Consider the following 72089-nt stretch of genomic DNA (forward strand, 5'->3'; position numbering starts at 1 on the left):
ATAAGCAATTGTATTTAGTTAAGTTAATATGTATAACACCCTTCACTTAGGTTAGTCAGAATATGAGTCTAGAAAGATAGAATATTACTCCAATTGAGGGCAACAATACACAACGATGTTAACAAAGAATATGCAAGGATTGAGTATGAGCATAGCATAGATTAAAATTCAAATTTAGATTACATTCGGCCGCTGAATGGCTTTAAGCAGAGACATTTAAGGGAGGACTAAATTTTTCTCCCTCGAATGCACATTTTCTTAGTGATGGTTTCTCTCTTTTTGATTATTTTCTTTGCTTAGATTGATTAAAACCCTATGCTTTTGTTTCTCTTAGCTATGCTAGTCTATTTTGTTGCTTGTTTTGTTGTGGATTTTTACCAATCGAATTTAGTCTATGAGTTAGGTGCAAGGGGTTGGACCTATTGATGGGCCCTTCAATTGGTGGTTTTCTCTTTTTTCGATTTTCATTTTTGTTTTTAATAAAATCTCAATTTATTAAAAAAAAAAAAAATTCCCCTTTCTGGAACCTTCTCTCCCTCCCTTTTTCTCTCTTTACTTTCTCTCTTCTTTTCTCTCCCTATTTTCTCCCCTTCTTCATTTCTTTTTCTCTAGTACCCTTATACAATGCCTAACTAAATTAAACCTTAGCAACTCTAATAACAACCAACTAACAGGGGAACAAAAAGGAGGGGGAAAGTGGAAGTTTGAAGGCTTAAGAATATCAAACGAAAATAAATTCTTTCTTTAATTTTCTAATATTTTATTATTGCTATATTTTTAACTAGGAAGAAATAGGATTTAAGGGTCAAAGTTGCATCAATTTCAAAAAAAAAAATGGTAATATAAATTACAAGATTCTTAGTTTAGGTTTGATTAAATTAGTTTGAGCCATGAAGAATTAATGAAATTGAATTGAGAAACCCATTTTGTAAATCTCAGGATGAACGACCAAAGCAAGAAACTACGATAGTCGAATCAAGTAAACAGTCACATGAATAGTGTATACAGCGATTGAAAGTTAACTCTTCATGGCAATCGAAGTTTGGCCTGCCTATTAAAATAGAATTTAAAATAATTTTAATTAAATTGTAAATTAAATACATGTTTTATTCCCCTATTGTAGACTAGGAAATACTATATATGTATTATACTCTTAAATTTAAATTAAATATCGTAGACATTGTAAATTAAATACTATATTTTATACCCTTAACTTTAAAAAGTTCATCTCACTTCTCAATTTTCATAATTTAATAAATTTAAGAACGTCAAATATATAAATTAACCCATGACTCTTAACAAAAAAATCTTAGTGACACCCTTAATTAATTCAATTTCTTCTTCAATTTTGATGTTGATTAAGAGCGCAGGGTTGATTTACTTAATTTTATTTTTTAAAATTTTAAATATGAAATAAAATATTTTTAAAGGTCTATATGCCATTAAACCTTTTAGATAAAAGTCAGGAGTTAAAATATGTTTTTTGGCTTTTTCTATTTTTCCAATATCATAATCTTGAAAAATGCTTTTGGCTTTTTCTATTTTTCCAATGTCATTATCTTGACAAAATTGTCCATAGCTTCGTGAAAATCACATTTTTGCCATCAAATTTGCTTACACATTATTTTTGTTTAAAAAAAAATGCATAATACATATGTAAGGTAATTATTGGTTAATTGATTTATGTTAGCATCATTTTAACACATTAGCACAAACTGCATCGCACAATTCTAATAGGAAAAAATACAAAGTTCACTTAATTTCACTTTTTACAAATTAAGGTGTTAGATAGAATAATTTAAAAGATAGAAATGGTACGATATTTTTCTTTTCAATAAGTATTTTTCTTTTTTTTTAAAAAAATAAAAAATAAATTTATGTATTTAGATTAAAATTAAAATAACATTAATAATTATTATATAATTAAACAATCACTAAATCAAAATTATTATATTAAGACAAAAAATTTTAATTCAAAAAGTTATTTATTTATCTCTATGTATTTTAGAAACAAATAATCATTTGTTTCATTTATTGTTGTTCTCAAATATAATTAGAGATAAATATATATTTGACATTAATTTAATTTTTAAATATAAATATATTTATTTATATTAATAACATATAGAGACAAAAAATTTTAACAAATTATATTATTTACCCCTAAATCTGTTTTTAAATTACAAATTAAATTGTCTATACTAAAATTTTTAAATTTACTTTTAAAATTAAATAAATTTGTCTTTAATAATAATTTCTAAAAATAAATTATCTTATCATTATATATTAATTTCTTCATATCATTAATTATTAATATGATTACAATTATTTGATTTTAATAATATAATATTTATTTACTACTATAATTTAAGTGAAATTTATTTACATTACTAAAAATAATAAATATTATTTAAAATAAATAATATAATTTAAAAAATAAGCTATAACTAGTGGGCCTAGTATTTGGACTCCTCTATTTACTTGAAATACAAAGGAAAGAGAATTGCCTTTTATAGAAAAATCGTCACCTTTCACGTCCGTGAAAACGATGTGGGACATTTTTTTCTTCTTTTTTTTTTTATAAATTATTATTTTCTTAATTTATAATTGAGAATTTAAAATTTTTCAATTTATTGTATAAATATTTTAATATGACAAAGAATTAATAATATATTATATTATATAATTAAATTTATTATCTTTATTATAGTACTTATATATTTTTAAATACAAATTTAATTTTAAATAATATTTAAAAATAAATATATTAATATATGTATAATTAACAAATTCAAATCATCAAAATATTTGTGGTTTAATGGAAAAAGTGTTTTATCAAAATTTTGAGTTTTTTTCTTAAGAAGTTAATAAGGCTTATTAGATCAATAATTAATAGCAATATGTTAAACAAAAGCTTTAATTATGCAAATTAAAAGAAAAATATAATTTCTTTATTTTAATTTATAAAAATATAATACAATATAAATATATATGTGTATGTATTTACATATTTAATTTTTTTAAAATCACTTTTTTATTTTAAGTATACATAATCTTTAAATTTTTTTAATATGAAAAAGAGAATTTTTTTTTTGACAAATTAAAGGAAAAACATTAAAACTTCTTATATAAATAAAGTTAATTTTAATGAATTAGAAATAAATAATATATTATTGAGAGATTAAAAATCTTGCCTCAAAAAATTAATTATTAAAAATAAATAATATACATTTAGAGACTAATAAGTTTTACTTCAAAAAATTAATTATTAAAAATAAATAATTATATGTTTAAAGACTAATAGATTTTTGTTTTAAAAAATTAATTATTAAAAATAAATAATATAATATCTAGAGATTAATAAATTTTTATGTAAAAAATAAATTATTAAAAATAAATAATATAATATTTAAAAATTATTAAAAATTTATCTCAAACAATAATTATTATTAATAAATATTTTATTTGAGTCAAAATATTTATCTTTAAAAAATAATACGATAGTAGTGAATTCAAATTTGTGAAAACAAAAATTGTCTTTTTCAATGGTTAGACAAAAAATAAAATTTATTTTATTCTGAGCAAATCTCCAATAAATAATGTCACTAACATGATCAATTTTCAAGGAGTAATCAAACTTGTTTACGGAAGGTAATATTTAAATGATTTTTTTAAAAAGATTTTGTCCTCTTTATGCAGATTTTTTCAACTTGTGAGAAAGTTATTCGTCGGGATGCATATTAATTTAAGTCAATGTAGGGCCTATAACATTATGTTGTCTGCCTTACATATACTGAGAGAGACGTGCAGTTCATTTTATATTCTTTAATATATATATTCTAGAGAAAGACAGAAAAAGTTTTTCAGCATTGGCCGAAGGGCATCAACATCCAACCATAGAGCCAAAAACAAAATCTGGCTTATTGGTTTTAACTTGTATCAATTCAAAGATTTGATTATATATAAATGTATGAGTTCTACTTTGGCTCCACGTCAATAATGTCATTCTTAGCTGAATTTTTATGCTTAGTCTTGTTTCATTTTTGTCTAAGCATTGTTGTTTATATCATGCGACATGGAAAGCAACTCATGGGAAAACCCATTCTTACTCTTAAATTTTGGTGTTTATCTTGGAAAGCATTGGTGTTTATTACTAATTTTGAATCGATAATATAAGGAATTATATTTTTTTATGTGATATTACACAAATTTTAATATAATAATATATATTTTTTATGTAATTAATATTAATAATAGTTAGTGCAGTATTAGTAATAAAAAGTAAGTTTAATGAACCTTAATACATTATATGATTTTTAAGTTTTATCATATGATTTTTAAGTTTTATCGATGAATTTTCCATTGGTAATTCCTTTAAAATCCGTTGGTAATTTCAATTACTAACAAATTAGGTCGGTTATGGTGAATTTCATTGGTAATTTTTTTTACCAATAGATTTTCAGTATGTTGTTTGTCATGACCCAGCTGTATGGACTGGATCAACACTACAACTTGAGCTAGTATAAAATTCCTAAATCCCGTAGTAAGTCTTACTACTCTCAAAACCATGATCATACTAAAATTTAAGGCTCAAAATGTAACAAAATAAAATAAAATATTATAAATTATTTGAGTCAACTCAACCCAATAACTATCAAAAATTCATAATTAGGAGAGCGTAGCTCAGCCTTGATATCTAGCATACACAAACCATTTAATTTTCATTAATTGATATAAAACATGTACACTGATGTCACAATGGAGTTCTAATACTTAAATAAATATATAAATAAACACAATAAAACTATTAACTAAGAAGCATCATGACCTGTGGAGAAAAATATAGAGTAGACTCAAAATAAACTTGCTTATTCTACAAACTGGAAAAAAAAAATATATTTGAACAGGCATGACCATTCAACTCATAGAGTTTAGATATTGATTATAATTGTAATTTTTATAATTACCTAAAACTAGTACAATCCTACTATGAAATATACATTTATCACATATAACAGATTGTTCATTCAATATTCGCATAAGAAGATGATTTGGAGCTACTTACGCACTTAGTGTATCATACTAATGGATAAATATGGGAGCCAATCCTCTATACAGCTCTCTCAATCTAAATCTCGCTAGTGAGCTCAACTCAAGCTGTCTAAGTGTGAGTCAGCAAGATCAACTCAAATTCATGTATCACCCTAACTTTTCATACCCATAAGAATTGGATTCTAGTGAGACTAGCTCAAGCTGCGATTACCCTTTTAACCCATATTCATCATATGCCATGCATATGTATAATAGACACAACTCCAAATTATGTTAGTATTTTACCAATGGATTTAAAATATGTTGGTATTTTATTTTTTTTTAAATTATTTCTAAATTAAATAATAAATTTTATTATTATTTTTCAATTAATTTTTTGATATTTAAAATTATTTGATTATTATTATTATTATATGATTACTAATTATGAGAGGGGAAAATAGTATTTGAAAAAAACAATAAATATGAGGAATTGAAATGAGGGAAAATTATATCAATGAAAATGGAAATTTATGGTAAAAATTAAAAGGGAGAAGAAAAAAAATTAAAAGTGAAGTAAATTATAGAAAGAGAAGAAAATAAGAGAAAAAAGAAAAAAAAATGAGAGAAAAGAGAAGAAAATGATGGGAGGAGAAAAGAAAATGAGAGAAAAAAGAAGAAATAATGAGGGAAAAGGAAAGAAAATGAGAGAAAATAATGAAAGAAGAGGGAGGAAAATGAGAGAATGGAAAAAAAAAAAAAAAGGAGAGAAACGGAAAAAAAAAGAGAAAATAAAAGAAAATAAGAAAAAATTTAAGGAAATGAGAGAAAATAGAAAGAAAATTGAAATAAGAGAGAAGAAAATTATTAAAAAAATAAAATGATAAAAGGAAATGGGGTGTTGGTAGATATAAATATATGATTTATCAACATACTGCAAATCTGTTATTAACTTTTTAGAAAAAGAGTAGACTTTTTACCTTCAAAAATTACAAACAGTCTAAATTTCAAAATCCATTAGTAATTAAAAAAAAAGTGAGCTTTTATAAGAGTAAAGGTAAATTTATTCATATGAAATTTACAAATGGATTGTAAAATCCGTTAGTAAATTACCAAGATAATCTAAAATTAAAATTTTTTCTTTCCTCAAATTATCAACTAATATGAAATCTATTAATAATTTGCTAATAGATTTCAAATCGGTTGGCAATTTAAACATCCAAATTTTTTTGTCTTAAAAATTACCAATGAATTTTGTAATTCATTGGTAAATTGCCAACCGACGTCAAATCAGTTGGTAATTTAAACACTTTTTTTCTCATAAATTATCAATAGATTTTAAAATTTCTTAGCAAATTACAAATGATTCTAAAATCTGTTAATAAATTACAAATGGATTCTAATCTAAAATTTGTTGATAATTTGAGTACTCAATATTTTGATTTGATAAATTATTAACCGATTTGAATTTCGTTGGTAATTCACCATAGATTTGGATATATTGACAGTATAAATATAAAGGAATATAACAATGAGTATAATCAAAATATAAATCTTACTTGAATAATTTATATTTTCAAGATATAGCATTAGAACCTGCAATTTAGCAAGAATTATTCTCCAATTAGTGACTATTTTAAAAAACAAATTAACTTTGATATAATAGTACGTTATTGAGTCGGAATAAAAAAAATAAATTTAAATACATTTTCAATACATATTTATGGGAGCAAACAAAAATAAAAATTTATAAATAATACGTTTTCTTAGAATTTTTACAATTCAAGAAATAAAACTCAAAATTTGAAAGGGCAGAAATTGGTTTTTTTATAAATTTAATATTTTTCATTATCCAAAAATATAATTTTTTTTAAATTTTTATATAGCAACAAAATTTTCAATTATTATTGTTGCTATTATTAATAAATAAATTGTAAATATGCTTTAGTTATAATCTTCTTGGCTTTAATAATACTGCATCCAAGAATAAAAGCATTTTTTTTAACATGCAATTCATTGCATTACCAAAGTCTTTTTTTTCTGAATTACTAAAGTCTATTGGGTAAATATATCAAGAGTAGATACATAATGGGCAAGGCCCAACAGCTTAGTGGTGCAATAATTTGAAATAAAAATAATTAAAGAATTGAAATAATTATTCTACGTATAACTTTATAAAGAAATATAGATTTTATAAATTTGAAGTCGTTTACATGTTTATAAAACTTTGGGAGCAATTAAGTTAATCCTTTTTTGTTCATTTATTCCATGTTCAATCTTATTACTCATATATGTGATCTCTTTGGGTACTCATTTAAATTTAAGGCTTATTACTCTTATCTGTGCCCAAGTAACCTATGACAGACTATAGAGACTGGATACATGGGAGTATACTAGTTAGACATTCATATATCTAACATGTATATAACGGTCATGTCAGGCACAAGGCCAGCAGGCAAGCATAAAGCCAGTAATGATAATAGGCACTATGGCCAACGGGCAGGCATAAAGTCAGTAGAACAATCATCTTAGACATATATTGTCTATCAATGATCATTCATGTGGGCAGTACTGCAATCTGTAGTCCCTAATTGGTATACCAATCGATCCATGCTTTATATATATAAGTCTAGGTATACTTTGGGTAAAGTGGCATTATTAAATATTTATAGTTTCATTAGTTCATATTATGTATTAGTTGTGTTTCATAGCATTACCATATCACTTGTAATAGGAAACATAAGTCCCACATGCATATTCATATCACTTTTATGTTTAACAAATCATTTTGGTTGCTTTTATATCACATGCCAAGTCATTTTATAAACCTTTCTCAAAGTCCAGATTTGGTGTCTTAACTTCACTTAGCAAATTGGTCAAGATGCAGCCACTGTTTGGCCACTCTTCCTTCATGGAAGTTGTTCCTTTATGTCTTGTATTTATTTTCTTTTTTGAATCATATCATTTGGAGTTTTAGAACTCAAGTTATGGTCAAATATCCAATTGGCTCATTCTGGTTCTAGAATGAGGCAGCTTCTGGAGTAAATCTTTGTCTAGTAATTTAGGCATGATACCATAATGTTTAGGTCTAATGTTCTTCATATAAGTTATTACCCTATGTTTGAGGGTCACTCAGATTTAAGATTTACAATTTTTCAAGTTATATAGAATGAGTTATAGTCAATTAACTGGACTGGACTCATGTACCCTGTGCCTTTAAGATTCCAGGTTTAGGTCAGTAACTTTGTCTCCTATTTTAGGATTCTTACACTCAAAACTTGAGAAAGGTTTCTAAATCAAAGTTAGAGTCTTGTTCCTTAGGTTTCCGAACAGCTTGGTTCATCCCAATTGGAGTTTCCTACTAAAAGTTATGGTATATATACTGTTCTGGGGTCAAGTGGTTTTTTGGTTCAGTTTTAGGTTTTGGCTTGCTGACTTGTCCTAACAATTTGACTAAGTTCCATTAGGTTCTGATTTTTGGTCAAAACACTAAAATTGTAGTTTAGGTCTTATAGATATTTTGACTTTAGTTTCACTACATTTGCAGCTTTGTGGACCAAGTTATGACATTTTTGCTAAAACTAGTCGGGTCTAAACCCAGAATTTCAAGTCAATTTGGTTCTAGTTAGAGTTATTGACCTAATTTATTCTAACAAATTGGTTAGATTAGAGGCATAATTGGGCTTTGTATTCTTTATAAAAAATATGCTCCTATGTCTAACCTTTCCAATGGTTCAAGAATCAGGTCATTCTGACCTTTCTAGAGTAAGTTATGGCCATTTGAACATTTACTGTTCATTTGGTCATTTTTCTTAGTCTAGATTAGGGTTGCCCGAATTCAAGCAGTTTTTAGGTCAAGTTAAGGATAGTTTTTAGGCGTGGTATCTTCATGAAAAATGGGGCATTATGACCCTAGTTTTATCTCCAATTGGCCTCACACCAATTGGAGCAACATAATTCTACTTATGGCTTAAAGACCACACTAGACTCATAGGTCCAAAATTCTGCATGAAAATTCAACACTCCCAATATCAATTCCACCCAACTTCCAAACTTCAATTCACATTCATGGCACTTCTAATAGTCAATAATTGATCTCAACATCATCAATTTCAAGTCATACACAAAATTTCCAAAGTTAGGTCAAAACCCTAATTTCAATTTTCATAACTCATGCAGAATACATGAAATTCACAATCTAACTTAAATACACTCATCACATACCATCACTAACAAATTTAGAACAATTAAAATCATCAAATCCTCCCAATTCTTAAGGTTGCCAAAAATTAGGGTTCTAATTGCTCATGGTATTGTTATTAATTTCATGAAATTTTAACTTAATTGAACATACTAACCATGCTTAAAGAAGAAGAGAGGTATAGATAGTGCACTAACCTTTTTGGAGCCAAATTTGGTCTTGTAAAACTTCAAAATTTCTTCAATTCCTGGCTACCACTAGCTTCCTCAAGGTGTGGGATTGATTTTTAGTGAAGGGCTTAGGGATTTTAGGGTAAGAAGCATAAGGAAATCAAGCTTAAAAGCTTGAAAATGGAAGGAGATTCCCTTCCATGGTGGTTCGGCCTAGCTAAAAAAAAAGGAAGAAGAAGAAGCAAAGTGATAAGGATAAGTTAATTTACTTTGTCTCTTATATATATATATATATATATGTGATTGGCTTAAAATTTTAATTATGTCATCTTATGTCATGCTTACATGATAATTTAATTTCTTTTTCTTTTCTTTTCTTTTCCCATTTCCATTGTATATTTCATGATTTTAATTCATTTTATGTGTTTTAATCTCTCTCATTTTAATTAACATTTAGGTCAAAATTCAACACTGAAGGTGAAATAACCAAAAGGTCCTTCGTTATGTTTATCGAGTTATAATTGTCTTTACTGATTGGCATAATTTTCTTGGATTTTCTTTGGTATTTTTATTGTCATTTGAACCTTATAAATCCTCTTATTGAGTCCCCATATTTGTTTCACAGGGTTTTTCCATGGGTCTGAGATTGGCAATTGTCTTTACAGTCGCTTCCCGTTAGGGTTACCCATCGCCGTGACCCCGGCTCCTTTAACCTACTTGCACTTCACTTCTTTTATTTTTTCTTAATTTTACTTGATCTTTATTCAGTCAATTTATGTCTCCTCACCCTAGTTTAAGTATAGTTCCGGATATTCTAGCTATTCGAATAGACGTTAGTCATCGAAACAGTAGAATATATGGACTACCTAAAGTAAGGGCATTTCACTTTAAGCTAGACAAGGGGGAAGAGGGAATCTAGGTACATCTTGGTCGCCACTTATGGTAGCATCTTGCTGCCACATGTTTTTTTTTTTTCCTATTTTCAACATCATTTTTTTCCATTTCAGTCCGCATAAATTAATTTAATTTTATGTTGATCCTTAGACGCTAGTCATAGTTGAGTCTCCCTTTCTCTCTCTCTCTCTCTCTCTCTCTCTCTCTGACAACTCATCAATTTTTACCCCTTTTTGGTAAATAGTTCATATCCCACCCCCCTTTTGGTAATTTAATTTTTCAATATCACCCCTTTGTTAATTTGGCCACTTTTATGACTTAATAAATTTAAGAAGCTCACACATATAAATTAATCCTTGATCATTACCAAAAAAGCCTAGTACCCTTAATTAGTCCAATTTCTCCTTTAATTTTGATGTTGACTAAGACTTAAGGTTTACTTATTTATTTATTTTTTAATAAGAGCCAGAGTAAAAGGCCTATTGCCACTAATAAAAGTCTAGTTACATAACTCTAACACACAAGCCCATAAATAGAGAGCCCAAAGCCTTAACAATATAGAGCACTATGACTAGAATGAGTAAAACACAAATCCACAATTCAAGCAGCCTAAGCAATAGGATAAACAAAATCACTAAATCGCCGACCAATAGAGGGGGAGCTACACAGGACTCATAAAAGCACACATTAGGGAATACTCTAACTACTAGGGCTCCCTATACATAGATGACAATCCCATAAGAATAGATGAGTTAGATAGCAAGCAAAAGGCGTAAGTGGACTAGGGACCAAGGTTGAAAACACTGGAAAGGCATGGCAAACGAGAAACCCGATGACCATCAATAGATCAGTCCCATCATCTCCTTAGAGGAGCTAACCAATAGATAAAGAACCCTTAGAAATAGTATTGAACCTTCAAATAGTTGATTTGCATAGAATCCTTCTCCATGTAGCTCAAAATCTACAAACCAACACCTACAACACAAATCAAAACTATACATAGCCCAACCGAGAGGGGAGAGGAAGGAAACCACCTCTTAGTGTAGGGAGGAGCCTTCCCCTCCCCAAAAGGCAAGAGATGGCCACTAAATCAACAATTGAAATGGGAAAACTATAAGAAAAAAGACAACCAATCTCTTACTAAATGAGAGATACACTCAACTATTTGTTTGGTTTTCATAAGGGGTGTGATATAGCTCCCCAATATGTATATATATATATATATTTTTTTTTTTTTTTCTTGACCTAGTAACTCGGGTTTTCAGATAGTCTATGAGTCTAATTATATTTAATGATTCAGCCATTAGATTCATTTAGTAGGTTCAATCACTGTAAGATCCACTCAATAAAATGAAAGAATCTTGATTAAAGATAAGCAATCTTAGTGGGATTTTCAAATATAATAATGCCTATAATTATGCACTATAAATAAAAATATAACCCTATAATTATGCTAGCTAATAATATCCATATAATTACATAATTAACTACCATAAATAATCAGTGTCTATATCCTACATTAAGAGATCAGATCATCTATTGAGGTATGTTCTTCTCTCTAATCAATCTAATACACTATTCTCTCTTATCAGCTTTAACTTGAGAGTCGAAGGGCTGTCATCGAGAACACCCCAGTGGAACTCTAACTCATTTATTTTCTTTTTTGTAATTCCATACTTGCAAGGAATTTTCATGGATCGCAAAGTGGTGCTGTCTATGGGAATCAACACAAGAAGCTGTGTCTCTTTCTCATATTCTTTATATTCTGAACTCAAAATGGGAGAATGAACCAAGTAAGAGATGGCTTGTGGTTTGCAACGATCCAACCAAAAATTTTTTATCATGCTTAAGAAATTTCTAAATTTACTCAGGTATGATCTAAAAAATTTATTTACAGTCACATGAGTTTTGTTTAAATTTGCCTGAGAGCTTTATATCGTATTAGAAGATCAATTGATTACATTCTTCTTGTATTAAGTATAAATGCTTTATTATTGTATCACTTTTTCTTCTTTGCTATTACATGCCTATATATAACCCATGCGCTTCAGGCGATATTTTCATATTTCATTTTATAAAAATTTGACAGTAAAAAAAAAAATCATAAGAACTAAATTATTTACAGTTTCGATTATTTTTCTTACGTTGTTTGTAATCGATGAGAAATTGGGCATTGTGATATTGCATTTTATGTTGCCATCAGTTTATTATTATAAATTTGCCATCTACCATTAATTTGCTAGTTGCACAAATTCTTTATTGCCATCATGTCTGTCTATAGAAAAATAATAATAATAATAATAATAATAATAATAAGGGAAAATTACAAAAAAAGTACCATGTAGTTTCATTCATTTTTACTTTAAGGTGTGTGGTTCATTTTGTGACAAAGTGGTACCATGAGGTTTCAGTCTATTAGCAAATCAAGACTTTCCATTATTCTCCATTAGTCATATGCTGACGTGGATTAAAATAGTAATATTATATTATTTTAAAATACGTTTTTAATAATTGAAAATTAAAAAAAAATGAAAAAAAAGTAGCATGCTCCTCCTCCTCCTCCTCCCATCATCACTAGCACCTACTCCTCGTCATCATTAATGGCAGAACCTAAAATTTTAAACTAAAGTAGAATTATACTAAAGTTTTAGTTTATTGATATATAACTTTCTTTCTATCAAGAAGCTAAGCATAAACCCAAAAAACTGTATATGTTTGTTTCTTACTACTAGTGGTGAGGGTCCAAAATGATGGCTTGAGTCATCAAGTGAACCACCTTGATTTTTTGGTTTCTTACTTGAACCGTTAATGACACTTGATTCTCTAAGCTTATCATCATTACAAATTTATCACATATGGGACTAAGAGGCTCATTTTCAAAACAAAATTCATCATTACTATATGTGAACATGTTACCCTTTTATCTTGATCTGTGCTCCTTATAAATCACATAGGCTTTAGGATCTAGCTTTTTTCTGCACTAAATAGAACTTTTACTAATTTTTTGGAATAATGAATTAATTAAAAAAAAAAAAGAGAACAACAACCAAGAAAGAACATAAGAATCAACATGATCATTTGAAAGTGAATCAATAACAGTGCATTTAGCTGGTTTGAGAATCTCAACTATTTGAGATTTGGATAGAGACCAGAGGCCCATCCCTCTAAGATCAATAAAGAAGCTAGGCTTAGAAAAGGATACTTCAAGCCTCTTTTCATAGCCTTCAAATCTAATAGCAGGGACAAACAAGGCCATCTTGCCTTAAAGTAATAAATAAGAATTCTAGAGGACAAGAACCGGGGATCGAGCAAAGTAAAAAAGAAATGTAGATTAAAGATAATAGAAATATAAGAAAAAGCTACAAGGTCAACACTTAGAAGATCTCAGGATGGCTTTCGCACACAGTTAAAGTAAGAAGCAAATCAAAACTTCTTGATTCCACTGTGGGGCCAAACATCTTCAATGTTGTAATCAAGAGAAGCTTCATAAAATAAGGATTTACTACTGCTAGACTTTTTCTTACCACCTTTAGATTTCATTAGATCATTTAGTCTTTGGAATGTTGTGTTATAGAGCAACCAAGAGAGTAGAAACCCATAAAATGCTTATGGTGCAACACAATAAGGACAACAAATCATAGGCACACCAACCATTATGCTTTCTAAAGAGCTCCAACCAGAGACACCTGCCAAATGCCTTATGTTGTCCTAAAAGAATAAGTATATGTGTGTGTATACAAAGAGGGAGAGAGAGAGAGTGGTGTTGGATGCCTAGGAGAGGGTATTGGGGGAGATGGGATGATTGGACCTTGGGTTTATAGTGAGAATGTAAGGAAGGGTTAACGTGGGAAATGTAATTAAAAATATTATTATATTACTTTTTTAATCCACATCAGCATACAATTAAAGGAGAATAAAAGAAAATTTTGGTTTGCTAACGGAGTAAAACCTCTGGCACCACTTTGTTACAAAGTGAATCACAAAACTTGAAGTAAAAAATGGGTGAAACCATAAGGTTCTTTTTTATAATTTTCCCTAATAATAATAATAATATGAATGAATAAAGAGAAAGCCATTATGCTTTGCTCAATATTACAAGGCTGTCACCTTTCTTTACCAACATTGCCACTGTTTTGATTAAAGGAAGACATTGCCTTAGAATTTTTTTACAAGATATCATCACATGGTTTGCATGGAATTATTGCATTAATTAACGTCTTGCCATCACATGAGTAGCCCAAAATTTTGTGATTATAATTTTTCCATCATTCGTTCCATACCCCTGCATATCCATTGGTCCTTCTCTTGGCAGATTAAGTTGCATACTTTAATTTCAATATTTAATTCTACTTTGTGGAATTAAGACTATCATTTTATACTCATTTCCTTTTGGAGACTTGATAGTATTTGTTTATTTCTATGTCAATTTTTGAAATTAACTCCTAAAATTAATTGAAAGAAATAGTACAAGTTCAATTACATGTTAAGTTTTAAGTGGAAGCATATTAAATTATGTTGTAGTTTATTTGCTTTATTTTCTCAAATATTGCCTTTGATATTTTTTACTTAACTTTTGCAAAAAATGTTACAATTTCAAGTACATGATTTATCTCATATGACACACATGCACTCATAAATATTAAAAGTCTTCGCTAAGCAAGAAAACTTTTAATTTATTGTTAGTCAAAATCAATATATAGACCTCTTTCAGAAAAATCTCAAAAGGCTATAGAGTCCACCAGAGAACCAATGGTTATAAGGCGATAGTCCACCAAGCTCAACAACTTAAGGGTGCTTAGCCTATCCATGGCTATAGTACGTCAGGCTAAATAAACTGAGGGTACTTAACCCATCCACAATTGTCCTCCAAGGCTAAAAAATAAAAGTGCTTAGTCTACTTAAGGCAATAGTTCGCCAGGCTAAACAAATGAAGGTGTAAGTCCACCTAAGGTGATAGTTTGCCAGGCTAAGCAATTGAAAGGTGAAAATCCATCTAAGACAATAGTTCACCATGATCAAGTTTAAAGCGATAGTCCACACTCCAAAAATTATAAGGCGATGGACAAAACTTTATTGTCTAAACACAATGAACCTAAAGATTCATACTCGAAGGTCGGGAGGGGGGGGGGGGCTGCGGGCATATATATATATATATATTTGACCTTGTCACTCGGGTTTTTAGATAATCTATGAGCCTAAACATATTTAATGATTCGGTTATGAGGTTCGTTTAGTTAGTTCAACCATTGTAAGACCCACTCAATAAAAGGAAATAATCTTGATTAAGATAAGCAATCTTAGTGGGATTACCAAATATAACAATACCTATAATTATGCACTATAAATAAAAATATAATGTTATAATTATGCTAGCTAATAATATCCATATAATTACATAGTTGACTTACCATAACCAACCATTGTCTAAATCCTATATAAAAAGATCAGATCTCACCGACAACACCCTGGTGGACTTTTGACACATTTGTTATCTATTTTGTAGGTCCATACTTGTAAGGAATTTCTGTAGACTGTAATAATATGGTGTCTTCTTTCTCAAGCTGGGAGACTTGTGCTAATTGAATTATGCATCTCTTTTTTATGTCTCTATTGTCTTTCTATCATCAAAATTCCTAATAATGTTGTGGGACAATTGAATAAATTAATTGGGAATTTCTTTTGGTTCAAAAATAAGCGGAACAAAAAAATCCACATGCTAAATTGGTCAACCATTCTTTTACCCAAAAATTATGGGGGCTTGGGCTTTCTTGACATCAATTTGCACAATAAAGCTTTATTATTTGAATGGATATGGAGATATTAGTTTGAGCTTAATTCCTTGCAGCACCTTGTTACTGAAAGCAAGTATGGATCTCAAAGAGCTGATTTGCTTACCTTTCCAACCAATCCCAATCTCTCTAAGGTGCGGCATAATATCCAACTACAGTTGCTATTAATGATCTTAATTCTCAGCTTATTATATCTAACATTGGGGTTAACCTTAGAGATGGTGATTCTTTCTCTTTTTGGCATGATCCGTGGATAACAAATGAACCTTTGAAGAATGTATTCCCAAGCTTGTTCTTCCTTTCTTGTGATAAAGATACTAAAACTAATTCCCTTAGATGCTGGGAAAATGGTAAGGTGGAACTTATATTGGACAAGAAGTCTTACTGGTAGGAAATTTCAAAACTTGAATTCCCTCTTGCAAATGGTTAATAGTAAGTCCATTTGTCCCTTAAAGTCTGATAAATACATTCGAAAACTTGATCTAAGGGTGTGTTTTCTATCCATTCTCTGTATGAAGCTGTGGTCATGAATAACTCTTTACCGTAGTCCAATCATTCCTTTGTTTAGCTCAATTTGGTACCGCCCAAAACTAATCTCTTTGCATCGTTTGCTTTTTGGGGTAGAATTCTTGTCTTTGACTAGCTTTTTGAGATTGGCATTTTCCTCATAGCTGAGAACACTTGCCCTTTATATGGCTGCTTTGAAGAGACCTTAAATCATCTCCTACTGCACTGCTCTTTCTCATGGAAGATTTGGAACCATTTTCTACATTGGTGGGTCATCTATTATTGTGTTCCAAAGAATTTATCCACCTGTTTTTTTTTTTTTTTTTGTAATAGCGTGCAATAGTTTTTAGAAAAATGCAATCTGATTTTTCGTCATGTCTTGTCTTCACAATTGTTTGATCTTTATGGCTGGGCCTAAATGATGTTGTTTTCAAAGGTAAGCAGCCTTGTCATCTCACACTCTGTTGCATTATCTTTCATAGAGTCTCGATTTGGATAAAAAGCATCAATGATCATTTCCCATATTCTAGATTGCATCTATTACAAGAAGCTAATGCCATAAAATTCTGGGTTAATAAGAAACCATATAAACCATCCTTAGAGTGACAACCTCCACCTATTAATTCATTCAAATGAAACACAGATGGTTCCTCTACGGGCAATCCCGGTCTTAGTGGTGATGAAAATGGTGTTGTTAGATGGCTATTTTCTTGTCTTGTGGGATTGATTGATGCTAGTGAAGCTGAAGTCCAAGCCATTCACAAAGCATGGACACTTTCTAAGGACTCGTGCCTATCTACCTTTGCACTTTGGATATCATTATTGAAACTGATTCTAAGTGCATAATTTCATAGATCCAAGGTCATTCCATGATGCACTTACATTATATAGGCATTTAGGAGTAGTAATTATTGCATTTAATTTATGTTTAATTAGTTAATTATTAGTAAATTCTATTATATTTTCGAAAACATGTTGATCTAGCTTAATTTTTTGATTTTTATATATATCAGGTGTTTTGATACAATCCTAGAGCCAAGGACAAGTGCGGAGAAGTTTGGAAAGTTAAAAAGCAAAAAATGGAAGGCTAAAAGAGTTGCACCGGGTGTTCAAACAAGGTACACAGCCCGTGCAACTTAACCTTGTGGAAGAGTAACTACATGGGCCATGTATCCTACCTCGTGTAGTCCTCCCTACCCTGTGTAATGTTCTGTAGCTCCAAAAAGATCAATGCAATGTAGTTCAGAGCATTACACGGCCCTGATCTGTGCAATGCTACATGGGTCGTGTAATGGCTACTAGCAGAAAGTCTCAATTCGCCTTTTTTTTCTTTTTGTTTGACCTAAAAGGACTTCTAAGGCTGCTAGGACTCTGAATTGATGACTTTTACACTAAATATAAATATAATAAGTCAGGAATAAAGGGGAAGGGGGATTGATTTCTTTACACTCAAGCATAGCAATTTCACCTAGGAAGACATCGTTTGGCAAGATTTCCAAAATAGATTTTCAACCAAAGTTCTAAAAGTCTAAACTGTAAATTCTCATTATGACTTTCTTCATTCTATTTCTTTTGATGTTCTTTTATTTTCTTATTTCAAGTTTGATTGTAGAACTCACCATGAATTAGTAGTTTTCTTTGTTTTAGAGTTAGAGATGTAGCACTTTCAATTCAGTTATGAATTTAATTTAATTCTATTTCAATAAATCTGGGATTTTGTTCTTTAATTCAATTTCTTGTATTCCTAATCCATACTATGTGTTGGTACCCACTTAGTATTAATTATAAACATTAATTGAAGGATTGAAAAATAAAGATTAATATTGGAATAACAAGATTTTGAGTTTAGGATTTTTGACTTAGAGATAGGCTAAAGTCTAAGGGATTCTAATTAATTTAATCGCCATGAAAATAAAATTTAAGTTAATTAAGGTATAACTTAAGTGCCTTGAAAGAGGACTTAAGATAATTTAAGTTTAATTTCCTTCAAAGCGATAATCATCCAATTATTGAATAGGTTAGATTAAGTTTGTGATTGATTGAAGTGTGAACTCCTTGTTCTGGAATTTTTTACTCATTGATATTTTAGTTTAATTAATCTACTCTCATTTATCTTCTTGTCATAATTGGTTTAGTTTATAATTCTCCTTTGAATTTGATAGTCTAGATAATTATAATTGTTGTATAGTTTTGTACTTAAACACAATTTTCGTGGAAACAATACTCTACTCATTACTTTATTACTTGTTAAATATTCGTGTACTTGTAGGATTTTGCACAACATTCCACTTAACCACAAAGATTCAACAACCCCATCAATGATATCCTGAACTTATTGTCTTCTTTTCCTTTGGTCAGTCTTACCCACACGAAATAGGAAGGAAACATGCTAGCTGATCATCTTGCAAAATTTGGAACTGGCAAATATAATAAGTTCATTGCTTTTCTTTGATGCAGCAAGAGTTCAAGGACTTAATTTGTTTTGTGTACCGTTTATAGGTAACTTGTCTTCACGTTGCCTTTTGGTTCTCTCCTAGTTTTGTGATTTGTTTTGCAATTTTTTTTTTTTTTTGTCAGATTTTTTTCACTTAACATGTGCATTTAAGACTAGGTGTATGGGGGAGCCTGATGGCTAGGTTTAGCTTATTGCCTCATATTAAGTTTTTCCTGACCTTTTATTTCATTAATAATTTCGTGGCTTATAAAAAAAAAAAGATTAAATACCTTTATCTAAATTATAGAGGTAGGGAAAAATAAGTTAATTTGGTTAGCAAATTGATTTATCTCTATATTAAATGAGTGATTTTTCTATTTTGAAAATATTTTAATTTTAACAAAAACAATTTATCTTTGTCTAATCTTGATAGATGTAGTGCATAAAAATTAAATATGTTATTCTATCTTACATAATAAAAAAAATAAAACTAAAAAAATACAAATATTAAAATTTACTTATTTTTGACTTACTGTTCTTGTTCCGATCACATAATTCATTCATTTTTATATGCTTAGAGTTTTCTTATTAGTTTAACTCAAAATATTTATTTAATTTAAAAAGACTTAAAAAAGAAAATAGTAATTTAAATTTAAAAATGTTTTCACTATGTATATAATATGCATTCTATTATTAAATTGTTAATTTAATTATATAATTTTATTTTTTAAATAATTATTTACAAAAAAGCCAAAACAAAACTAACTCGATTTATAGTGACTTTCATATAGGTATATTCATTTTGAAAAAATTCTCTGAAACAATATTTTTCCACTCGGAAATTTGAGCTTAGGATTGACTTTGGAAGGCTTCCAATATTAAATGTGTTTTCTATATTTTTGAGTAACATAGACACATTTACGGAATTTGAAAACAAAAATTCAAACTCCAATTTGGTGTTTGGTATAATAGGTTAGCCAGGTTGCTAATAGTGATTTATTTGTATAATTAGACAAACTTTAATGAGTAATTAGTAGTGGGACACCAAGATGTAAGAGTATTGAGGACCCTAGTTAGGGAACATTAATTGGATTTAATTAAGTTTTTTTATAAGCAATTGTATTTAGTTAAGTTAATATGTATAATACCCTTCACTTAGGTTGGTCAGAATATGAGTCTAGAAAGATAGAATATTACTCCTAGTGAGGGCAACAATACACAATGATGTTAACAAAGAATATGTTAAGGATGGAGTAAGAGCATAGCATAAATTAAAATTCAAATTTAGGTTACATTCGGCCACTGAATGGCTTTAAGCAGAGAAATTTAAGGGAGGATTAAAATTTTCTCCCTCGAATGCACATTTTCTTAGTGATGGTTTCTCTCTTTTTGATTATTTTCTTTGCTTAGATTGATTAAAACCCTATGCTTTTGTTTCTCTTAGCTATGCTAGTCTATTTTGTTGCTTGTTTTGTTGTGGATTTTTACCAATCGAATTTAGTCTATTAGTTAGGTGCAAGGGGTTGGACCTATTGATGGGTCCTTCAATTGGTGGTTTTCTCTTTTTTCAATTTTCATTTTTGTTTTTAATAAAATCTCAATTTATTAAAAAAAAAAATTCCCCTTTCTGGAACCTTCTCTCCCTCCCTTTTTCTCTCTTTACTTTCTCTCTTCTTTTCTCTTCCTATTTTCTCCCCTTCTTCATTTCTTTTTCTCTAGTACCCTTATACAATGCCTAACTAAATTAAACCTTAGCAACTCTAAGAACAACCAACTAACAGTAGGGGAGAGCAGTTTTCGGTTTAAACCGAAAAACCAAACCGAATCGATTAATTCGGTTCAATCGATTTGGTTTTAAAATTTAATCGGTTCGGTTTTAAAATTTAATCGGTTCGGTTCGGTTTATAATTTTGATAACAGTAGGGGAGATCAATTTTCGGTTTAAACCGAAAAATCAAACCGAATCGATTAATTCGGTTCAATCGATTCGATTTTAAAATTTAATCGGTTCGGTTCGGTTATTTTCATAAAAAATCAAAAAAACAGAACCGAACCAAAATTATTAATATATATAGGAAATAAAAAAATCGAATCAAATTGAATCGAACCGAACCGAAATCAAAGAAAACCGAACCGAACCTTAAGATTTTTGAGTTTTGATTTCTGATTTTTTTTGTTTTTATGTTTTTATTATTTAGATTTAATGTTAAAAATATGAAATTTTATAAATTTCGGTTTGATCGGTTTAAAACCGAACCGAACCGATATTTATCGATTCGATTCGGTTCGGTTTTCTCTTATCAATCGGTTCGGTTCGTTTTTTAAAAATTTTGATATTTTATTTTCGGTTTTGTCGGTTCGGGTCGGTTCGGAACCGAACCGACCGTTTGCACACCCCTAACTAACAGGGGAACAAAAAGGAGGGGGAAAGTGGAAGTTTGAAGGCTTAAGAATATCAAACGAAAATAAATTCTTTCTTTAATTTTCTAATATTTTATTATTGCTATATTTTTAACTAAGAAGAAAGAGGATTTAAGGGTCAAAGTTGCATCAATTTCAAAAAAAAAAAATGGTAATATAAATTACAAGATTCTTAGTTTAGGTTTGATTAAATTAGTTTGAGCCATGAAGAATTAATGAAATTGAATTGAGAAACCCATTCTGTAAATCTCAGGATGAACGACCAAAGCAAGAAACTAGAATCAAGTAAACAGTCACATGAATAGTATATACAGATTGAAAGTTAACTCTTCATGGCAATCGAAGTTTGGCCTGCCTATTAAAATAGAATTTAAAGTAATTTTAATTAAATTGTAAATTAAATACATGTTTTATTCCCCTATTGTAGACTAGGAAATACTATATATGTATTATACTCTTAACTTTAAATTAAATATTGTAGACATTATAAATTAAATACTACATTTTATACCCTTAACTTTAAAAAGTTCATCTCACTTCTCAATTTTCATAATTTAATAAATTTAAGAACGTCAAATATATAAGTTAACCCTTGACTCTTAACAAAAAAATCTTAGTTGACACCCTTAATTAATTCAATTTCTTCTTCAATTTTGATATTGATTAAGAGCGTAAGGTTGATTCACTTAATTTTATTTTTTAAAATTTTAAGTATGAAATAGAATATTTTCAAAGGTCTATATGCCATTAAACCTTTTAGGTAGAAGTCAGGAGTTAAAATTATGTTTTTGGCTTTTTCTATTTTTCCAATATCATAATCTTGAAAAATGCTTTTGGCTTTTTCTATTTTTCCAATGTCATTATCTTGACAAACTTGTCCATAGCTTTGTGAAAATCACAATTTTGCCATCAAATTTGCTTGCGCATTATTTTTGTTTAAAAAAAATGCATGATACATATGTAAGGTAATTATTGGTTAATTGATTTATGTTAGCATCATTTTAACACATTAGCACAACTGCATCGCACAATTCTAATAGGAAAAATACAAAATTCACTTAATTTCACTTTTTACAAGTTAAGGTAGGGGTGTGCAGTTTTCGGTTTAAACCGAAAAATCGAATCGAATCGATTAATTTGGTTCAATCGATTCGGTTTTAAAATTTAATCGGTTCGGTTTGATTTATAATTTTGATAATTTCGAATTAATCGGTTCGGTTCGATTATTTTTATAAAAAAATCAAAAAAACCGAACCAAACCGAAATTATTAATATATATAGGAAATAAAAAAATCGAACCAAATTGAATCGAACCGAACCGAAATCAAAAAAAATCGAACCGAACCTTAAGATTTTTGAGTTTTGATTTCTAATTTTTTTTGTTTTTATATTTTTATTATTTAGATTTAATGTTAAAAATATGAAATTTTATAAATTTCGGTTTGATCGGTTTAAAACCGAACCGATATTTATCGGTTTGATTCGATTCGATTTTCTCTTATCAATCGGTTCGGTTCGATTTTTAAAATTTTTGATTTTCAATTTTCGATTTTATCTGTTCAGTTCGGTTCGAAACCGAACCGACCGTTTGCACACCCCTAAGTTAAGGTGTGAGATAGAATAATTTAAAAGATAGAAATGGTACAAGACTTTTCTTTTTAATAAGTATTTTTCTTTTTTAAAAAAAATAAAAAATAAATTTATATATTTAGACTAAAATTAAAATAACATTAAAAATTATTATATAATTGAAACAATCACTATATCAAAATTATTATATTGAGATAAAAAATTTTAACTCAAAAAATTATTTATTTATCTCTATATATTTTAAAAATAAATAATTATTTGTTCTATTTATTATTTTTCTCAAATATAATTAGAGATAGATATGGAGATAAATATATATTTGAAATTGGTTTAACTTTCAAATATAAATATATTTATTTATATTAATAACTTATAGAGACAAAAAAAATTTAACAAATTATATTATTTACTCCTGAATTTGTTTTTAATTACAAATTAAATTGTCTATATTAAAATTTCTAAATTTACTTTTAAAATTAAATAAATTTATCTCTAGTAATAAATTTTAAAAATAAATTATTTTATCATTATATATTAATTTCTTCGTATCATTAATTATTAATATGATTGCAATTATTTGACTTTAATAATATAATATTTATTTATTATTATAATTTAAGTGAAATTTATTTACATTACTAAAAATAATAAATATTATTTAAAATAAATAATATAATTTAAAAAATAAGCTATAACTAGTGGGCCCAGTATTTGGACTCCACTATTTACTTGAAATGCAAAAAAAAAAAAAAGAGAATTGTCTTTTATAGAAAAATCGTCACCTTTCAAGTCCGTGAAAACGATGTGGGACATTGTTTTCTTCTTTTTTTTGGTTTTATAAATTATTATTTTCTTAATTTATAATCGAGGACTTAAAATTTTTTAATTCATCGTATAAATACTTTAATATGGCAAAGAATTAATAATATAATATATTATATAATTAAATTTATTATCTTTATTATAGTACTTATATATTTTTAAGTATAAATTTAATTTCAAATAATATTTAAAAATAAATATATTAATATATGTATAATTAATAAATTCAAATCATCAAAATATTTGTGATTTAATAGAAAAAGTGTTTTTATCAAAATTTTGAGTTTTTTCCTTAAGAAGTTAATAATTCTTCTTAGATCAATAATTAATAACAATATGTTAAATAAAAGCTTTAATTATACAAATTAAAAGAAAAACATAATTTCTTTATTTTAATTTATACAAATATAATACAATATAAATATATATGTGTATGTATTTACATATTTAATTTTTTTAAAATCACTTTTTTTTTATTTTAAGTATACATAATCTTTAAATTTTTTTAATATGAAAAAGAGAATTTTTTTTATTCACAAATTAAAGGAAAAACATTAAAACTACTTATATAAATAAAGTTAATTTTAATGAATTAGAAACAAATAATATATTATTGAGAGATTAAAAATCTTACCTCAAAAAATTAATCATTAAAAATAAATAATATAATATTTAGAGACTAATAAATTTTACCTTAAAAAATTAATTATTAAAAATAAATAATTACACGTTTAAAGACTAATAGATTTTTATTTAAAAAAATTAATTATTAAAAAAAATAATATAATATTTAGAGATTAATAAATTTTTGTGTAAAAAATAAATTATTAAAAATAAATAATATAATATTTAAAAATTAATAAAAATTTATCATAATATTTATCTTTAAAAAATAATATGATAGTAGTGAATTAAAATTTATAAAAACAAAAATTGTCTTTTTCAATGGTTAGACAAAAAATAAAATTTATTTTATTCTGAGCAAATCTCCAATAAATAATGTCACTAACATGATCAATTTTCAAGGAGTAATCAAACTTGTTTACGGAAGGTAATATTTAAATGATTTTTTTAAAGATTTTGTCCTCTTTATGCCGATTCTTTCAACTTGTGAGAAAGTTATTCGTCGGGATGCATATTAATTTAAGTCAATGTAGGGCCTATAACACTATGTTGTCTGCCTTATATATACTGAGAGAGACGTGCAGTTCATTTTATATTCTTTAATATATATATTCTAGAGAAAGACAAAAAAAGTTTTTCAGCATTGGCCGATGGGCATCAACATCCAACCATAGAGCCAAAAACAAAATCTGGCTTATTGGTTTTGCTTGTATCAATTCGAAGATTTGATTATATATAAATGTATGAGTTCTATTTTGGCTCCACGTCAATAATGTCATTCTTAGCTGAATTTTTATGCTTAGTCTTGTTTCATTTTTGTCTAAGCATTGTTGTTTATATCATGCGACATGGAAAGCAACTAATGGGAAAACCCATTCTTACTCTTAAATTTTGGTGTTTATCTTGGAAAGCATTGGTGTTTATTACTAATTTTGCATCGATAATATAAGGAATTATATTTTTTTTATGTGATATTACACAAATTTTAATATAATAATATATATTTTTTATGTAATTAATATTAATAATTGTTAGTGCAGTATTAGTAATAAAAAGTATGTTTAATGAACCTTAATACATTATATGATTTTTAAGTTTTATCGATGAATTTTTCATTGGTAATTCCTTTAAAATCTGTTGGTAATTTCAATTACAAACAAATTAGGTCGGTTATAGTGAATTTCATTGCTAATTTTTTTTACCAATAGATTTTCAGTATGTTGTTTGTCATGACCCAGCTGTATGGATTGGATCAGCACTAGAACTTGAGTCAGTATAAAACTCCTAAATCCCGTAATAAGCCTTACTACTCTCAAAACCATGATCATACTAAAATTTAAGGCTCAGCATGTAACAAAATAAAATAAAATATTATAAATTATTTGAGTCAACTCAACCCGATAACTATCAGAAATTTATAATTAGGAAAGCGTAGCTCGGCCTTGATATCCAGCATGCACAAACCATTTAATTTTCATTAATATAAAACATGTACACTGATGTCACAATGGAGTTCTAATACTTAAATAAATATATAAATAAACACAATAAAACTACTAACTAAGAAGTACCATGACCTGTGGAGAAAAATATAGACTAAACTCAAAATAAACTTGCTTCTTCTACAAACTGGAAAAAAAAAATATTTGAACATGCATGACCATTCAACTCATAGAGTTTAGATATTGATTATAAATGTAATTTCTATAATTACCTAAAACTAGTACAATCCTACTATGAAATTTACATTCATCACATATAACAGATAGTTCATTCAATATTCGCACAAGAAGATGATTTGGAGATACTCACGCACTCAATATATCATTCTAATGCATAAATATGGGAGCCGATCTTCTATACAGCTCTCTCAATTTAAATCTCGCTAGTGAGCTCAACTCAAGCTGTCTAAGTATGAGTCAGCAAGATCAACTCAAATTCATATATCACCCTAACTTTTCATACCCATAAGAATTGGATTCTAATGAGACTAGCTCAAGCTGCAATTACCGGTTTAACCCATATTCATCATATGTCATGCATATGTATAATAGACACAACTCCAAATTATATTAGTATTTTATCAATGGATTTAAAATATGTTGGTATTTTATTTTTTTTAATTATTTCTAAAATAAATAATAAATTTTATTATTATTTTTCGATTAAATTTTTGATATTTAAAATTATTTGATTATTATAAAAATGTTATTATTTTATGATTACTAATTATGAGAGGGCAAAATAGTATTTGAAAAAAACAATAAATATGAGGAATTGAAATGAGGGAAAATTATATCAATGAAAATGGAAATTTATGGTAAAAATTAAAAGGGAGAAGAAAAAAAAATTAAAAGTGAAGTAAACGGTAGAAAGAGAAGAAAATAAGAGAAAAAAGAAAAAAATGAGAGAAAAGAGAAGAAAATGATGGGAGGAGAAAAGAAAATGAGAGGAAAAAGAAGAAATTATGAGAGAAAGGGAAGAAAATGAGAGAAAATGATGAAAGAAGAGGGAGGAAAATGAGAGAAAAGAGAGAAAATAATGAAAGAAGAGGGAGGAAAATGAGAGAATAGAAAAAAAAAAGAGAGAAACGAAAAAAAAAAAGAGAAAATAAGAAAAAATTTAAGGACATGAGAGAAAATAGAAAGAAAATTGAAATAAGAGAGCAGAAAATTATTGAAAAAATAAAATGATAAAAGGAAATGGCGGTGTTCGAAGATATAAATATATGATTTATCAACATATTGCAAATCTGTTATTAACTTTTTAGAAAAAGAAGTAGACTTTTTACTTTCAAAAATTACAAATAGATTTTGAAATCTAAATTTCAAAACCCATTAGTAATTAAAAAAAAAAGTGAGCTTTTATAAAAATAAAGGTAAATTTATTCATATGAAATTTACAAATGGATTGTAAAATCCGTTGGTAAATTACCAAGATAATCTAAAATTAAAATTTTTTCTTTCCTCAAATTATCAACTAATATGAAATCTATTAATAATTTGTTAATAGATTTCAAATCGGTTGGCAATTTAAACATCCAAATTTTTTTGTCTTAAAAATTACCAATGAATTAATTCATTGGTAAATTTCCAACCGACGTCAAATCAGTTGGTAATTTAAACATTTTTTTTCTCATAAATTATCAATAGATTTTAAAATTTCTTAGCAAATTACTAATGATTCTAAAATCTGTTAATAAATTACAAATGGATTCTAATCTAAAATTTGTTGATAATTTGAGTACTCAATATTTTGATTTGATAAATTATTAACCGATTTGAATTTCTTTTGTAATTCACCATAGATTTGGATATATTGACAGTATAAAATAAAGGAATATAACAATGAGTATAATCAAAATATAAATCTTACTTGAATAATTTATATTTTCATGATATAGCATTAGAACCTGCAATTTAGCAAGAATTATCCTCCAATTAGTGACTATTTTAAAAAACAAATTAACTTTGATATAATTGTACGTTATTGAGTCGGAATTTAAAAAAAATAAATTTAAATACATTTTCAATACATATTTATGGGCGCAAACAAAAATAAAAATTTATAAATAATACGTTTTCTTAGAATTTTTACAATTCAAGAAATAAAACTCAAAATTTGAAAGGGCAGAAATTGGCTTTTTTATAAATTTAATATTTTTCATTATCCAAAAATATAAATTTTTTTTTAAATTGTTATATAGCAACAAAATTTTCAATTATTAATGTTGTTATTATTAATAAATAAATTGTAAATATGCTTTAGTTATAATCTTCTTGGCTTTAATAATACTGCATCCAAGAATAAAAGCATTTTTTTAACATGCAATTCATTGCATTACCAAAGTCTTTTTTTTTTTTTTTTCTGAATTACCAAAGTCTATTCGGTAAATATATCAAGAGTAGATACATAATGGGCAAGGCCCAACAGCCAGACCTTACCGCAACCCAAATGCAAACCCATAGAATCCGAGCCTTGGGAAAACCACCCACCAATAAAGCAAAACCACTAGCCACCCTTCAGCGCACACACAAGAATCAAAACGGCCATTGACACCAAAAAGCATCGCCGGACAACCTAGGTCAGAGTGCAGAGATTGAGAGAAAAGATAAAAGCATCAGAGGCAAAACGGCAATAAGACCATCTGAAACCTTTAAAAGCACCAGGCCAGTCACCGCTGCACCAAGCCACTAGAGCTAGCCAACCGCAGTAGTCACCAAAGGAGACGGTAGGTTGAAAATGTAGAGGTCCAATTTGTTTCATTCTATTATAGCCTTGGATCGACCATTTGCATGTCTCGTTAGCGGACTCCTTTGCGATCACCCTCCCCCTCGACAGCACCACCACTAACTAGTCAGAGCTCCCACTAACACAGGTTGTAAAACCGAGTCGAAAAAATAAATGAAATTAATTCAGTTCAAAATTCAATTAAAACCCTTTAATGCACACTCCTATTTCGCTAAAAAAAAACGGTCAACTCAAAGAAAATTTTTTTATGTCTATATCTCTCTTCTTCCCTCTTCCCTCTTCCCTCTTCCTTTATTCTGTTTCCAACCAATCCCCTCCTCTTCTTTGGCGAGAACCTATAAATTAAGGCTAAAGCACTACATTTAAAAACAATTAAGCAGGCATATAGCGAAAGAAGATGGGTCTTTCTGTCAGTAAACTTTGTCTGCCATGTATATTTCCATCACATATATAAGATAGAACATCAAATGCTAATTGGACAAAACTATGGAAGCAGACAAAGTACTTACGTAAATTAAACTAGGAGATTATATTATTGAAGTGGGGCCAAAATGAAGGTTAGACATACATAATCAGCTACTAAAGAAGATGGAAACATTATCACCAAACAAAAAGAAGATATGAGTACAAACACAAGAAGCCAGGATCACTGCTATTGCATGGGCGGATGAATGGTCATTTAATTCATGCCACAAACTTTCTGGCTTTTGTCCACATATGTTCACATTCATATAGGATCAATCATATGATTGATACCTCAACTTAAAGATATGCAAATTATATATATGTGCCTTGTGTCCGTTCTAGGATTATATTTTTGTATATTGACAAAATTATCTTATATATCTCTCTATGCAAGACTAGAAATTCAAAGCCTTATAATATTAGTGATAATTTCAATACAAAATTTTATTAATAAATTTTCCATAATGTAAGAATTTTTTATAAATAATTTAAGTATATATCTACCTTTAATATATTTTAATACAAAAGTTAAATATAGATGTTAATATTTATAAATAAAATTTATGTATGATAAAATTTATTTATTAAATATATAAATTTTATATATTCATATTTTAAATTTATAATAAAGTGAGTTAAGTAAAAATTTCAGAATATGGCACATTATCATCTTATTCTTGTAACTAGAAATGTAGCATTAATCCAACGTGTTACCATAAACGACAAATCAGATCATGTGGGAAACTTGTCTCTTTTTTCTTTTGGAAGAAACTTGTCTTTTCTTCAAAGAATTATTCTTGCACAATCTTATGATGAAGTCGCATCTGAGCAGCTTCTCCTAGTAATGTCATGAACAAACAACTGAATATTCCGATCCGACGCGCCACCACTGGCCACCGCTTCCCTCGCTGCCCGTTTCAATTCCTTTGCGTTAGCTTTAAGCTCCTCAGATTTTGGTCCGTCCATAATCTCCCCAATACATCTTTCAATTTCATCGTTGCTAATGGTTCCATCTTGATTTGCCCTCAGCCTTAGACCTATTCGGAAAACATCAACAATAAGCTTTGCATTTGTTGGCTGATCTGTCCATTGAGGGTATGCGATCACCGGCACGCCTGCAACTATAGTTTCTAGGATAGAATTCCATCCACAGTGTGTTATAAAGCAAGCAATTGCAGGGTGGGTTAAGACCTTAGTTTGTGGAGACCAGGACACAATAAGCCCCTGATCTTTTGTCTCCTCCAAGAACCCTAACGGTAACTGTCCCTCCCCATCTGGTAGTGGAAAGTCTGGTTGCTTAGCCACCCATAAAAATGGATGGTTAGTGTTCTTTAGGGCTTTTGCTATGCTCTCCATTTGTTTGGCTGACAATACAGTGATACTTCCAAAAGATATATATATAACTGAAGAAGGTGCTTGCTTTTTTAACCATTCAAGGCAAGTATCTTCTGCTTTCCACATCTCAACACCGATATCCTGGTCTTCATTTTCACCGAGTAGTGATGGAGGGACAAGAGGACCAATGGGACGAATTGGGAAGTGCTCAGTCATGGACTCAATAACATCTTTCTCAAGCTCAAAGAAAGAGCTCCCCAGAACCCATGTATACCTGTTCAAGTTCAAGAACATTTCAGCGAACAATTTAGGGAAGCTACCAAACGGATTTGAAGGAAGAACAAAAGAAGGTAAGTCTTCTGTGAGCAATAATGGCAGGCTTGGCAACTCAACACTCATTTCAGGGTTTGTTAAGGTAGGGAACGAGTTTAGGCTATGGTAGAAGCGATAATAAATGGCATAAAGCGAACATGGTTGTATCCAGAGCATGGCACAAGGGATTCCAAGCTCAGTAGCAACATCAATTACCCAAGGAACAAAGGGGTTGTTTATGATACAAGAGAGTTTCTTGTGACCATTGTCGGGGTAATATTCTTTGATAAGGTTGGAGAGGTTAATGGGTCCAAATTTGCCTAAGCATTCCATATAGTAGTCTAAGTTGGACTTGCGGTCGAAGTCCAGGCTGAGGCCATCGGAGAAGAAGAGAAGATGGACTCCAGAGATTGAGATGGAGTTGGTGGTGGTGGAGGTGATGGTGGATGACTTGAGCATGCGGTGGCGAGCAATTTCAGTGGTGGCAAGTGTGACCTGAAGACCTTTACAGATCAAGCGTTTGGCTAGTCTAAGCAAGGGGTTTATGTGTCCTTGAGAAGAGAAAGCAACCATTAGCACATGAATTTCTTCATGGTTTTCCTCCATTGCCATGGCTTTGCACTAGGAGAAAGATGAGAGATTGAGAGACAGAGATATAAGGCTCTAATTAACGTATACAGAGAAAATTGTGACATAATGGGAACAACTCAGCTCCGTAGCAATAACGCAATCACGGTGCCCAAGCGTGGATATATGGCTATATATATATATATATATATAAGAATTTAAAAAAAAAAATTGAGTGATCAATTGAGTCGCCATATATCTACGCCCAATATATATATATATTATTAAATTACCCATCTAACCATTAAAATAATCTTTATTTCATTAAAATATTTAAAATATTATGATATTTAATAAATTTAGACTTATTATTTTGACAACTATTGCAATTATTATATAATAACTAGTATTTAAATTAACAATTGTTGTACTAATTATTTTGATAATTGACATATAACATATAAAAAATTAGCATATCAATTAGTTCATTGGCTTGTGAAATTGACGTTAATATTATTTGTTGCAAATGCAAATGTGAAAAGTAATTTTTAAAATGAGGATTATGAAAACTTAATAGCGAAATAAAATAAAAAATCAGTTATTAAATAATTATTTAGTTAAATATATCAAGCAACGTTTTTAAAAAAAAAAACTTGTGAAAGACAATTAAAGATTTAATATTATAATGAAAATTTATTATTTTATAAAATTTCTTTCCTACTTAATTGTTGTTACATATTTACATATATTATTATATTTTTTAATAAATAATTTATTATTATATATAATATTTTCTCTCTTCTAAATAAAATAAAATAATTTTTTTTAACCCCACTTACTCAATTTACTAATTCCACCTCTTACGGTCAGTGCCACTTATTTATTTTTTTCTTATTCTTTTTCCCTTACAATCAAGATAGAAGAATTGAAGTGGATCTCCTAATAACGAAGCAAACCAAATTGATCAAGACACAACATAAATTATGCAACTCATATTTTTCTCATCTCCTCTCATCTTTAGTGTCACAACCCAACCTATGGGCCGGACCGGCACTAGAACCTGGGCCAGCCTAAAGCCCTCGAGGCCCGTAGTAAGCCTAACTATTCCTTAACCCATGAGTAGGCCCATAATTTAGGCCCAATATGCATATGAAATAATTAAATTAAGCTGTTATAACTTTATTTCGGGCCAACTTAGCCCAGTAATTATCAGAAACTAAAATTAGGGGAGCCCAACTCAACCCTGTTACACCATTTATAAACTATTTAAAACTCATAAAAAATTTTCATTTGTTAATACAAAAACTTAAGTTCATGCAATCCCTGACAGGATTAATGCTACTACTAGTACATGCGGAGTTCTAAATTACAAATTTAGATAATAATAATATAGTTAAGTAATCTTTTCATAACCTGTGAGGAAAGGGACAGGTTATTCTGAAAAATGTCTCCTCTTGTGGCCTGGAAAAATATTGAACAGGAGTGAGCGTTCGACTCAGAGAGTAAAATATCAATTTTAACCATAATCTCTATAACTATCTAAAGCTAATGCACCCTGAAGAGTGAAATGAAGCATCGGCAACATTTTCACATCATAACAGCAAAAAGGTAATTTGGAGCACTCACGCACCCAGTAATATCAATCATAATATATATGGTAGCTGATCCCCTATACAGCTCTCTTAATTCCAACTGTGCCAGCGAAGAACTCAGCTCGGACTTCCACTTAATAACCAAATCGAGGTCCCAGCGAAGAACTCAAGCCGTGTCTACCCCGAAGGACCGGGTCCCAGCGAAGATCTCAAGCCGTGTCTATCCGTCCTATTCACAGTCCACACCACATCACACGGAAGCCAACGCACGCACACTGCTCCAAATTACCACAACAACACACATAGCACTTTCACAGTTATGAATGCAACATAAAACGTGCCTAGAGTTTAACTACATAGATACATACATATAAGTGATGCATGGGCATGTCTGAACATATAACAATATCGAAATTACAATTAAAATTAATATTTTACTCACAGTACACCGATGACTATTGTGGATGCTGGATGCAGAAAAATAGCTGACCTTGATCACCTAATAATTAAATTATAAATTTATTAGTACTAAGTTAAGATAAAACTCTAAAGAGGCAATAGACAGCCTAATTCATGCCGGAAATCCGGCAGAGTTTCCCCTATACCTGGGACCTATCCAACCTGCAAAAAGGCTCAAATAACACTTCTAAATTCTCAATTTCCACAATCACATCTCATCAATATCACATGGCCCCTCCTGGGCCCTCCAAATAAGAAAATACTCAAAATCTTAAAAATTACATTTTAGTCCCTATAATTGACATTTTTCAAAAATCCATTCAAACAAGCTCTAAAAATTCTAAAATTTTGCCCCGCGGTCCTTAATAATATTATAAGGCTATTGCAAAATGAATTGAAATTTTCTAATCACCCATGAATATTTTATTCAAGAATTTTACTCGATTCCATAAGTTTCCAATATCTAACATATTCTTAATTCAACCCAATTAAATATTCACATATTTAAACCTCCATCCTCAAGCTTCAACCAATTATATACAATTTAATCATCTAAATTTCAAATAATCTTATATGCCCATATGCTAAAAATCTAACTAAAATCCATCTATATTTTTCAAAAATATTCTACAATCACTCAAAAATTCAACAAACACCATAGAATATCTCCAAATAATTTTACTTTCATCATATATTTTTCTTAGAATTTTTCTCCAATTTTTCCTGTTTAAGTGTATTTATGCTCCACAGACAGAGAAATAATAGAAATTGTCTTACCCGAAGTTTATCTGTGTCTCAAAAATTCCAAAAATTTATGAGGAAGCCTCTGGAAGTTGAATTATCTCAATAGCCCACCAGAGCCACCGCTGGAACCACCGCGCACGATGGCCGGCCGCCGGTCGCCAGTGACATTTACTGGAACTGATCATACCACCATGTTCCTCTCCTCTTCCTCAGTCCATAGGTGGTCTCGGATCGTCGATCCAACGGTTGGATCGTCGTAGATCTGACGAAAAAGCTTGAAAAACCCGAAATTTCTCTCATCCATATCTCACTCAACCGACCTCCATTTGCTACAAAATTGGTATCAAAAGAAAGCTCTCGGAACAAGCTTTCCAACGCCACCTGAATCGCCTCGATCGGACATCGGATGAAGCCGGAATCGCGCCGGAAAGCCGCTGCCCACTGTGCGCGCTTTTTCTCTCTCTTCTCCCTCTCTTGTCGCCATTTCTGGTGGCTCTGGCCGTCGCCGGAGGGTCGATGGCCGAGTGGGGAGCTGCTTGGGAGGTCGCCGACCGTTCGCCGGCCGGTCACCGAAGAAAGAAAGAAGAAGAGAGGGGAGAAGAGGAGAGAAGGGAAAGGGGGGAGGGGTCCTCCTCCCATATTTTTTTTTGAATCCCTTTTTTTTTTTTTTTTTTTTTTTTTTTAAAATGTTGGCAGTGACAGTGGAAACCCACTGTCACACGCCAACAGTCAAATCATTTTTTTTTTCCTAGTTGTTACATTTAGCTTTTGCTTTTATCATCTTTAGCTTTTAGCTTTTGCTTTTAAGTGGTGCAAAAATATTTATCACGGACTTAAAACATAAATATGTGAGACCCGTTTAACACGCATTGTGTTTTGAATCATCATAATCAGGTATAGGAAAAAAGATCTCTTAGTAATGTTTCTCAGTTTCGAAATCAATGAACTCTAAATTAAAGAAGGTTGTGGGAGGAAAAAGAAAAGTGCTGCAGAGCGAAAATAGGATAGAGCCATAATGAAAATATACGTTTGTAATTTGGAAATAAAAATTGGGGTTGATCTCATTTGCTAACCCGCCCAATCCATTTGCAAAACAAGCCTATCCAATTCTATGGCTGGATCTCTCTAGTCTGGTAGGCTTGGACAGCCCAACTACCATTTGTTTTTTCTTTTAATTAATATCACAAAACTTTAATTTATAATGTGTTTCCAAAGTAAATAAATGTGAAATTTTAAAATACTCTTATTTAACTGATATTTATTTTTTTTTTATAAATAAGGACAAAATCAAAAAATATATATACTCATTTTATTTATAATCCTTTTAAATAATAAAATTCGAATGAATATTCTATCATTTTAAAATTTATTTAAAATAGATGAATATTTTATTAAAAATCATTTAAATTGAATTAATTTAATAGAGTTGGATTCAAATTTTGCATGAGAATCATTCTAAACAGTATCTTGATGAAGTTTTTATTAAAAATCACTTAAGATATAATCCAAAATTGAAAGAAATTGACTATCTTGAATTTGATAGATGCTATAGCACATTTCACATATGTCTACTCCAAAAATCAAATCATATCAATCAGACTGTCACCCTTTGCTTTATCCCTAAGAATTTCACTTTCCAAAGAAACCAACTTGAAAAGATCTCTAAATTCCATGAACGAGAGGTGGCGGCACATCAAAAAGCAACGTAATCAATAATTCTAAAAGCTCACATGCCTTCGATTCATGGTGCATGCATAACCCTATTAGTCAAATAAGCTCCCTAACTTCCTTCAATGTTTCAAACACTATAAATACAATCCTAATGCCATTCTGCCTTCAAGCAAAGAAAAGAGAAAGAAAAAAAAAAAAAAAAGAGATATTTTCTCTCCGTAATGGGCAGAGAAAGCAAATCTATTATTACCCTTTTCTCTACTCTTCTTGTGGGCTTTCTCTTGGTGAGCACTAGTATTCTTCATGGCACAGAAGCAAGGCTTCTGCTGAGTACTGCTTCAATGTTACATGAAGAGATTGAAGGTGTAGTTAAAGGATTGTCTCTTGCAGCAGTCAAGAAATCAGGGCCAAGCCCTGGTATAGGGCATAGGTACAAGAATTTCCAAACACTTGGAGTGGTTAAGCACTCTGGTCCGGCCCCTGGTGCAGGGCACAAGTATGTTACTGGGAATAACTCATAACACAAGAATTGTGTATTCTCTTGGGGATGATTCATTATTTTTTTTCTCCCAATGATGTATATTATTCAGAGTTAATGGCATTATTATTGTAAAACGCATGCCACAATATATATAAAAATTACTGTGATTTTGTTAAGGGTAATTATTATTGTTTCTTATTGGTGTATATAAGCTATATTTCGAGTGTTTAGACGCATGAAGGCTAGTTCTAATATATTCTTAAAAGGTTCATTTTAAAAATTGAATCCCTGATTTTTACATTAAGAGTTAAACACTCGGATTAATGATATAATAACATTATTATGAAGAATTGGCCGTTTTATTTATAGGGTCAAAGCATATTATTATGAAGGGTTAAATATATAAAATTTAATTAAATCTTTTTGAAAAAACACTTAAATATTCTAATTATATATTAATAACTTTTTGAAATTTTAAGAGGCTACGATCCCCATATGCCCACCACAACTGTGTTTACATCTTTTTGCATGATTTCATTTATTTCGAAAGAACTTTTATAACTTTAAAAATTCAATTCTGATGTGGCAAACGAATTGGATTGAGAACATTTGCATCATGTAATTAATTTTAAACTATTTTGAATTGTGATTTAAACAAAAAAACTTAGATGAGAGGAGAGTCTCTCTGTTTAGATAAGGACATACTTAAAATTTATAATCCCATAAGACTTTAATATGATCTCATTAAAAAAAAATTAAGACATTTTAAATTATTCATAATTTGAGTCTTACTAACTGATCTTTCTTAATAGGTGATTTAATTAAAATTTATTAAATTTAATTTAAATTAAATTTTAAAATTTTTTAATTAATATATTTAAGTAAGTGCTTCTCAAAACAACACTCCAAATAACAGTACTAAACAAATCGTGAATTTCTAATGTGGGGCCCACACCTCGTGAGTGGTATATGGTGGCATTGTTCTAGAAGTTGAACAAGAGGAACTGTGTCTAGTAATTCAATCAATGGTTTAATTAATGGGTTATTATAAATTAATTAAATACAACACTATACATAAATTAATCTAATTAATTAATTTTTAATTACTTAAAATCAAACTTTCATTATTTATTAAATTATATTTAATAAATTTTATATAAAAGTATTAATTTTAAATATTATTGCTAATTTTTCATTATTTATGACTAATATAAAAAATTTATAATTATGTAATTATGTTTTTAATATTTATAAAATATTAATTTTATGTTAAAAAAAGCAAATATATATATATATATATATATATATATATATATATATATATATAATCAACATAATTATATGGAATTACTTATTTATTTAATCTAGTTATAAACTAAAACTAATTCGATTCAATTGATTGATTCAGTTCTAATTTAATATTATTGATAATCTTAAATGCTTTTTTTAAAAGAATAAGAGATTAAAAAATATTTCACAATAATATTATTATAATTAAAAAAATATTTAATTATTTGAAAAGTTTTGTAACTAAAATATATTTTAAATTAATTTTTAATTAATATCTTTAAAAATAACATCTCCATTAATTAATAATCATGACAAATAGATCCTTGTGATGTGTGGAATTTTGAAACGTAAAGATTAGGATAAGTAGCAACTATGTGAAACGGCAAGAAATTACTGTAATTATGTGATGTGAAGTGACAAGTAACTAAGGATATATATGATGTTAAAACACACAAGTAATTTAGTGGACTAATGGGTGAGAATCTTAAGGAGTCATCAATCATTATCAATAACGGCATGATTATTACTTGTATAAATTTATAACTAATTAATTTTATTCTTTTTTTCTAGCCCATTTTTTGGAGCTCATTGCCATCCAAGAATAGAAAGGCGTCTGCTTTTTGAAAATTCATTCTAGGTATACCCAACCTTTGCCTTAGTTTCAAACTATAGACCTAGCATTACTATTTTGGTAGATATTATTACATTATTACAAGTTGAGAGCAATTATACCAACTTCACTTTCAAGGGTTTTTGAAGCCTTGCAATTTCTAATTCTTTCTTTAAAAAAAATTAATTATTTAATTTTTAAAAAAATATCGTTGAATTAATTAAATAACCAATATAATCAATAATATTAATGTAGAAAGATTATGATAGCTTTGTAAAATAAAGTAAAGATGTAAAAAAGTATATAAGATCCCTTTGATATGACTTCTAAATTATTTCGATATCTTAACATATTTTTTTAGTAAAAATCTCCATCTCAATAATTGTAATGCTTTGAGAGATAGAATAGATTAACAATAATTCAATATTAATAAACACCTTCAAATAAAAAATGTAAAAGCAATACCTAAAAGAAAAAAAAAACTTTATTGAAATTAAATACACTATGAAATAACCACATATAATGTATACCCTTTTATTTAGAAATATACTCCTAAAGAATATTCTCTAAATTATGTTAAAAAATATGCTTCTATTACTTTTTTTCTATAAATAGGGTTAGGTAAGAATGGGAAAGGGTCTTTCTCTTTACCTTACTTCTCTTCCCTCTATATTCTCTCAGACTATTCTGCCTCTCTTTCTTTTATATCACTCTTATCTCTACCCAAATCTAAACTAAGAAATCTAACTTAAGTGTTGGAGGGTCTACACCAGGGGCATCTTTGATGGACCTTTGACCCCTTTTGTGTTATTTGTCTTGTAGGTTTCTTAGCTGAGACGATGAAAGTGAGACCCATATCAGTGAAGTAACGTTTTAGGCTTCATCAAAATTTAAGGAATTTTTTTTTTTTTTGCCTAAACTCAGTCTATCATGGATCTAAGATATAAGACATATGATGAGACCACCTATTAAATGTATGGATCTCATATCTTTGTGTATTGAATTTATGGTGGATTGGATTTAGGCAAGAATTTCCTAAAAATTCAACTCTACACAAAGGGAGGGGAAAAAAACTGTTTGTATAAAAGGGGAGAAATAAGAAAAATAACAATAATACATCTCATCATATATAAGAATTTATATTGAAAATAAATAAAGATAAAAGGGATAAGTGTTATCATTAGTTTATAGTGACAAACTTAAATTAAAATTAAGATTAGAAAGACTCTAAATAGAGAAGGACAATTGACAACTGTTGTTATTCTTTCCTTAATTATCAAAAAGAAAAATAAAAGAAAAGAAAATTTATAGTATTTTGTTTCGTGAAGCCATTGCCGACATGAAAACTTGAAATAAATTTACATACACATAGGATTAGGAAGTGAAAGAACAGGAGAAAACTTGGACGAAAATGAAATATTCCAAACAAGTAGATGTCATATAGAATCATTTAGTAGATTTAGACGGTGGAACTTTTGCAACTAATTACCAGTTGAATGTGGCCTTTTAGCAGTCAAATTATGGCTTGCCTCCAAAACGGACATCTGCACAGGTTAAAGACAAATAATAATAGTTTCTTGTTGTTTTCTCACCAAGAAAATGAGGAGAGATTTTAGACTTTGGCATCTCTCTGCAAAAACAAAAATATATTTTTTATTTGTCTAGATATAGTTCAAGTTTTGTCCGTAGATTCGACTCATGACTATCTCCAAATTTATTTTTCTTTGAAGCTTGTTTCGATATCTAGATTTACTCATGGGAACTGGTTTAATTTGACTTAAGCTGATTTCAAAGAAACCATCCACAATATTATCATACTTTATCTGTATAAACAGTTCCCAAACTTTCTCACTTTTTGGGAGCAATGCGGGAAATTTTTATTTAGACTTACTCCATCATGAATTCAAGACACAATATATATAACGAGACTCGTATGTTAAACGGGTGAGATCTACTTATTTATCTATTGGGTTCATGATATACCAAGTTTAGGTAAATTTTTCATCCAGACAATAACACATGCTACCTTGAGGAGGGGGCTGCCCAGTACTTACTGGAGGAGGATTTCGAGGAGGTAAGTCATTTTTCTTATAGTTTTCAATTTCAAGATAGATTCTAAAATAGGAACAGGGCTGGTACTATGCTTCAATTCAACACCGCCTCGTTTATTCTGGCCTTCCAAATGAACCAGGCAATATGATATTGACTTCCTGGGATAAGATAAGCTCTTAGTTGACTTTTGTACAAGGATATGATTACACACTAGTCTAACGTTATCTAAAGCCTTCTATTTGCGTGTTGTGAAGATAATTTAAATTATTCCCTATGGTGTCTGAGGTTATATGTTGGCCTTTATCATACAATCCTATTGAATAAGCTACTTTTGTTTTAATTTATCAAAAATTAGTTCTTATTATAGTTAATTTTATTGATTAAATCTTGAGTTAGACATGAGATGTAAAATTAATTGTGATGTAAGATATAATAAGTTGACTTCACTTCTATTTCCTCTACTGACATATCCCATGGCATTTGACGCATCCTAGCTTTAAGAACCTCTACTTGATTATTTTGTATCACCACATCGAGCCCATATTTATCATCTTTCTTAAAAGCAGCATCGGCGTTGATCTTTACTAAATGAGCTAAGGAGCAACACATGCTGCATTAGCTTGAGATGCTGACAAATTTGAAGAAGACACTTTACTCTGTTGGAACTTAGCCAATAATGCAACTGATGTAGTCACATCATATAGGCATTTAAGATTAATATTTAGTGCATTTTGTTCATGTTTATTAATTCATTTACTTATTTTTAAGCTTTTTTGGACATTTTCTAAGTTATGCATAAGTTTGGTCTAATCCCTGGACCTTTGAATCTAATTAAGTGTGCTTAAGAAGTCCATGAAGGTAAGGATGCATTCGGAGAAGATTCAGAGGCCGAAAATCAAGTTTTGTGGAGCATTGAAGGTTGCACCAAGCGTGCAAATCAATACACGACTCATGCAAAGCCAAACTAGGAACCATTAAAATTACACGAGCTGTGCAATTTGATTCGTGTAACCTCCATGACTCATGTAACTCTCTGTGCCAGAAGAACTTGAGAAGCTAGAAACAACAAACTACATGGGTCTGACCCATAAAGCAATTACACAGGCCATGTAATGCTCGGAGACAGAATTCAAACCCAATCTCTCACGATTTCTAGCCACTCCTGGAGAATTTCTAAGGCTATTAGGATTTTGAGACAGGGGTTCTTCCTTATATATAAATATAAAAAGTCAATGTTCTACAGAGGATCGATCTTTTTACTTTCCAAAGAGCAAACTAATTTTGAGAAAGGCAAGAGAAGAGAGGGATCTACAAGATTGCTAGAAAGAGTTCTAACTGAAGTTGCAAAAGTTCAAGACTGCAATTCTCCGTCTGGGTATTTAGTTCAATTTCTTTTCATGTTCTTTCTTATTTTATGAACTTGATTGTAAAACTCACTCTGAGTGAGTAGTTTCCTTTATTTTAGGGTCAAAAATATAGCATTTTCAGTTTAATTATGGATTTGATTTGATTTTATTCAATAAATTGGGATTGCAATTCTTTAATTCAATTTCTTGTGTTTATAATGTATGTTATGTTTTAGTACCCACTTAGTATTGATTTTAGATATTAATTGAAAGACTAAAATGTGAAAATTATTATTGGATGAATAGGATTTCGAACTCAGAATTCTAATTTAGAGATAGGCTAAAATTCTGCATGGATCAACAGTTAATCAAGGAACTTAATGGGTTTTGATTGATTTGAATACCATGAAAGTAGGACTTAGGTTAATTAAAATATAATTTGAGTGTCTTGGGAGAGGACTTGAGGTAACTTGGGATTAATTTCCTTCAAAGTAATAATTTTTCATTTACTTAATGAATTGGACTGAATTTGTAATTAATTGGAGTGTGAATCCCTAGCTTTGAAATGTTTTTATTCATTAATATTCAATTTAGTTAATTATTAATATATTGCCTTTAGTAATAATTAGTTTTGATTTCATTATCTGTCTCAATTTTAATCATCTAGGTAATTATTATTGTTGTGTAGTTCAATACTCAAAATGATCCTCATAGGAACAATAATCTACTCATCACTTTATTGCTTGTTAATAATGTCACACCTTACTCCTCTGTAAGGCATAACACAATCCCGTAGAATACCTAATAAACTACCGAACTTCACCTACCAATAACTCATTAAGTACCCTACAAGGGATTTTAAAATAATTTTCTTATTTTTGATAAGTGGTGAGCATTTTCTAATAAGTACTTAAAACATTTAGTTAAATTAAAACTAGTTAATATTTTTGGCCCATTTTATTTTTACGCAAATTTTATAAAAATTTTGACGGAGTTCCCTTTTTATTTTGAGAAAACAGTTCTTCAAATACCTGTAAAAAGCACTTCTAAAAATTTTTCTCAACAACTGCTTCAATTTCATATTCAATCTCAATCAATTTCTGAACTCATTTATCAACTTTCAAATTTCAAATCCACTATCTAATGATCATCAAAATACTAGCAATCCATTTCATTCAAATTAAATAAAATAGTTGTACTCATATTTCATTAGAGACAAAACAATTTATATTCATTCTTTCAAAATTTACATCAAAAGAAATACAAACTAAACTTTATTACAAACTTCATACAAATTTTGTACAAGCTGCTCAAGACCCATTTACATGTCCATACATTTATATGCAATACATACATCAAAAGAAATATTTACAATTGGGGTATAAATTATACCCGAAGTCTTCAAGCTGAACGATCCTCAATCTTTAGCAGCTCAGTCTGCTGCTCCTCTAGTCTCTGTATCTGCGACAGCAATAGAAGCTATCGCTGAGTACTAGGACTCAGTGGTGCACAACATACTAAAATAATCTTTATGCAAAAATAAAATCACATTTATTCAAAAATTTGACTAAACATGAGTATTAAACACAAAACATGAATTATGAGATTTTAATGCAAACCAAGTTCATTTCGAAGTATCAAAACACATTTCATAAAACCCACAGTTAGATCATGCCATTCGAAACAAATAGAATCTCAATAGCCAGAGGCTAAAGAGAAATCATATCACAAGGCTAGCTAGCTGAAATATATGGATATCCATTCACATCCTCTTCTATTGGCACACCTCAACACTTCTCCAGAGAAGGAATCAAAATTCGAAACTAATTACCCCCACTAGTCATGCTAGTGAGGTGTTCAAATATATGGTCATGACACTGTGGTTTCAAAACTTATCTTAACAATTTGCTAAACATTGTCATTTCAAATATACACAATAACTTTCACAATTTAAATTAAAACATCATAAATAAGGTCACAATACTTTCAACAATTCAAAGCAACAGTAAAATGCATATTTCATTCATTTAATCAATGAATTTTTAAAGCATAGTGATGTTGTGCACAAACCTCAAGCGAGTCACCTCTTGGCCTTGACTCCGTTCCTCGGGTTCTTTCCCGGTATTCTTTTCAACTGAAACATACAATTTTACAGTGTTTCAGTACCATAACTTAGCATAAATCCAAAAATAAATTTAACTTCACTTTTACCTAGCTCTAACGTGCTAAATTCGACGTTCCTGAAATTTTGTGTTTCGGGTTACTATTCACTGCACTATTCAAGTCAAATTTTGACTTTCTAAGGCTTAATAGGTATGGGAATTCCAAATTTACCCACATACCACATTTTGGTCACCAAACTTGTTGGTTTTGGTCATTTTCTCAAAACTTAGGTCTTTTAGGCAAAATTGCCAAATTTTCAGTTTTGGTATCTTTAATTGTACTGTTTTATTGGTCAGTTTACTGTTGGAATTTGGCAAAACTTTCTTCATAGAAAATGTTCCTTATTGTCTTAAGTTTATTCTCCTTTTTGAATCACCCCAATTGGAGTTTTGTAGCTCAAGTTATAAGCAAATTACGTTTACTGTTCATGCTGCAGAATTTGGTTTTGCAGATTTGTTGATCCAACTTCATTCAGTAATTTGATCTAGTTAAGTCCATAATTTGGTCTAACTTTCTTCATATGAAATGTTCTACTATGCCTTAGGTTTCTATCGGTTCAAGAATCGCCTAAATCAGAGTTTTCTAGAGAGAGTTATAGCCATTGAAACTTTACTGTTCATATGGCAATCTGCAGATTCAGGTCACCAACTTTGCTCAGTATTTTGATTGGGTTAATGGCATAATTTGGGTTGGTGTTCTTCATAAAAGTTTTAGATCTATATCTTATCTAATTACTGGTAAAATTTTAGGTCATTTTGACCTGCCTAGCTCAAGTTATGACCAAATGAACAAATACTGTTCATTTGGTCAGTTTGTGCAGAGGCAGCCTGCGATTTTGCGACTTCGGCCACTTTGTTCACTAGGTTTTGGTCACTTTTTGGGCAGGCTTCCTAAATGAAAATTGTGTCGTTTAGTGCCTATTTTCATCCTCAATTAGTCCCATATCCATTGGACTTGTAAAATTTCATTTTTGGTCCCTCAAAGGAGGTTTTGGTCATGCTGCCAGCACATGACCTTATCCAATCCGAATTGGCTTTTAATTCCAACACTTCTAACACACCTCATTTGGTCACAAATGACCATTTTTCACTTCACATTAGGTCAAATACACCATTTATAAGTTTTTCACATTTTTGGTCTCTAAACCCTAATGTCCAAAACCCTAAGTACACAAACTCTTGCATTTACTTGATTCTATGTCTTTAACCTTAGTCATTCAACTAATTAAGGTTTATATACCTAATTAAATCCATCAAACCATGCAATTATACTCCCATCACCTGCTGGCAAAAATTCAGTTTAGTCCCTCACACATATTTTTATTTCATTTTAAGCATATTTCTAAGTTAACTAAGTTATAAACACAAGTAATAAACTTATTTGCAACTTAAATCACTAACCTTTGTGTAGCAACTTCTAACTCCCCTTTTCTCCAATTTTCTTTCTTCTTTTCTTCTTTCTTTGATGACCAATCTTCTTCTCAAGTTCCCTAGACAAGCTTTAACTATGGTGGCTTACTTTTCTATAGTGAAATCTTATAATATGCAAACTTAAAATTGAGCTTTAATGGAGGTTTTGGTGTGGGAGAGGGAGAGTGACGTTTTTTGAAGAAGACTTTTGTGTTTTTTTTTTTCTTTTCTTTTATGTCTTAAGAAGACCAAAAATCAATTTAAGTAAATTTATTAATTATATTCTTTATGGCATCATGCATGATGTCATGCATGATGTCATCTCCCTACACCTTTTTCATTTTCTCTTCTTTTTTTTTCTATTAGTTCTTTAATTTAATTATCGATCCCGAAGTTTTCTTTTCTCCGATTTTATTTAACAGTTAGGTCAGGAGTCAGCTCTCGGGGTCAATTGACCAAATTGCCCCTCGCCGGTTCATCCCGATTTGCAATTAATTTCATATTTCTTCCGGCTCTCTGACCTAATTATTTGACTGGCTTAACAGTTATTTTTCGTGATTTTCTCTTTTTCACTGTGTTCATAAGGGTCCTAAGGACTGCAACATCACTTTTTACGGTTCGAAATTTGAGTTTAAAACGACTTCGTAGTCATTCCCGAGAAGGTCACCCATCGCTGTGACTGTCGGCTCGTTTAACTTCTTATGTTCTGTTTTTCTTACTTATACTTAACTAATTGGCAATTACTAATTATTTATTTTTATGGCTTCTCTAGTTGTCTTAAGTGTGATTCTAATCTCCTTAATTGTTCGGACCGACTCCGGTCACCGGAACAATGAAATATACCAGGCTATGCAAACGAGGGTGTTACAATTCTCCCCCCCTTAAATAAATTTCGTCTCAAAATTTTACCTGGTATCAATCTCTGAACAGCTGTGGGTGCTGTCTCCTCATGTCCTCTTCTCGTTCCCAAGTAGCCTCCTGGCCCAAATGATGGTTCCACAACACTTTTACCAACGGTATCTGCTTGTTTCGTAGCTGCTTCACCTCATAAGCCAGAATCCCTATGGGTTCTTCTTCATATGTGAGGTCTGGATTCACTTCAATTTCCTCTACTGGTAGTACATGAGATGGGTCTGATCGATACCTTCTCAACATCGATACATAGAAAACATTATGTATCTTTTCCAACTCTGGAGGTAATGCCAACCGATATGCCAAAGGACCCACTCTTTCCAGAACCTCATATGGCCTAATAAAACGAGGACTCAGTTTCCCCTTTCTGCCGAATCTCATAATTCTCTTCCAAGGAGAAACTTTGAGGAATACTTTCTCACCCACTGCATACTCAATATCCCTTCTTTTTAAATCAATGTAGGACTTCTGACGGTCCGATGCAGTCTTAAGTCGATCTCTGATCACCCTGATCTTCTCCTCGCTTTCGAACAATTTCAGTCCAATCATCTTTCTTTCACCCATGTCATCCCAAAGACAACGGGTTCTACGTTTACGCCATACAAAGCTTCATATGGAGGCATTCCAATGCTTGATTGGTAGCTGTTGTTGTAAGCAAACTCAATCAAAGGCAAGTGTGTATCCCAACTGCCCTCAAACTCAATCACACAAGCCCGTAGCATGTCCTCCAAGATCTGAATTACCTTCTCAAATTGGCCATACTGAAGTTCAATCTAGTTCCTAGGGCTCTCTGAAGACTACCCCAGAATCTAGAAGTGAACCTAGGATCTCTGTCTGATACAATAGATACTGGCACTCCATGTAGTCTCACAATCTCATCAATGTACAACTTGGCCAATCTTTCAAAACTGTAGTCCATCCGAACTGGCAGAAAATGAGCAGACTTGGTTAGTCTATCAACAATGACCCATACTGCATCATGACTCTTCTGTGTCCTTGGAAGTCCCATCACAAAATCTATTGTTATTCTTTCCCATTTCCATTCTGGTACTGGTAGTGGATGTAATAACCCAGCGGGTACTTGATGCTCTGCCTTACTTGCTGACAAGTTAGGCATTTGGATACAAACTCTGCCACATCTCTTTTCATACCCATCCACCAGTAATGCTCCTTTGGCCCCCTATACATTTTTGTGCCACCAGGATGCATGGAAAAAGGAGACTCATGTGCTTCCTTCAAAATGATCTGTCTCAAATCAACATTATTAGGAACACATATTCTGCCCTGGTGTAGCAGTAGACCATCATCTCTGATTGAAAATTCTGGTTTCTTGCCCTGCCAGACTTCTTCCAACAGCTTCTGATACTTCTAATCATTCTGAGCAGCCATTCTAATATGATCAATCAACACTGGCTGTACATGCTATGCAACTGCTGTCTGCCCATCATCATTAATCTCTAAGCTGGCATGTAATAATCTCAACTCGTGTACTAAAGACAAAGGAGTAACCCGTAGACTTGCCATAGTCTTGCGACTTAAGGCGTCAGCCACAACATTAGCTTTCCCTGGCTGATAGTCTATCAGACAATCATAGTCTTTTATCAACTCTAACCATCTCCTCTGTCTCAAATTCAGCTCCTTCTGGGTGCCCAAATACTTCAAACTCTTATGATTTGTGTAGATGTAACACTTTTCCCCATACAAATAGTGTCTCCAGATCTTAAGAGCAAACACTATAGCTACAAGCTCCAAGTCATGTGTCAGATAATTCCTCTCATGCGGTTTTAGCTGGCGTGATGCATAGGCAATGACATTTCGATCTTGCATCAATACACAGCCTAACCCATTGTGAAAAGCATCACTATAAACGGTGTATTCTTTACCCGGTGTAGGTAATGTCAGGACTGGAGCTTCAGTCAAACATTTCTTCAATTCATCAAAACTCTATTGGCATTTATCCGTCCACTGAAATTTCACATCTTTTCTAAGCATCTTGGTCAATGGAGATGCCAACATGGAGAATCCCTTCACAAATCTACGGTGGTATCCAGCTAAACCCAAAAAACTGCGAATCTCTGTGACATTTCTGGGTGGCCTCCAATTAAGGACAGCTTCAATCTTACTTGGATCTACCTTGATGCCCTCTTCTGATATTACATGCCCCAAAAAGGATATTTCCTTCAGCCAAAATTCACATTTCGACAATTTGGCATATAGCTATTTCTCTCTCAAAGTCTGCAGTACAATCCGCAGATGTCTATCATGCTCTTCTGCATTCCTCGAATAGACCAATATATCATCTATGAATACCACAACAAACTGGTCGAGGTATGGTCTGAAAATATTGTTCATCAGATCCATAAAAGCAGTCGGAGTATTAGTTAACCCGAATGGCATAACTAGGAACTCATAATGGCCATAGCAGGTTCTGAAGGCAGTTTTAGGAATACTTTGCTCTTGTACTTTCAGCTGATAATAACCTGATCTCAGGTCAATTTTGGAGAACATAGCTGCACCCCTCAACTGATCAAACAAGTCATCAATGCGGGGCAATGGATATCTGTTCTTTATTGTCATCTTATTCAACTGCCGATAATCAATGCATAACCGGAGAGTGCCATCCTTCTTCTTTACAAACAATATTGGCGCTCCCCAAGGTGACACACTAGGGCGGATAAAGCCCTTGTCAAGCAACTCTTGCAATTGTACTTTCAACTCTTTTAATTCTGCAGGTGCCATTCTATATGGCGTTATGGAGATTGGGTCCACACCAGGCATAACATCAATCTCAAACTGCACCTCTCTTTCTGGAGGTAATCCTGGCAATTCATCAGGAAATACATCCGGAAATTCACATACAGTAGGGATGTCCTTCAGTGCTGGACTCCCCACTTGAGTGTCTATTACATGTGCCAAGTATGCTTCACACCCCTTTCTAATCATCCTTCTAGCTAGTGCAGCCGAAATGATGTTTGATGGCAGTAAATGCCTCTCCTCATATATTACCACATCACCATACAAAGGAAGACCAAAAGTGACTGTCTTCAGTCTACAGTCAATCATGGCGTGATGCCTGGCTAACCAATCCATGCCCAAGATGATATCATACTCTCTAAAGGGCATTTCAATCAAGTCTGATAGGAAAACATATCCTTGGATCACCAAAGGACAATCTCTACAAATTCTGTTGACCCGGACTTCTTGTCCTAACGGACTAGTTACTAGCACTTCAAAACCCATTTGCACACATGGAACAACAAGTGAATGCTAGCACTAACATATGAATGGGTTGAACCCGGATCAAACAACACAAATACATCTTGATCAGAGATAGAGAATGTACCAGCTACCACATCAGAAGTCTCAGCTTCTTCTCGCTGTCTCATCATGTAGACTCTGGCTGAAGCACTCCCTTGTGCTGATTGACCAACTGTGCCTTGACTGCCTGAAGTAGTGCCTCTACCTCTGCCTCTTCCTCTACCAACTGACTGTGAACCTCTGGGAGCAGGACTCTGAATAGATCCCTCGGCAGTAGTAGGAGCTGGACCATATCTCAAAGACGGAGCACTAGTGCAGTCTCTTGCTAAATGACCCTTGTCTCCACAGTTAAAGCAGGCTCCAGTGGCCCAATAACACTCCCCCCCATGAATCTTGCCACAAGTCTCACAGGAGCGGGCATAATGTGAACCCTCGCGATCATTCGACTGCACCTAGGGGTCTCGCCTGCAAAATCTGCCCCTACCAAATCTTCCACCTCGACCCCTGCTGGGTCCACTAAATTTCTTTTTCTTTCCAGAGGTCCCACCAGAACTCAGCTCTACTGATTTTTCCCCCTTGTCTTTTTCTGATTTCTCAGCTTTTTCTGATTTTTCTTTCACTGGGGTTGCTTCTGATTCAATTCTCACCAGTTCAAGTGCTTGAGACATAAGCTCTGAGAAGTTGCTGTGTCGAAATCCCACAACTTGCATCCTTATGCTAGGCTTCAAACCTGTCTCAAATCTCTTGCACCTTGCCTTGCTGGTAGTAAGGAGACTCCCCGCATAGTGAATCAGGCGGGAGAACTCCCTCTCATACTCTGTCACTAATCGATTTCCTTGTTTCAAACTCAAAAATTCTTGCAGTTTCTGATCAACATATGCATCTGGGATGTATTTCTATCTGAACTCTCTAATGAAGTCATCCCAGGTCAGCACTGGTGGTTCAGCCAAGCTATGGGGGATAGTCTTCCACCAATCATACGCATCCCTTTGCAGTAGCGACACAGAATATTCAAACTTCAGCTCATCTGGACAATGCAGTTTCTTAAACACTATGTCCATTCTTTCAAGCCATTGCTCTGCCTCTAAAGGGTCCACTGTACCCTTAAATTCTGTAGCCCCATACTTTAGTAATTTATCATACTGTCTGGCTGGAGGCAGTGGTTGTGCCACAGGTGTCTGGGGTGGAGCTTGAGCAGGCATACCCCCAGCCATTTGTTGAAACATCGCAGCCATCTGCTGTGCGAATCAGGCAGAAATCGCGGCATTTGTGGGGTGGTGCTCGACTCCATCGACATTCGAAAGCTGGGCTTCCCCTTGTGCCTCAGCTTCAACAAACTGCTCAACTGAGCGATCCCCTTCTTCCATTTTAGTCTGAAGTTAGGGTATCTCCTGAACAAGTAACACATGGAGATTTCCCTCCGTTAGTTCATATTCATAATGTAATGCACTGTATGTAACAATTATGGACATTGAGCAGTTATACTTAACAAAGAAAAGACACAAATTCTCAAGTTAAAACATACTTCAAAAATTTGCTCTGATACCACTAAAACATGTCACGCCTTACCTCTCTGCAAGGCATAACATGATCCCGTAGAATACCTAATGAACTACCGAACTTCACCTACCGATAACTCATTAAGTACCCTACAAGGGATTTTAAAATAATTTTCTTATTTTTGATAAGTGGTGAGCATTTTCTAATAAGTACTTAAAACATTTAGTTAAATTAAAACTAGTTAATATTTTTGGCCCATTTTATTTTTACGCAAATTTTATAAAAATTTTGACAGAGTTCCCTCTGTATTTTGAGAAAACAGTTCTTCAAATACCTGCAAAAAGCACTTCTAAAAATTTTTCTCAACAACTGCTTCAATTTCATACTCAATCTCAATCAATTTCTCAACTCATTTATCAACTTTCAAATTTCAAATCCACTATCTAATGATCATCAAAATACTAGCAATCCATTTCATTCAAATTAAATAAAATAGTTATACTCATATTTCATTAGAGACAAAACAATTTATATTCATTCTTTCAAAATTTACATCAAAAGAAATACAAACTAAACTTTATTATAAACTTCATACAAATTTTGTACAAGCTGCTCAAGACTCATTTACATGTCCATACATTTATATGCAATACATACATCAAAAGAAATATTTACAATTGGGGTATAAATTATACCCGAAGACTTCAAGCTGAACGATCATCAATCTTTAGCAGCTCAGTCTGCTGCTCCTCTAGTCTCTATATCTGCGACAGCAATAGAAGCTATCGCTGAGTACTAGGACTCAGTGGTGCACAACATACTAAAATAATCTTTATGCAAAAATAAAATCACATTTATTCAAAATTTTGACTAAACATGAGCATTAAACACAAAACATGAATTATGAGATTTTAATGCAAACCAAGTTCATTTCGAAGTATCAAACACATTTCATAAAACCCACAGTTAGATCATGCCATTCGAAACAAATAGAATCTCAATAGCCAGAGGCTAAAGAGAAATCACATCACAAGGCTAGCAGCTCAAATATATGGATATCCATTCACATCCTCTTCTACTGGCACACCTCAACACTTCTCCAGAGAAGGAATCAAAATTCGAAACTAATTACCCCCACTAGTCATGCTAGTGAGGTGTTCAAATATATGGTCATGACACTGTGGTTTCAAAACTTATCTTAACAATTTGCTAAACATTATCATTTCAAATATACACAATAACTTTCACAATTTAAATCAAAACATCATAAATAAGGTCACAATACTTTCAACAATTCAAAGCAACAGTAAAATGCATATTTCATTCATTTAATCAATGAATTTTTAAAGCATAGTGATGTTGTGCACAAACCTCAAGCGAGTCGCCTCTTGGCCTTGACTCAGTTCCTCGGGTTCTTTCCCGGTATTCTTTTCAACTGAAACACACAATTTTACAGTGTTTCAGTACCATAACTTAGCATAAATCCAAAAATAAATTTAACTTCACTTTTACCTAGCTCTAACATACTAAATTCGACGTTCCTGAAATTTTGTGTTTCGGGTTACTATTCACTACACTATTCATGTCAAATTATTGACTTTCTAAGGCTTAATAGGTATAGGAATTCCAACTTTACCCACATACCACATTTTGGTCACCAAACTTGTTGATTTTGGTCATTTTCTCAAAACTTAGGTCTTTTAGGCAAAATTGCCAAATTTTCAGTTTTGGTGTCCTTAATTGTACTGTTTTATTGGTCAGTTTACTGTTGGAATTTGGCAAAACTTTCTTCATAGAAAATGTTTCTTATTGTCTTAAGTTTATTCTCCTTTTTGAATCACCCCAATTGGAGTTTTGTAGCTCAAGTTATAAGCAAATTACGTTTACTGTTCATGCTGCAGAATTTGGTTCTGCAGATTTGTTGATCCAACTTCATTCAGTAATTTGATCCAGTTAAGTCCATAATTTGGTCTAAATTTCTTCATATGAAATGTTCTACTATGCCTTAGGTTTCTATCGGTTCAAGAATCGCCTAAATCAGAGTTTTCTAGAGAGAGTTATAGCCATTGAAACTTTACTGTTCATATGGCAATCTGTAGTTCTGTAGATTCAGGTCACCAACTTTGCTCAGTATTTTGATTGGGTTAATGGCATAATTTGGGTTGGTGTTCTTCATAAAAGTTTTAGATCTATATCTTATCTAATTACTGATAAAAGTTTAGGTCGTTTTGATCTGCCTAGCTCGAGTTATGACCAAATGAACAAATACTGTTTATTTGGTCAGTTTGTGCAGAGGCAGCCTGCGATTTTGCGACTTCGGCCACTTTATTCACTAGGTTTTGGTCACTTTTTGGGCAGGCTTCCTAAATGAAAATTGTGTCGTTTAGTGCCTATTTTCATCCCCAATTGGTCCCATATCCATTGGACTTGTAAAATTTCATTTTTGGTCCCTCAAAGAGGTTTTGGTCATGCTGCCAGCACATGACCTTATCCAATCCGAATTGGCTTTTAATTCCAACACTTCTAACACAACTCATTTGGTCACAAATTGCCATTTTTCACTTCACATTAGGTCAAAGACACCATTTATAAGTTTTTCACATTTTTGGTCTCTAAACCCTAATGTCCAAAACCCTAAGTACACAAACTCTTGCATTTACTTGATTCTATGTCTTTAACCTTAGTCATTCAACTAATTAAGGTTTATATACCTAATTAAATCCATCAAACCATGCAATTATACTCCCATCACCTGCTGGCCAAAATTCAGTTTAGTCCCTCACACATATTTTTATTTCATTTTAAGCATATTTCTAAGTTAACTAAGTTATAAACACAAGTAATAAACTTATTTGCAACTTAAATCACTAACCTTTGTGTAGCAACTTTTAACTCCCCTTTTCTCCAATTTTCTTTCTTCTTTTCTTCTTTCTTTGATGACCAATCTTCTTCTCAAGTTCCCTAGATAAGCTTTAACTATGGTGGCTTACTTTTCTTTGGTGAAATCTTATAATATGCAAGCTCAAAATTGAGCTTTAATGGAGGTTTTGGTGTGGGAGAGGGAGAGTGACGTTTTTTGAAGAAGACTTTTGTGTTTTTTTTTTCCTTTTATTTTATGTCTTAAGAAGACAAAAAATCAATTTAAGTAAATTTATTAATTATATTCTTTATGGCATCATGCATGATGTCAAGCATGATGTTATCTCCCTACACCTTTTTCATTTTCTCTTCTTTTTTTTTTTCTATTAGTTCTTTAATTTAATTATCGATCCCGAAGTTTTCTTTTCTCCGATTTTATTTAACAGTTAGGTCAGGAGTCAGCTCTCGGGGTCAATTGACCAAATTGCCCCTCACCGGTTCATCCCGATTTGCAATTAATTTCATATTTCTTCTGTCTCCTTGACCTAATTATTTGACTGGCTTAACAGTTATTTTTTGTGATTTTCTCTTTTCCAGTGTGTTCATAAGGGTCGTAAGGACCGCAGCGTCACTTTTTACGGTTCGAAATTTGAGTTTAAAATGACTTCGCAGTCATTCCCGAGAAGGTCACCCATCGCTGTGACTCTCGGCTCGTTTAACTTCTTATGTTCTGTTTTTCTTACTTATACTTAACTAATTGGCAATTACTAATTATTTATTTTTATGGCTTCTCTAGTTGTCTTAAGTGTGGTTCTAATCTCCTTAATTGTTCGGACCGATTCCGATCACCGGAACAATGAAATATACCAGGCTATGCAAATGAGGGTGTTACAAATAATCTGTGCACTTGCGGGGTTTTACACAACAACAACAACTCTTGACAAGATAAGATTAAAATCCAATCTTTAGCCTTGATGTAGAATAGTGTTTCTCCTATTCTAGATAGACCATGCAATCATGTAAAATAGCTCAAACTACTCAACTAAGCATTTATTACACTAGAATCTACACAACTCATGGAAGGACAGATGAGAATTAGTAAAAGTGAGTCTAAACGGACTGACCTTCCACACCATTTCTACATCGCGACAAAAACATAAGGCATGATTTATAGATTCCTCAATTGCCCTACATCTAAAACATGGAGGATCCACATCAGCACCAATCCTCTTAAGAGTGAAATGAACTAGTAACTGATTTGAGTAAGCTCTATAAACTAGGTATTTCACTTTGGTCAGGATATTTAAATTCCATAACTTTGACCAAAAGGGATCATCATACAAAGAAATCGATGAGGTAGCACCATCAAACCCTCGAGAGTGTAGAACCAAGTCATATGCACTCCAAACAAAAAACAATCCATTCTTCTCTGAGTGCCAAATCAAAATGTCATGACTCCTCCCATGACTTAATGAAGACAACAGATTTGTGAATCTTTGAAACGAAAAAAAATATTATGAATCAAATAATAATTCCATATCTAAAATGGGCATAGATGACCACACGCGAAAACCATGCTAATCCAAAAACCAACTTTCTATATTTAGGCACTATTGCTATTCCCAACAAGCCATCTGGACCCCTCTTCAATAACCCATCTGCCTATAACAATGCTTCTCTAGGCCAAACTTGGTCTATTACCCAACCCAGCCTCAAAAAAAGGAATAACGTGGATGATATTGAGCTTTAAAGAGTCGAGCCAAGAGAAAATCCTGATCTAACATGACTAACCTCCAGCACTGCTTTGCCAATATTGCTAATCAACAAATATGAATACTTCTAAAGCCCAACTCACCACATTTCTTAGCTCGACACAACTTATCCTAAGAACTCTAATGGAATTGGTTATGCTCTCCTTTTTGTCCCCACCAAAATTGAGCCATAAGAGACTCAATCCAATTATAAACATCTATAAGAATTAAAAGAACCCTCATCGACTAAGTCAAAATTGGTTGAACAATCGCCTTTAATAAGACTTTTTCTCCCTACTTTCAATAGGTCTTTTGCTTTTCAACCTTTAAGCTTTTATGTAACCTTATTAATTAGGTTAATAAACACTTCTTTCTTCTTTTTACCAATCAAACCAAGCAAGCTTGCACACACACACACACACATACACACATATATATGATGATTGACTCCTTTTACCTCGAGAGTGCCTTATAATGAGTCCTGGACATCAACACCAACATTCTTACCAAATGAAAATTTTGACTTCCAATGTTGATCTTTTGAACAGATGGCATTTCATACTCTTATATAATACCTAGCAACTCAAAAGCTTCATTAATATTAGTTATGCTAAAGACAATACTATCATCCATGAAAAAAAGGTGAGAAATTGGTTAGACCCCCTGAATATCTAAATCCCTTACAGTTTCTTATCCAACTCTACTATTTGATTCAATCCTTAAAAACCTCAACACATAACAAAAATAGATAAGGAGATAAAACGTCCCCTATTGAAGACCTTTTGGAGGAAATAAGACTTCTTTGGATTAAGAGGAAATAAGAAATTAAAGACACACACCTCATTACTAACTCAACCCAATTATTATTAAACCCCATTTTAAGCATAACCCTTTCTAATAAGGACCACTCAACCCCATCATACGCCTTACTCATATCTAATTTAAGAGCAAAGTTACCTTTTTTTTTCTTAATCTCTTATTCATATATATAATGAAAAATTTTAAATATCAAAAGGGCATTATCAATTATTAGTCTGCTAGGAATAAAAGTGGACTAGGAAATGATAATGATACTAGGAAGCATGATTTTAAATTTATTAGCCATTGCATTTGTAACAATTTTGAAAATCACATTAAATAAGCTAATACATCTAAATCCTTAGTGTACTCAAGATTATTAATTTTCAGGATAAGAGTAATGAAGATATGATTTATAGAGGCAAAAGAATCTTTTTATTAAGAACAATAAAACACTAATTTACAATACTGAAACCAACTTTATTTCAGAAAAATTGAAAGAATAAGGGAGATATGCCATCAAGACTAGGCACTTTAAAGGGATGCATCTGTTTAAGCACCAACTTAATCTCATCTAAAGAAAAAGGTTCAGATAATAATGTATTCATATCTTCCATGACTCTAATTTCCACAGTATTCAGCACATGATCAAAATCAGATGGATTTGAAGAGGAGAAAAGATCATGGTAGTAGCTAGTCATGACTATTACAATACTTTCATCCTCATACAATCCTCTATTCTCATCCCTAATTCTAGCTATTTTATTTCTCTTCATTCTCTAGTTCACTTTTTAGTGAAAAAATGAGATATTTCTGTTACCATCCTCAAGCCATGAAACATGAGACCTCTATGCCCACAAGTCCTCCTCCCTAACCAACAATCCTTTAATTTCACTCTTCACTTCTCTATACTTTGAAATACACACATCTGTCTGCTCCCTTCCATGTAACCAATGTAATCTCTTTTTCAATTATGCCAATTTTGAATTTACATGACCAAAATGTGATTTTTCCCAACATTTCAACACCTCCCTACACTTCAGTAATCTCTCTTCGACCCTACCATGAACACCGCCCACATTAGCAATATTCCATGATGCTTTTACAGTCCTTCTATATGGCTTATCATGCAACCACATCTTTTCAAATCTAAAGGGACACTTCTTTTCATTTCTCACCCAACATGTGATTCTATTACAATTTAATAGGGCATTGATCTGAGCCTTACTGAGTATTTCATAGTTAACAACAAATGAGCCCATTCCTTTATGGCCACTAAATGAACCAAACGTTCTCGAATGTTCCCACTTCTCCCTTGGCAATTGATTAATGTATATCTATAACCTTAAAACCTAAGTCTTGTAGGTTAAGAAAATCTAAAACTTGATGAAACAAGTCCATCTTCGCTCACTCCTTAGTATTTCCCATATCTTCTTGCATCCATACATGATTTCATTGAAGTCCCCAGCACAAAGCCATGGGAGAATGGAATTTCATCTAAGATCAGCTAATAAATCTCACTTCTTTGATTTATAGGCATCCTCACTCTAACTATAAATTCTTGTGAACCTTCAACTACCATCAACTACCATATCTATGTAATGATCAGAAAAAGAGAGTAACTGAATGGAAATATTATCAAATCGCATCAAGCATAGGCCACTTTCCTTCCTTTCCAAACATAATAATTGACTTCAAAACCATTTGTAAACTACATCTTCCTGTAACAAGTTTTGTTTCCATGAGAATGACAAATGTGAGAGCTTCAAGCTAGAAGAGTAGTTGACGAACTGCATGAGTGGTCCCAAGTCCCCTATAATTCTAGCATAGTGTATTCAAGGCTGTCAATAGGGTTGCATTGCAACCTCCATCGTTATATTTGATTAAACTACTTGAACATCTTTCCATGCCCTTATGTTTCTTTTCGCCATTTGAATCAACATTTGCATCTAACACCATAATTCCCTCACTCACCTTTCATTTACAACCGTCCATACTCATATGTACATCAACCTTACCACCCTTATTTCGAGCTTTTCATTTCCATAATCTAGATGTTTTACCCTTTTGCCCTTTACAACCGGGCTCAATTTGAAATATCCCAAACTTGCTGAAACCACCTTGCGACAATTTGAACTCAGTTTTCACAGGTAAAGGTTTCGTGAAATGGATGATAGTTGATGCATGGCATTTCAGGATGAATGAATGAGGTCAAGGTACACAAGTTATAGGAATGGAATCAGTGGCTGAAAGGGTGGGATCAGTAGGAAAAAAAAACCCGATCTCTTCTCTGATGGCATCAAGCTGGGAAGTTATTTAGCTCGGTTATTGACAATTCACTCTCTTTTAATTTGTATCTGTAGTATCATACAACACACTTTGGTCTAGGTGCTAAAGACACTTTGACATTTACATTAGTGGAAGTAAGTGACACATTGGAATATCATAGGTAAATTTATGAATGGTAGGTTCAATATTTCTATTTGGGTCAGATTATTATAGGCTAGGTTATGATAAAGGAGTAAAGGATAGGGAGTGAGATGGATTTTGGAAATTCATCTATTTCAATTGGTCCTGAATTTCATCAGTATTTGCCTCCCTAATAAATTTCTCTTATTATGTGGGATTCTGACTACTCTTATCCTTACCCATCAAAACTTTATCTTCTTGTCAATTTTGTGTAAAGAAGGATCTCCTTTTCCTCCATTTTTCGTAGTTACAGAAGCAATACATATATTTAAGCAAAGAGGAGAGGCCTTCATCCAATCCCCATACTATAATTTTGCATTTGGTCCAATGTTTACATCTTCCAGTTCTTTGCAGCTTTTCACTAACTGTCCACACTTCCCACATCCATAGCAAAATAGGAGGAGTCCCTAATATTTAGAAGGGACCCCTAGAGATTTCAAACCTACTATGTTAACCATGGCATCACACTGTAAAGAATCTTCAAGTCAACTTCTGCCTTAAATGTCACACCCTACTCCCCCGAAAGATGTAACATGATCCCGTAGTACACCTAATGAATTACCGTACTTCGTCTACCGATAACCTATTAAATATACTACAAGGGATTTTAAATCAATTTTCGTGAAATTTAAATCATCGATTAAAATCTGGTGTTATAAAATTTTTTTCAAAATTTCGGCAAAGTACCGGCTGTATTTTGAGAAAACAGTTCTTCAATCCTGCAAAAGAAAATGCTCCCAATATGTTTTCTCAAATACAACTCCAATAACTTCATTTCAATTCACAATTCAAATCTCAATAAACAATCAATTCATTTTCAAACTAATCTCATCATAAAGAAACATTTCATTGATTACAAGACTCAAAATTTATATTACAAAACTATTTAAGTAATTGAAATCTCAAATTTACATTTACAATAATTTACATTTAATTACATACCAAAATATTTTACAAGAGTTTTTATACAACTGCTCAAATAATTTACATACATATTATTACATGCATACATCAAAACCTATGTACATGGGTATACCTATGATATAACTGGAGTTGATCTGAATGTGTCTTCAAAGAAGCTTACTCAATTGCTCTATACTCTTTTAATCTGCGACAGCATACAAAGCTATCGCTGAGTGGTGAACTCAGTGGTGCACAACTATAATTTAAGACATAGTACAATATAAATTGACAAAATTTACAACAAATAATTTGGAAATCTGAATACTCATCAAATTCTAAAACTCAAAATATTCATTGCCAATAATGTAAATCATTTGTATAAAATGACTTTGATCACGAAATTTAATTTAACAAATCATAACTACCCATTTAAGGTAATTCCAACAAAATCAATGATACATAAATCATAATTAAAATCACAATTCTTTACTATTCGAAAACATTTTGTATCTCAAAAATCATTCTGTATCTCAAAAACCATTATGTATCTCAAAAACCATGCAAGACTAATCCGAAAGGGCCATCTTCGGGGTGATTCTAACTCCCTATGGTCAGGGAGGTCGAATCATCGTGCACAGTACACATTATAATAATGAAACTTTTGAAAGGGCCATAACATAAAAAAAAAACTTAGATCTAACCTCTAATAAGAGGAGAATCTAAGCCTGTGCACGTACCATGGTAATCAAAATACAACTAACTCCATTGTCTTCTCAACAAATGAGAGAGACGGGTAATAACCTAGTCAAGCATCTATAGTGAGATATAAAACAATATCACAATCCTTTTAGTGAGCATAAATCACAATACAATTCGATTCATAGTCAATTCCAATATCCAATAATTTTTATGCTCATCACAATTCAAATCATAAATTTGCATTTTTCTATGCAAATTGCCCATCACAATTCAAAACATGTTCTATCACAATTTTCCAAAACATAATTTATTCAATTCACAACAATGCTTAATACTTGTGGAAATACCATTTCACAAAGCTAAATTCATACATATTATAATCACTTCAATAATCATTGAATTAAATCCAATACTTGGTAAACATAATATATAAGAAAAATATGTCATTTAATCATATGAAACATTCAGAACAAAATCAGTTAAAAACTAGTTGTGCACAAACCTCTGATAAATGTCTCTTGGTCCTGACTCAGTGTTTCCTTCCCCTCCCTTGAATCTTTGCTAACTGAAACACACAATTTAAAGTATTTCAGTACTTATTTAAATTGTCTCTAACAATAAGGCTTAATAATTAATTTATTAAATTCTATTATTTTCCTTAGTCAACCTAAAATGTTGACCCTCGATGCACTCTAGATGAATTAGGTTTAATGTTACCAATATGTCACATTTTATAGCCTTTTAGTGTTGGTACATGTTACCAAATTCACTTTCAAGTATATTGCATTTTATTGCAATTTGCCAGATTTTGGTGTACTATTTTGACCTAGCCGGACGACTTAGTTACCTCGGTTTTCGAGTTTCGGTCCAAACTACAAACTTGTAGGTCTATGTCTTATTACATGCAAGGCAAAATTTCAGGTCATTCTAAGTTGTGTAGACCAAGTTATGGTCAATTTACCAATACTAGATAGAATGCACCAAAAAGGTAACTTTAGGTCATTTTTAGGTCACTTTTGGTTCGGCCAATTTTTGGACTTGAACTTATGCAAGCTATTGGTTCTGGCCATTTCTGGGCTTTGGTGTCTTCATAAGAATTGTAGATATATGTCTCAACTATTCATGGTAAAAATTTCAGGTCAATTGGACATGTTTTGAGTAAGTTATGGTCAAAACACTAACTACTGCCCAAATGGTCAATTTTCTGGCTTTCAAAGCACCAATCTGGATTTGGTCATTTTTTAAGTCACCTTCTAGGCAGAATTTTGGTAAGCTTCCTTCATGAAAGTTGGCACATTTTGTGCCTAGTTTCACCTCCAATTAGTCTCATACCAATTGGAGTCACACACTTAAGGTTCTAAGCTAAAATGTACACTGCCCTATTACACATTGTTTATCCTTACCAATTACACATCCAACACTTACCAAGTTAACTCTTCCATGCCAATTCTGATTTGGTACCATAACATTAACACACTTTCCATCATATTTTGGTCATTTTGGGCAGCTTGTAACCACTCTCAACATACACATTATAACTCAGAATTTTCAAAGTCCAATTACAATAATTTAACCACATGAACATACCCCATTTACATGTCCAAATCCAAACAATTATTCACATACACATGCTGCCACCATAAGCAACATAATTCAACAATATTTCATGAACTTAAACACTTCAATCTTCTTCATGAGGCTGCCACAAGTTTATACATACCCATCAACTTCCATTTTCACTTTTCAAGCTTACAAATGAAACTTTATACATGGAATTCAACTTCAATACATATAAGCACTTAATTTAACATCATTACCCATCAAATTCATATAAGAAAAACCACTTACCTTACATTTCCATGGCTGCCAAAAATGGACAGTCCATAACTCAACCACTTCTTCAAATTTCTTCACCCAAAATACTACCCATAACCTCAACACAAATTTTAATTAAGGAAGGGAAGAAAATAAGCACTTACCTCTTATTGGAGCTTACTAAAACCTCACCCAAAGTTCTTCTTTTTGCTGCTAATGTCTTCCCCAAGCTGAGTATGCAAGGTTTAATGAAGAAACTTAGTGTAAAAGAGGGCTAAATGTGGAGTGCATGAAGGTAGAATGAGGTTTGGCTCTGGAGGATTTTCTTTTGGGAGGATGAATTCGGCTGGTCTGTTTGTGAGGTTGAAGATGACAGATTTTCTGTCCCAAAATGTTGTATTTTAATGTCCCTTAATTCCCCTTAGTGGAGCACTAACTTAGTTTTAAGATTTAATAATCCAAAGTTTTCAATTTTGCAATTTTGTCACCATTCTTCCACTATTTACATTATGTACCACAATTTAATTTTTTTATGACATTTTCAAAGTTTAATATTATTTATTTTTAATGAAAATTTAGGTCAAAAGGCAACTCGGGGTGTTAATTGACCACAATGCTCCTATTCGGGTTGTATTCCCGATTTTTCAGTAACACCGAGTTTTATTGTTTTCTCGATTTCTCATTTTTCTTTGTACTAATTATTTAATTTTTCTTTGATATTTCTAATGACATTTATACTTCAATAGATGTTCATTTAATTCTTAAAAATATTTTCCAGGGTTCCCCGCAGTCCAGGGCTAGTCAACGGTCCACGCCGCAACTTCCTAGTGCGGTCACCCATCGCTATGGTTCTCGGCTCGTTTAACTTGGTTACATTTCATTACTATTATTTTTTCTTTGTTTTTCTTGTATTTTCTTTTCTTGTATTTCATTATTTTATGTCTCCTCACCCATATCTAAGTGTAGCTCTAGGCATCCTAGCTGTCCGGACAGACACTGGTCACCGGAGCAGTAGAACGCACTACCAAACATAGGGGTGTTCTATTAAACCTTATAAATTTGTCCCAACTCCAACCAGTCTCCCTATAACATTCCACAAAAAGGCCAATTTTTGAGCTTAGCAAACAAGCCATCTTTTCATTCATATGACAAAGAGGTAGATCATAAGCTTGATTCCATATTAACAATATAGAAAGTCAATAGCTGACGATTTTTTAGTCCACGAAACCTCCTTCAAGACCAACAAATTCCTCTCAAAATGCCAAGGCTTATTATTAGTGGTGTTCTTAAATTCCATGATTTTTTTAAAACTTCCCCCATTCCCTAGAAGTCACTCCATGCTCACACTTCCATACCTTTAGCATAGTATCCATCAAGTCATATTTATTAAAGGATTTATTAGTCCATATATACTTTATCCAAGGGAGAGCTTATTTATCACATCTAGCCTTGTTTTCAATATACTTTAGTAAATCTACTTCAACCTAAGTCAAAATATCTACCTTATTTCCATTGCTCCTATTATCCTCTTTTCCATGATCCGTCTCCTCAGCAAATTCACAACTGAACTAAGATACCAAACAATGAAAACCAAAAGAAATCGAAAGACTAAAATGCACTTGAAAACATGGAAACACAACAAAACAAAGCAAAGATGAAAGAAGGAAAATACCGGCTAAAAAAACCATGGAACAAAAAAAACAAAATGACACACCCTATGTATACATAGGACAAAAAAAAAAGAAATGAAAAGGAAAAAAAACAAATAGAAAAAAGATACCAACAAAAGGATTATAAGAAGAAACAGCAAACTAATGATATAAAAGAAATAGTAAAAAAAGAATCAGTACCTTAGAGTCACTTCTCTCCTACCTTGAGGATCAAAACCCCTTATGCGAGGAACCCTAGCCACCTATGTGGTGAAACATTGTCCATTTAGAGATAATCGAGTACTATGAGTTTCATAAATTGAATTGACCAAACAATTTTCTTAATTTACAACTCACGTATTATTTTTATCTCTTATACTTCTTGTTATATACTCCTATTTATATTAACTTTTTTTTCCTAAAAAATTCTATTTTGTTATGACCAGCACGCAAATCTAAGACACACACACAAATTGCACAATCACACAGTATAAAAAGAGAAGAAGAATAACACATAATTTAATGCGGTTCAACCGTAAGGTCTACGTCTACAGGCAAGACAAGAGAAAAAAAATTTTCACTATGATGAAAAGAGTAAGATACAATCGCTCAGAACTCTCAAACCCTAACCCCAGTGTGTTTCTCGAATATCTCACAACTCTATCGCAAAAGGTCTACCGAATATCAACCCGTGCCCTCCGCTACCACCACATATCTCACCTTTTATCCCAATTGTGTCGCAGCTTGAAACTTTCAGGTCGGGTCACAATTCGGATCCCATAAAAAACATATCCAAAATTCAAGCCATAAAAATAACAATCCCTTGACTTGAATTCCCTCAATCATCAACAAAATAATCACAAAAACACTCTGTCTTGCCATATGCCCTCGCAAGGGCATTACTGAGCACTACAAACACCAACCAAGTCTAGGCAATGCCTAAACTTGCTGACTGGGACTCCCTTGGTCATCATATCTGCTGGATTATCATGTGTAGAGACTTTCTACACAACTACAGTCCCTTGAGATACAATGTCCCAAATGAAGTGATATCTGACATCAATGTGCTTAGTTTGCTCATGGCATATCTGATTCTTTATGAGATGTATTGCACTTTGGCTGTCACAAAACACTGTTGCCTTGTTCTGTATTAATCCAAGATCACCCACCAAACCTTATAACCAGAAAGCTTCCTTTACTGCCTCTACTAAGGCCATATATTCAGCCTCTGTGGTAGAGAAAGTAACTGTAGCTTGCAATGTTGCCTTCCAACTGATAGCACTTCCAAAAAGAGTAAACAAATAACCTGTCAAAGATCTCCTCTTGTCTAAGTCTCCTGCAAAATCTGAATCCACATAGCTAACAACTGAATCACTCATCTTGGCCCTGTCAAATGTCAAACCAACATCTGTAGTACCCTTCAAATACCTCAAAATTCATTTCACTGCCTGCTAATGCTCTTTCCTAAGACACGCCATGTATCTACTCACAACACTAACTACATGTGAAATGTCAAGTCAGGTGCATACTATAGCATACATAATGCTACCAATAAAACTCAAATAGGGAACACTAGACATGTGCTCCATCTTCTCATCTATTTTTAGTGACATATCTACAGATGACTTGAAATGGGTAGCAAATGGAATAGTCATAGGCAGAGCGTTATTCATGTTCAAATGCTTAAACACTTTCTCAACATAGGCTTGTTGAGACAAGAAAAGCTTCCCAACACTTCTATTCCTGGTAATTTTCATTCCCAATATCTTCTTTGCAGCACCCAAATCCTTAATCTCAAACTCATCACTCAACTGCTTTTTCAAAATGTTAATTTGTGACATTTTTTTAGCAGCAATAAGCATGTCATTCACTTACAACAACAAAAAAATAAAGGAATCATCTGAAAGCTTCTTATGATACACAAAAATTGTCATATGAACTACGATTAAAGCCATTATGAACCATGAATGTATCAAATCTTTTGTACCACTGCCTAGGGAACCGTTTCAGACCATATAAAGATTTCTTAAGCAAGCAAACATGGTTTTCCATACCTAGAATGACAAATCCCTTAGGTTGACTCATATAAATTTGCTCCTCTAACTCACCATGCAAAAATGCTATCTTCACATCTAGTTGCTCAAGCTCTAAATCATGAAGAGCAACTATAGCAAGTAAGACTCTGATAGAACTGTACTTTACAACTGGAGAAAACACTTCATTAAAGTCAATCTCCTCTCTCTGAGTAAAGCCTTTTACTACCAACTGTGCCTTATATCGAGGTGCTTCAACCCATGGAGTGCCTTCCTTTTTCTTAAAAACCCATTTGCAACCTACCACTTTTTGTCCCTTAGGCAATGTTGCAAACTCCCAAGTCTGATTCTTATGAAGAGATTCAATTTCTTCACTCATAGCACCGACCCACTAATCTGCATAACAAGAAATAGCTTCTCTATAATTACTAGGTTCATGCACATCAACTGTCTCAGCAACTGATAAGGCAAACACAACTAGATCTGTATATGCATATCTCTGTGGTGGTCTAATATGTCTTCTCTCTCTATACCAGCTGCAATGCTATATGGTTCCTATTGCTGTTGCTCAGGTGCATCCTCTTGTTGATCAGGATCTTGCACCTCATCCTCTGAATCACTAGACTAAACTGCTGAAGTATCAATATCAAGCTTCACCTATTCTCTGACATCGTAATCTGATTCTGCTATTGACTTCTCTCTCTGACTATCCAATGAAATAGACTCATTAAATGTCACATCCCTACTGATAATTAATCTTGGAGACTTTGGATCATTGTACCACAACCTGTAGCCTTTCACTCCAATGCATACCCTAGCAATATGCATTTTCTTGCCCTCGATTCAAGCTTACCATCTCTCACATGAGCATAAGTAGGGCAGCCAAACACTCTCAGCTGAGAGTAATCAGCAAGTGAACCGAACCAGATCTCAAAAGGAGTTTTGTACTCAATAACTGTAGATGGAGATCTATTAACCAAGAAATAGGTTGTATTAATTGCTTCAGCCCAGAAATCCTTTCCCAATCCTGAATGTGAGAGCATGCTTCGTGCTTTGTCACAAAGCGTTCTGTTCATGCATTTTGCAATAACATTCTATTGTGGTGTCCTTGCACAAGTGTGGTGTCTCACTATACCTTCATTGCTACATAATGCATCGAACTCCCGATTGCAAAATTCCAACCCGTTATCAATTCTAAGGCGCTTGACCTTCTTTTCTATTTGCTTCTCAATCATTGTCTTCCACTTTACAAAGGTTGAAAATGCCTCATCTTTTGTTTTCAGAAAATACACCCACACCATCCGAGAATAATCATCAATCAAAGTCATGAAGTACCTGGCACCGCTCTTAGAAGGGATTTTGTTAGGACCCCATAGATCTGAGTGGATATAATCTACCATTCCTCTAGTCTTGTGCACTGCCTTTTTATTAAACTTCACCCTAGTCTTTTTTCCAAACACATAGTGTTTACAAAAGTCCACAGATTTTGTTTTCTGCCCATCCAACAAATCCCGTTTGCTTAACACAGATAATTCTCTTTCACTCATATGACCAAGATGCAGATGCCACAATTGAGTCTGATTCTGATTATAGCTTATGGATGCTACTGCCCTGAAGAAAATACAATCTTGAAACCAAACTGCTCTTTATGAGTACCATAAAGCCCTTGTACATTTTGAGAACTCCATTCTCTGCATGGTATCTGAATCCATGAGAGTCAAGTGTCTCAAGAGAAATCAGGTTCCTCTTTAGTCCTGGAACATGCTAACACTCTATAGTTCTGACAATGACATCAAACATCCTTAATTTGATGTTACCGATTCCTTCCACAGATAATACACGATCATTGCCCAAAAACACCTTGCCACTCATCTGTTTATAAGTGACAAACCAGTTTCTGTGTGGACACATGTTATAAGTAGCACCAGTATCAAGAATCCAAGAATTTTATCCATGATCTAAACTCAAGGATAAAATTTTCCTAGCACTATCATCATTATCAGAATCGATAAAACTATCAACCATATTCGTAAAACTTTCGGGTTGCTTTTCCTTTTTATTTTTGAACTTGGGACAGCCTCTCCTGTAGTGACCTTGCTCCCCGCACTCAAAATAGTTAGCCTTTTTCATTCTTGATTTAGATCTGGCTTTAGATTTCTTCCTACTAGAAGAACTCTCCCTTGAATGTGTTCTTCCCCTGCTCACTAAACCTTCCCCCTCAAATCTTTCTCTATTATCAGGAAATTCTTTTTTAACTCTTTCGATTTTAGAGAATTACTAACATCGTCTAGTGAAATACTATCTTTTCCATACAATAGAGTATCAACAAAAGTCTCATAGGAGGGTGGCAAAGAACATAACATAATAAGGGCCTGATCCTCACTATCAATCTCAATATCAATATTCTTCAAGTCCATGATGATTGAATTAAATTCATTCAGATATTCTTTAATGGGCATACCTTCGCTCATTCTCAGATTGTAAAGTCTTTTATTCAAATACAGGTGGTTGGTCAGCGATTTAGTAGAGTATAACTCCTCTAATTTCTTCTATGCCGCAGATGTTGAGCTTTCACCAGCAATCTCGTGTAGGGCATTATCAGTTACGCTTATGAAAATCACACTCAAGGCTCTCTCCTTCAGATCAACCTTCTCCGCCTCTTTCATACCTTCTGGAAAGTTATCCTCGATTGCCTTCCATAGACCTCGTAGGATCAAGGAAGATGATTTTAATCTTCCACAGATTAAAACTCGATCCACCATCAAACTTCTCCATCTCATACTTCGTTGAAGACGATGCCATCTGTAATAGGTTTTGTGCACAAAGCTCTGATACCAGTTTGTTATGATCAGCACGCAAATCTAAGGCATACATATAAATTGCACAATCACACAGTATAAAAAGAGAAGAAGAATAACATATGATTTAACGTGGTTCAACTGTAAGGTCTACATCCATGGGCAAGACAAGAGAAAAAAAATTCCACTATGATGAAAAGAGTAAGATACAATCACTCAGAACTCTCAAACCCTAACCCCAGTGTGTTTCCTAAATATCTCACAACTCTACCGCAAAGGGTAGAATATTACAATATTTATACTGATCCATATCGCAAGGGCGTTGCTCCCATACCCCTAAGGAGATCAGTGCTAGGCTTCGGGCCCGGGCCTGTCAGCCCGTGCCCTCCGCTACCACCACAGATCTCACTTATTCCAATCGGATCGCAGCATGAAACTTTCGAGTCGGGTCACAATTCGGGTCCCATGAAAAATATATCCAAAATTCAAGCCATAAAAATAATATATTTATATGTTGGAGATGTTAAGAAATCTTAGTCTCAACATTCTTTATTGAGACTACAAATCACTCTCCCATAACCAAACCCATTTTATCAAGGCATGTCTAACACACCAAAATTCACATTCACAATTCCTTAATAACATCCATGCTTATTATCATAAGAGGTAAAAGCATAGCAAGGGACAATAGCTTTTAATGAAATTTATGAAAGCTGGAAGTCTTCCTGCCAAATCTACATTGGGTCCATCCATCACACTAAGGTGTCAATGCTAGTGATAGAGAAGTACTACAGTTAATTAATAATTTTGATAGGATTCAAAACATCCAATGAATGATTAATGAGCCTTTTTGTATTACAGATCTTGCTAACATATTTCTATGCTTTCTTAAGCATAAAGGTCACCAGTTCAAGTTAACAACTTGGTCTCAAACAAATAAAATCCTATTATTTCTTTATCATACTAGGTTTTATCAAAACACCCTTATTAAGACCAATGAGCTCTAGTTTAGTGGTACTAGAATTATTTACAAAACTATAAAATCTCGAGTTTGAGTTCCAATAGAAGCCAATTGTATAAAAGGAAAACCCCTTATTAGGCACAAATCTATTATAGTTTTGCATCTTCCTCAAATGTGTCTTGCTTGTTTATGTAACCAACAACTTACGCTGTCGATACCAAGACTACTAAAAACGTTGCCACTATTATGCCTCAAAAATCTCATGCACAACATTATTTTATTATTGCAGTGCCTTGGTGTTGACCCCGTGTAGCTCAAAATGAGCATTGATTTTGATGATAACAAAACTCAAATAAAATCTATCTAACCCAACTTTAAAGTGATGTGTAGATTCTTTCTCTTATTCATAAAGAATCTTTGAAGTTGCATCTAAGGAGGAAGAATACTCAAAGGCATCTCAAGACAAATCCAAGATGAGAAAGGACAAGATTATGTAAGCCAAGACTCAAGGTAAAGGTATGAAAGACATAGAGTTAGAAATTGAGTCTTAGGACTTATGTGAAAAGAATAGATGAAAGTTTAGTCTAATGGAGCTCAAAATCAAATTTTCTTTTAAAAAATTTTCTCTCATCATGACCTTGGACATTACTATTGGAAAATATTTTTCTTAAGGTCTAAATCAGATTTTTTAAATATTACAAGTTGAGACATGCAGCTGTTGAATTAGTTTGCTAACTTATTTGCTAAAACATTAGTTTGCTAATGTGTTTGCTAAAACATTAGTTTACTAACTAGTTTACTACTGTTGCTAAAAATTTCATTAGTTTGCTAAATGATCAGAGTTGCTCAACTTCGCACAAAAAGACAAAATAACGGTTATTTTGTCTTGAGTAGAGTGTATAATGTTCCAAAAAGGTTTCAAACGGACTAAAATGATTTTGGACTATAAATACACCTTCTTTACTTCATTTTACACTTGATGAAAGCTTACATTTGAACTCCAACTTTGATTTTTCATTTATTGCTTTCATTCAAGAGCTTTAAAGTCTTTGAGCTACCATTGGCAAATCTACTCATCTCCTCTTTATAGCTTGATTTGTATTAAGTGAGAGTGAGTACTAAAACTTTGAATTGCATTTAAGAGAGGTTGTACAAGCACCTATTGAAGCTTGAGAGTGTGAGTGCTTGAGATAGCACTTGTCAAAGGTTCAAGCTACCTTGGTAAAAGCTTGGTGTTGAAAAAGTGTAAAGGGCTTTTGATCTCTTGCCTTTAAAAGAGCAATTAGTGGAGAGAAGACTCAAAGAGGGTTCTTTGAGAGAGTGGATGTAGGCTAGTTAAGCCGAACCACTATAAAAATCATTGTGTTTGATCTCTCTAACCTTAACCTCTTTACTTTTGTACAATTTAATTTTTATACATGACATTGAATGTTGAATGAATAGATTGAGTTGGTATATTTGAGGATTTATGAATATGATGAGAAACTAGTTGAATATCTTGTGGTGCATGTTATGTTAAAATTATAAATATTGATTAAAGTTTGAATTGCAATTTAGGGACACTTTATTGAAATACATATCACTGTCATTATATATTAAGGAGCACCTAGTTGAATAAAGCCACAATTTTTCATTAGGCTACAAGCAAGGGCCGAAAATTTGTTAAAGTCCAATTCACCCCCCTCTTGGACTATTTTGGGACAACACTTGGCTCTTTGTGCCTTTTGGTGGCCTTCCGCACACAAATCAGCTATAATAGTTGTATATTACCTTAGCTATCATTCCACTATTGTTTCAATATAAAATAATTTTAAGATACACATTCTTGTAACGACGATTCTAAAATTATTTCCTCCTAATTATATAAAGCTCATAATCCACTAGCTCTTGTCCTGCAAGCTACTCTGTTTTTGACATGGAGATATATATGTTGTATAAAACTCAAGAGGTGGAGGAATTTTAAGCGTGCATATCAAATAATGGAGAAATGACTTAATCATTGGTCGTTATAAGAAAATTTAATAGTCACGAATTTTAATTTCTCTTTTTGCTTATTTTGCAATTATTAATCAATGTAGTATTATGTAAATTTTGATGTTCAAAATGCTCGTTGGTGATCTTGTGTCTCTACTTATTTTTTGGAGTAATTTTACGTGAATTCTTTGTAAACCAGGTACACTTAAGCTGTAAAATTATAGATATAGTCCTTTTCAATGTAATTACGCTTTTAATTAGTTTTATAGGTTTATGCATGTCTATGGATTAAGATATATAGAATTTTATTTTATTTTTCCAACAAATAGGAATCCAATAACTCTAAAATATAAATCACACTATATAAAGAACAAACTTTAAACTAATTAAGAAATTTTTTTTTTTACACTAAGGTTCCATTTGTTTCACAGAAAATATTTTTTAAAAAATATATTTTTCATATTTTTTAGCATTTTGGGC

At 31.9% G+C, this 72089-nt stretch overlaps 1 protein-coding gene and 1 long non-coding RNA gene across 2 annotated transcripts; both read right to left on the reverse strand.

The window, feature by feature from the left end:
* Window positions 1-29845: 29845 nt before the first annotated feature.
* LOC110653495 (UDP-glycosyltransferase 84B1-like) lies at window positions 29846-31550 on the reverse strand. The gene has a single exon (XM_021809171.2). It carries the CDS (start codon window positions 31456-31458, stop codon window positions 30007-30009), a length of 1452 nt encoding a protein of 483 aa, XP_021664863.2. The 5' UTR covers window positions 31459-31550; the 3' UTR covers window positions 29846-30006.
* Window positions 31551-32589: 1039 nt separating this feature from the next.
* Window positions 32590-34325, reverse strand: LOC131173289 (uncharacterized). Its single transcript, XR_009143542.1, has 3 exons — window positions 34242-34325; window positions 33448-33504; window positions 32590-32874 (listed from the first exon to the last, which is right to left on the reverse strand). It is a non-coding gene; the product is annotated as an uncharacterized LOC131173289 (long non-coding RNA).
* Window positions 34326-72089: the final 37764 nt, after the last annotated feature.

This window comes from Hevea brasiliensis, chromosome 14, assembly GCF_030052815.1.
Source record: "Hevea brasiliensis isolate MT/VB/25A 57/8 chromosome 14, ASM3005281v1, whole genome shotgun sequence".
In the NCBI taxonomy this organism is placed as follows: Eukaryota; Viridiplantae; Streptophyta; class Magnoliopsida; order Malpighiales; family Euphorbiaceae; genus Hevea; species Hevea brasiliensis.

Excerpts from the sequence above, each read along its gene's own strand:
- LOC110653495 (XM_021809171.2), bottom strand. The coding sequence starts at position 31,458 with ATGGCAATGGAGGAAAACCATGAAGAAATTCATGTGCTAATGGTTGCT.